This window comes from Euprymna scolopes, chromosome 34 (genome assembly GCF_053919585.1).
Source record: "Euprymna scolopes isolate OS-2025 chromosome 34, ASM5391958v1, whole genome shotgun sequence".
In the NCBI taxonomy this organism is placed as follows: Eukaryota; Metazoa; Mollusca; class Cephalopoda; order Sepiida; family Sepiolidae; genus Euprymna; species Euprymna scolopes.
In genome coordinates, this window is record NC_136515.1 from 48,540,932 (window position 1) to 48,613,020 (window position 72,089).

The window sequence follows — 72,089 nt, forward strand, 5'->3', positions numbered from 1 at the left end:
TTATAGGAATAACAGAGTACTACACTCTTCATTATAGGAAGTACAAATACAAGAATTAGATGCGGTGCTTAAAATTTATATAGACGGATTCGAAATCTCCATTAGTAATAGATTACAGCTTCTCTAAAGCAAAAAAAAAAACATTAAGAAAACGAATTAGATTGTCATGTTTGAAGACGCTGTTTACATTAACACTGTTTTGCTTTTATTCAATGCGCACAAAAGATGCGTTAGGAAAATAATAATTAAAATAAACTCTGCGACAAAAGACACCATCTCATTTCAATGGCCGTTCTAGACAGCAGGCATTAATTCAGTCCTGAGTTGATGAGATTGAATAAGCCATCAAGAGAAAATGAAATTGACTTCATTGAAAGTATGTCGTCGTATATTTCATGAGAAAACATGTCTCGAGTCTGACTGATAAGAAACATTAAGAGCGAAAGTAATATTAAGCAATCGACTATTTTATTTTTAAAAATAATAATGTTTCCTTGTGTTGTTACAGGTGTTTCAAAGGGTATTCGTTCTCGTATATTTTGATTAAATTCGTAAAATTGAATGTTTTGCTTTCAGTTTAATTAGACGTAAAACCAATGTGTTTAGGAAGTTACGTCATTGCAGGAAGTCAACATAATAAAGCAGTCTATTTATTATGCTTTATAGATGTCCTACGTAAAAAAAAAATCTGTAATATTCTTATGTTTGTACATAACACTTGTTTTGATATTACCGTGTTTGAGTATATATGGGTAAGTGGCAGTTTTAGTCATTTACAACTGTTTTAAAGCTTCACCGGTCACTCATTTTTCGACCACATTTCAAACAATTATTACAGTTCATAGATCACCTTCTTAGCTATATTGTGAAAAAAAAAATCAATTTTCGTTCAATAAAACCAAAGTTGTGGTGAATTCACTAGTGTTCAAATTCGTAAAAAACGGACTGATACGAGAGACGTTTTTTATGACTGGTTTCCACAGTAACTTCCTCACTTTAGCGATTACTGTTGCTACCAATTAACCACTCTGGCGAAGAGAGAAGTAACAAGTAAAAGAGATAGAATGAAAGAATGAAAAGGGTATTCTTGGAGGGTATTGAAAGCAGACGAGAGCCGTACATTGTTATTACATGGGTGTACGTTATGTTTATGGAGGCAAAAATATAAGACTGAAATCAAACAAAAATAAGTGAATTCACTGGAAGCCTTGAAAAATCATGGACTGCAATAGAAAAATGTGAGCATGAAAAGTAACATGGTTAAGCTTAAACATGGAAAAGTACAGACTAGTTGTTAAAGTTGGAAAAGGATATGACAAGATATTCTAATAAAAATATAATAATTGCATAACTTAAAATATTACAGCATTAGGGTTTTTTTTAAATTCTATTAACATTATATAAACAATTATTAATGCTGCAATATGTTAAGTTATAAGTATTATATGTTTTACTTGAAAATTTTGTCCTTTTCTCTTCCAGCTTTAGCAACTAGTCCTTTACTTTTCCATGTTTATGCTTAACCATATTACATTACATGATATATATATATATATATATATATGTAATAATTGGATCTTTTATTATCTCATCTGTGTCTGGCTCCGTCGTTTCTCCTTATCATCGCTGTTTAGTCTATTTGTCTTCTTTCTCGCTAATCAGATCAGACGTTTTCTTGCAGGAAAAATGCAAAGAAACGTTCTTGAAAGATTGCTAAGGTTTTATTTTTGGAGAGAATTCACGCGAAAGAGAAACCTAACGTTCTCTTTGCTAGTTAATTATATTATTAACCTCTGACCTGGAATTACTGACACATGACAAAGAAATCGATGTAACATTTCGCACTTAGCGATTATCCAATTTTCTTTACAGCCTTATTGCAGGTGTATCTAGAACTTTCACCAAGAGAGATCTCCGTTATTGACACTTTGTGTCAGACACGTTTTACAGACACGCCCTTTTTAAAAGCTTCGTTTTTCCTTAGCCCGAAAAAAATCACGTCAGTCGTCATCTTAACTCGTGCGTTTTTTTTTAAATTTATTCAACCCCCGTTTGATTTAATCATTAATCTCACTCATCATTCATTCAATAATGGGAAGAATTCTGCCTTTCAGATAAGGGGTATCATTACATGAACTTTGTGTGACCATTATCAAACTTAATACAAGCTAACTTATTACCTATTGGCATAGTGTGCCTAATATGTAACAAAAATAATTGCCGTCATTTTCAAGAGGTAAAACATGCCCAAATATATGTATGCTTACTGTCAGTAAAGAAAAGCGAGGAATAACACAATAACAAAAAATAATAAATAACTCAGAAAATATAAGGAAGTTATCTATTTTTCTTAATGCATCACTGATCCTAAGATAAGATAGAAAATAATCAACATCCTTGTGTGAACTGCTACTGCCACATCTGTAGGAGGACGATTACCTACAAAGTATCACCAAGACGTGGTCTATTTAAGGCAATAAACTGACGCAAACGAGTTGTTTACAATAGTGAAAATTATCAAGAATACGGTTATAAAGTTTCAAAATGTGGTTTTCGTATGCAATCACTCACATATGGGTGAGGCGAAAGGAAAGTACCGCCTAATCAAACAAAGGGGACAAATACAAATGGTGATATTTTAACAGCCGAATTTTAAGTTAACAAAATTATATTATGTAATATGAAGGTGATGCACTCAATAACTATACAACTTCGGATTTGATATTACATGTAGACACACAGAATCGCCATGATATTATCGTCCTTAAAAACCTTGGATTGTGTTTGCAAATATATGTACGTTAGAACATGTTAAACTCTACTATAGTTTTCCATTATAAGTAGAAACATAATTAATTATGCAGATTGGACATTTCATAGTTTTCTTGATGAGTTTAAAAAAAACTAATATAAAAAAAATTTAACTGATGAAGGAAATATGACCATATAACGAATGATTTAAGTGAAAAAAATATATACATTATTTAATTACTGAAATGAGTATTATTTATTAATTTTTATTTATTGTGGACCATTATCCTCATCTTTTCTTAGTTTTTTCACGGATTTTTATTTACATAGGCATCACCACTTATCAAGGTCAAGAGGCCACTCAAGGATAAGGGTTAAAGAGTGTACAGTAGAAATTGGACAATATAGTAATCATTAATAATGAAAATTTGGTAAATTTGATAACTTATATAGAACGGCGCATCAAGAACTTATTTACGTTCGACTTGAACACAACCATATTGTAGTCAGCCGGAAAGCAGGAAAACGGAAAACAATTCCACAGGCCTGCAGTTCTAATAAAGAAGCTTTGTTCATGGAATCTACGTTTAGGTTTAGGCACAGATAAAGAGTGGGGGGAATTATTGATAGTGTGTACAGCTAGACGAGTGTTTCTTGTGAAAGGTTGGCGAGGGGGGACCATAGATTGAAGCTCAGTTGAACACCTTCCATGAAAATAACGATACATCAGAGACAAACTCGCAACATCTCTTCTGTGAGATAGAGGTTGCAAGGAAGAGAAAAGGATATCTCCTACGAGGCTACGAAGTCTAATTTGAACTCTAACAAGGCCAACTAATCCTCTGCCCTTCGCCAGGTGGTAACCGTGACGGATAGGAACTCTGAATCACCTGACTGCATTCACTGCCTTCCATAGTTGTTGTCGTCTCAATACGTTTCTGGCCAAGTTAGCGTATGGCCGACTTTGGGTAGGTTTGAAACCGCTATCTGCAGACAATTCTCACCTGGAACCTTAGAGAGTCTCCGTCTCTATCAACTGCGCTACGGGCTCCGAAGAGCGATTAAGGTTCCAGTGAGAATTCTATTTATTTTTAAAAATTACGGCTTTTGTTATATATTGATCGTGAAATTGCATTCATTTGCAAAAGATCTAACTAATTTGCATATTCTTTTACACATTCATTTTAATTAATTACCTATACGTTTTTTTCGGTTATTTCATGAGATGATTATATTTAGTTAACTATTACGTGTAATTTTATTCATGCAGATATTCTACATGATTTATACTCGCGTACTATTTGAGTCAAAAGGTTATACTAAACACAAACCTCTTTCTATACATATTTATGTATCCGTATATATATATATATATATTTATATATATATATATATATATATATATATATATATATATATAACTACTTCATTTATTCACATAAAATATTCGGTGTTTCATATATATACATTTGTGTGTGTAAAAACATTGGTCTACCCAACTTCTTTGCCAGTTTTTAATTTACAGACATAAAACGTGATATAAAATGTATTCGAACCCATGCGAAACTTCCATATTTTTGTTTTAGTCCAGGAGAACTGGTGGAAAAGCTTGAAAATTAAAAGAAAATAGAATTTTTCAGGTGAAAGTCTAACAGCATTTATAATACGCATGCGTAATAGAATAAATATTGGCTCATATTTTAATTATTAGCCTTGCAGCGAGCATGTATTCATATCTCAGACATTAACGTCAAAGAAAAAAGTTAATCGTAAGCTAAAAAGTTTTAGTTTCGGATCTCTCTGGTAGCGCACGATTTGTATTATTTTAACTTTAAAAACATCACTATGTATTAAGTCCAATATAATATAACAATAAATAGGAAATATGCATTGATCAAAATATCATATTTAAGCGTATTTTACAAGAAGGCTATAGGGGCGACCTTCTTGTGTGTTGATATATGTGTATTTCATGGAATATATTGCAAATTGAGATTCTATACTTTGCTTCTAATCAAAAGGACAAGTAAATGATTTTCCTTTTGACAAAAAAGTTGTTATCTATACGGGAAAACACCACTGATACGCTGGTTTCCGTAAGATTACCGAAGTAAAGCACTGTTGATCTTTATCAGTCCTTAACTACCGTGCGATTTGGGAATAGCAGGTGTTGGATGTCCTCTCCACTTAACTCGGTATTATTTCTAATCGTCTTGAATATCTCTGTACTGGGTCTGGAACTATGCTGTGCTTACACAAGAGAGGAGTGGTTAAGGATTGTGCCACCCTTGCTTCATACTTCAACATCTGCCAGCCATCATCTTTCTAGGACGATTTGGTGGTGTTCGTTGTTTCGACGGAGAAACACCCAAATATTCCTATTTGTGTATCTTACCTCATGAGGATCCCAGCTTCCTCAAAAAGTAACGCTCTTTATTTGAAAGAAAAATAAATTGGCCCCGTCTAATAAGAAGTTTCGTCGACTAAGGGGAACAGAAAGTATGAAATGGAGCATCAAAACCGATTATTGTTTTCATTGTTATTCATCGAGGAAGTAAAACAAAGATAAGTGGTCAATAATGGTGTTTTAAACTTGAATATTAAATGGAAATATTTATACAAAGGACCAATTTGTATTGTTCTTCTTGTAATTATTCAGACAAATCTAATAAACTGAACTGAACTAGAAAAAACATAACTACAGTATTTGCAGTGAATATTACAAAATAGAGTGAATAACAGCTCATTCCATTTCATGAACAGTTTTGAATAAATATTAGGCGGGAAAAAAAGAAACAAAAATACAAAAGGAAGAAAAGTTGTTTTTTTTCTAATATAATCTTTGAATGCGATCGTTTCATTTGTAAGTTAATGCAGTTTAGATAAAAAAAAAACATTATTCAAAATATACTTACGATTTTTCATAGCTGACATAAATGCACGAATGTCTTATAAGTAGATATTTATTTTAGCGAATAATTTTTACTTCTGCTTCGTTTTTAATAAAATGTACATTCATAATTTTATGGGAGTTTTTAGTAGGGATATAGTATTAAATTACTTTTTCCCCAAGTTTTTACGCGGTAACATTGATAAGAAAAAATGTATATGATAGTGTGCTTTCGTATGTTATAAATATATTAAATATTAATATGTACATGTTTTCATCTGAATTCATTTCTTTTTTGCTGACGTATATATGTATATACATATATTTATATACGATGAAAATAATGGAAATAATATTCCGACAAAATAGAGAAATAAAAAGGAACAAAGAAATCAACGTTTCGTCTTTATTTCGAGACTTCCTCTGGATGAATGAGATTAAGAAACAAAAAACACCAGTACAAAATATTTGAAAATGTTTCACGTGCAAAGTGTGACCCTGTTTTTTTTTCTAAAATAGAACAGCGTCACACTTTCCACGTGAAAAATTTGCAAGTATTTTGTACTGGTGTTTTTTTTTGTTTCTTAATCTCATTCATCCAGAGGAAGTCTCGAAATAAAGTCGAAACGTTGATGAACACAATACGGTTTGTTCCTTGTTTATTTATCTATCTCTCTCCCTCTCTCTCTCTCTCTCTATATATATATATATATATATATATATATATATAAATATATATATATATATATATATATATATATATAATAAATTCCACAGCCAAACAACGTCGCAGCCTATCAGGACCCATGACAGTCAACGAACCGGAAGTCCAAGTCTCGACATCCGGTTCTTTGACTGCCATGGGTCTTGGGGCTGCGACGTTGTTTGGCTGTGGAATTTATTATATACAATCTCTCACATTCTGAAAATCATATATATATATATATATATATATATATATATATATATATATAGCAATTTATAAAATATATATGGCGACTAAGCTACACTGAATATTCTGCGTTTCATCCAACTATAGGATTCGTCAGGCGTATGCGCGAATTCTGTCGTTGCTTATTGTTTTTATATATGTTGAGGATTTCTAGTTGGCCAATCAGCTTTCTAGTCTCCACCGCGGAAGGGGCGCGGTGGAGACTAGAAAGCTGATTGGCCAACTAGAAATCCTCAACATATATAAAAACAATAAGCAACGACAGAATTCGCGCATACGCCTGACGAATCCTATAGTTGGATGAAACGCAGAATATTCAGTGTAGCTTAGTCGCCATATATATTTTATAAAATGCTAACTAGCTCTACCTACGTATTGAGCACTTTTGAAGTATTTGTAACAGTAAAACCCAAATAATCTGCGTTTCATCCCCGTGTGAGGTATGGATTAAATGCATCTAATTCTTGTAACCCGAGTTTTTTATAGCTTCGGCGTTCCAATATTTTTTTGTTTTTATTTTACCTGAATGGATCAGAGAAGAAAAGACGATTGCACTGTTATGATGTCTGAACTCATGACCTGGTTATGACCTGAACATTTCATCTCTCCGTTGCAAATATTTACTCTGTGAAAATCTAAGAACGCAACTGCCGTCAGAAATTTGCTCGACAGAAGAGATGTGATTGACTTAAATGAAATAAGGGACTTTACTGTTGAAGCCCCCTATCTCATGCTTCCGTTCAGTCTTGAAAAACAAAGGATACCCCTTAGGGACATTAGCGCATGTAATTTTGAGGCAAGAGTTGCGAAATCTTCAACCACACCCCTCCTGAATCGGCACTGTTTGGGTCTAGTAGCAAGGAGAAGACCAGGACGACTGGAAACAATGCTGAGATAACCGGAGAGCACATACAGCACCTGAAAGTCCTAAATGGTCACCCATTTAGTACTGACCAGGCTCAACGTTGCTTAACTTCGGTGATCCAGCAGGAACCGGTCTGTCAACGTGATTCCGCCGTATAATGCTGTTGAAAGAATCCTCGTATAAACACGCAGTGTTTATCTTAGCTAGCAAACCAATCATATTATTTGTTACTCCTTTAACGAGTTGACGTTTCAATTTTGCAATGACTGTACTTCTCCCAAACATTCAGAAGATCAAAGTGTATAATATGTTCTTCAGATGCTGCACTTCAATGTCTAGTTTCTCCTCAGTGAAGGAGAAATCCTTCACGATTGAGACAATTTTTAGTTTTGTTCCTTTTCTGCGCGTTAAAAAAAACCCTGGTGTCTAACTCTGTTCCGTAGGGAGACATTGTAAATAGGAACATTCGGCTAATCTTTACTTCAATTTTTGGTCACGGCATACAGATGTTATATTCCCATTATTGTGAATCTGCAGATTATGGGCTACTTTTAAAACACGTGATTATTTGGTGTACATTTATATTGTTTTTGTACTAGTTTAGTTTTTTTAATGTATGTTTACGTTCGAAATAAAAATTATTATCTGTATACAGTTGTTTGTTAATTCACTTCTATAGTTGATTAGATATTGGGATACTTAAAAGTTTGCATGTTCAGATTCCTCGTTAACGCACAATCTATACGGGTCATCTACACATCTGCATGCACTGGCATGTCGTAAGATTTTCCACTTCATTTTTTGGTCATGGTAATTTATAAGGGTTCCTATAAATGGACGGCTTTTAATGAGTTAATCTGTTGTTATTGAATAAAAACAGAACAAAGGACTCATTACTGAGAGCTCAACGGAAGTATACTGTAACCAATAATCGAGTTAAAACGTACACATTCACGACGAACGTCTAATAATATCGACATATTCAGAATCGCAAAAATAACGAGGAAATTTATGTATATTTTTTCTATACCATCTATTTATGTATCCGTCTATTTAAATATATAATTAGTGCATAATGTCTGACTCTCCCTTGTAATTTAAGTTTCATTGCACTTGTGAAACGTTGATCCCCCCCTAGAATAACGTTAAATTACAAATATCTGTTCGGATTCACATTTTCATTTTGTTTTTTGTTTTTTGTTTTATTTTTATGGGAAATTATGTCTATTATCCGAACAACGCTGGTCTGAAGAAACTGTGGAAGTGAAGATATGCAGCAATAGTACGATCAGAATGTATAAATATAGAAAAAAGAGTATTAAGCAACTGAGGCACGTAATAATAATAAGAATAGAAAGAATGAATAAAAAGCAGAAGAAAAAGAACATTTAAATAATTAATAGATCATTTCATATTTTACCCGGAAGATTGTGAAAACGTGTTTAGTACTTGAGTTTATGACAACGTTCGTTTTAGTAGTAGTAATAGCACCGCCGCCACTACTACTACTACTACTACTACTAATAATAATAATAATAATAATAATAATAATCTTGATTTCGTTCGATAAGAACTACGTTGGAGAAGATGAAATTCATGCAAAAGGACTTTTCTACAATCCGGGCTTCAAACCAAGATTTTCCAAGATAATTGTTGTTGCCAAGATTTATAACGAAGCGGCACGCTCACTTGGTTACACAGCAAGTATTAGCGCGTGTGAGAAGATCCGCAGCAGCTGTAGGATAACTGACTAGGGAAAATATTAGCAGCAGCCCTTAAAGCACGTATGTAATTGGGAGGTATCCGCGCTCTGATGTAATGGGAAGAAGAGAGAGAGGGGGGAGATAAAGGAAAAGAAAAACGAACAGCATTAAAAGTACTTCCGTGGGAGATATCGAGAAAATGCTCACTATGTCCGGCGTCAACTGACGGGGAGAGAAACTTTTACAAAGCACATGTAATATGGCAAAGCGTTGTAAAACACATGTGTGTTCAAAAAAACTTAAGAAAGCTAATGAAATACGTTATTGTTGAAAGAATAAAAAATAAATGTTTTTCATTTGCACTTTTAAAAAATACCGAGTCGTATTTTTTTATGTCCGTTCTTGCTTTCTTTGTTTTTGCGACGGTACCAGACAATGTGTTGTTCCGAGTTGTTTAAATGCAACGACAGAATTCGAGTATAACGGTCAAGTTTAACAATAAGGGAAGACTGAAGAACGTATAACACATCAGGGAGTCTCGATCTAGCAAATGCCTTTCAAGACGACGTGATATCATAGCTAGCGCACCTACCACTACCGGGAACTTTTGTGTTTTAACCGCATTCATGCATCTTACTTCCGAGGTCAACGGAGTTAAATTGCCATTCTTGTGATTTTTTTTTCAATCACGTTCCTGTCTTAGGACACTGAAAACTGTGATTCGCAATTATTATAGATTTTGTAATGACAAACAAATACGGACAGTTATCGTCCTACTGCTTGACTATCATGACACTTTTCTACCACTATGATCCACGTTACAATCCTTACTGAATCTTACACGCTCAAGGAATTCGTTAAATTATTTCCCGGTATACTTCACCCCAAAATTCTATCACACCTCCCAGTAAACCGGACGCCACAAGCGGTTACGTCTACTTTGATGCTTCCAATTATTATTATTGGCTCACAAGGAGCTTTCACACAGGTCATAAAAGATCTCCCATTGAAAACATGTGGTGTTCCCTGGAAGTGGAGTTACAAGAAGTCTCCCAGATTTCCGGCACTTCCCACCTCCTTCGATAATATTTGAAGATACATGTTGTTTATCGCAACATCCTCTCACCATTGCTTTCTCGCTGGCAGCCCCGATTGGTCTCCACTGGAATTTGAGTGGCAATAAGCGTTTCCAAGCTTCCAATTCTCTTCGCGCTTATTCAGCGGAGGTCTGATTAGCGCTCTCTCCTCGGTATTTCCATCCTCCTTGACCCTTCCCGGCTATTTGATATCGCACTTTTTTTGAGGGAGGCGGTGATGGGGCAATGTGAGGTGATGGGTGAGAGGATGGAGAACTTGTAGATAACTAGGAGTTGTCACACAGGCCATCATCAAATATTTCTGTTTGAGTACAACCTGTGGTGTTACCTAAAGTCCGAGTGACAATAAGTCTCCAAAGATTTTCAGTACTTTCTATCTTTTTCCATAATTTTTACGAATTAATTTGTGTTATCACAACAGCCGTTTGCAATTCTTTTTCATTTGTAGCGGTCATTGACCTTTACTCGAATTTGGAGAACAATACCCTCTCAAAAGTCCCATTATGTTCGTACTCATCCAGTGGAGGTCTGGTTAGTGCTTTCTTTCTTCGGTCTTTCCATTTGTCTGCATTCAAAATTTTTATGAATATTTTTATCTCTTTTCATTATTGTTATTTGCCGCATTTTCTCAATTAGGTCTTTGATTCTAATCTCTCCCATACCTTTTCACAGTTTTCCGAGAATGTTTCTAGTGTTCTTATTCTTATTGGTGTTGTCTTGATTTTTTTTTTAAATCTTCCATATCTCTTTCAGCTCTCTTGGAAGATTTTATTTGTTGCGCTGCTTCTTCGTCTTTTATATTTCCTGTGATCTGCTAGAACCGTGAAATATACAATCCGACAGGACCTTTTCTTTCTTCTTAACTATTATGATACCCTGTCTTCATGCTTAGATGGATTTATCTGTTTGTACGTACATGTCTTTTGTTATTTTCGTTTTCAAGTACTTCTGTCGATTTGTGCTTCTACCATGTGTTTGAATGTTCAAGCTGAAGTCGTCTGCATAATTTCCAGTATACAGCCTTACCCATATAATCGTCGATTGCTTGTGATCCCTCGCTATCCTGGTCATCAAAGGAATTTAGTAAGCACTAAACCATCGTCAAGGTTCCATTCCTCTTAGCACTCATCCAGGGGAAGTCTGGTTCGTGCTTTCACCCTCGGTCTTTAAATCCTCCTTGACCCTTAGCATATTTAGTGGCAGTCGATTTTGATTTTACAGATTTAATTTTGTAGGGGGAGGTAATCGATTTACAATTTTTAAGTTTCAGTTTTATTGGTTGCATCGCTTTGTTTTTCTTTAGCAATGTTTACATATCAAGGTAGCGTTTGTCTCGTATATGGATTCATTTCCGCATTTGACAGTTTTTATTAAGTGTTGATGCATTGTGTTGAACCAAAATGGCGGTGAAGAATCAGTGCAGTTCCGATCCCGAGTGTTAAGTAATTCCTAGTAACAAAGATGGCGGCGCAGATTCATTGTAGTTCCAATTTTGAGTGTTAAGTAATTCCTGGTAACAAAGATGGCGGCGAAAAATCAAATGCAGATTCGTGACAAAGACGACGGCGAACAGATTGAATCCAAAATTCGATAATTTTTATAGTAACTTTGGAAGTTTCTCATTGGTTTATTATAACTTGTGGTTATAAAAACGATCGTCGAAATCAGTGGTGTCATATCCCCATTACTCGTGATAGGAAAGGTCTCCTAGCGGTTTCGGCTGCAGGGAGACAGGGTAGATTCAAGGATTCGTTCTTGACACTCAGACCGACAGGTGAGGGGGCCGAGATTCGGCCTAGCAGCTGTCGGGCTGAGGTACACCGCTTGGGTACCACCTAGGAGGTCCACCCTCCCAGACCTTGCCACCGGGCTTTCCGGTGATGCAAGTTAATTGCTTGTCGCCTGAGGCGCCCCGACCGGGGGAATGCCGACGGGGGTGGGCAGGTAATTTTTGTTGCAGCGAGAGTGTATTTTCTTTAGGGGGAGATCGCCAGTCCCGCATCTTCTGGCCTTGTTCCACATTTTGCTACGCTACACAGCAAATAAATATCTACCCCCATTACGCGTCTGATGGGGAAGGTCTCCTAGTGGCTTCAGCTGCAGAGGGGCAGGGGAGAAGTGCTCGTCAAAGATTCGTTCAGACTGAGGCACACCACCTGGGTAATACCTAAGAGGTTCACCATCCCAGGTCTTGCCACCAGACTTTACGGTGGAGTAAGATTATCGCTTACTGCCTGAGGAGCCCCGATCGGGGAATGCCGACGGGGTTACGCAGACAATTTTTGCAATTGCAGGAGTGCCCCTCCTTTAGGGGAGCCTGCTTGGATCCCCACCTTCCGGTCTTTTGCCACATATTGCTGTGGGGGACAGCAATTGAATATCTACCCCCATTACTAGTGATGAGGAAGGTCTCCTAGCGGCTTCGACTGCAGGGAGACAGGGTAGAGTACTTGTCATGGATTCGGTACTTGACACAGAGCCCGACAGGTGAGGGGCCGGGAACCGGCCCAGCACCTGTCGGACTGAGGTACAACGCCTGGGTAATACCTAGGAAGTCCACCCTCACAGGCCTTGCCACCAAGGTGGAGTAAGTTTATAACTTACTGCCTGAGGCGCCCCAACCAGGGAATATCAACGGGGTTACTCAGGCAATTTTTGCAATTGAAGGAATGCCCCTCCTTTAGGGGGGCCTGCTTAGTTCCCCACTTTCCCGGCCTTGTGCCAAATATTGATGATGTAGGCAGCAATTTAAATAACTACTCCCATTATGAGTCTTTTAACAGTTACATAGTCTCAGTCTCCCTCGAGATTATGCGTTCTAGTTGTTTTTCAATTATTGAAAGACTGTACCCAATGCCTATATAATTATTGATATTATATTATATTGTTTTGCTTTAAATAAATATTTCGTTTTAGTTCTCTTGTAAGTTCTGCGCATTTGTTTCGTTTTTCTGTCTTTCTTATGTCTAACCTCTGATTGCTGGGAGATTTAGCAGTTTCTTTCTTTCTTATTAATTATTGACGTCTGATCTTCTTGTTGGCTGAGTTTATCTGTTTGTATTTCAATGTTCCAAATGAGTTTGTTGCTTTCGTTTTTCTGTACTATCGTAGGTTTGTGTTTGAATCATTTGGTCGCATGGTCGAGCTGTAATCGTTTGCAGAACTCCTTGTGCACCACATTTCGCATGCAGTCATGCAAGTCCTTATTACCATTTTGGGTTATTTTTGTATTTCCGTATTATATGGTTTATTGTTTCGTCCCTTTCTTCACCCAATGTACATTTACTATGTTCTTATATAGTTGTTCTGATCTCATTACTCTCTGCAGCTATATGTAGAGATTCTGTTTCTTTGTTCACGTGTCTTTTCTTTAGTCACATGTCGGTGTTTTATGAGATTTTTTTTTTAATTCTGATAGATCGTTTATATAGGAATTTATCTTCCAACTTTCCCCTCGTCTTATTCTTTTCGGTTTCATCGTTTCTTGCTTTGTTTTTCTTGACGGTGTATCTCGGTTTACTGATAAATCTTTATCTGTATTGATTTATGTAACTTGCTAAGTCTTTGATCATGCATTCTACACAGTCTTCTCTGTTTATCCTTCCGTTCTTCCTTCGTTAATTTTCAGATAGAGTCAGTGTATATATTTCGTGTGTAATGTATTGGGCATAGTCATTAGTTTCTTCGTCTTCTGATCATGCTGAATAAGTCTTTCTCTCATCCAGGTTATGAATGGTTAACAGTATCTTAATAGTAACGCTTCCCATGCGTTTATTCCTTTAATGTGATGCTACTGTATAGTTTCATTACAAAGAGTTTTCTTTTTACTTTCACGTACTCTTGTCGATCTTCTCTTTCATTTCTGTAGATTTGACATTATTATCTGTGTTATTATTATTATTATTATTATTATTATTATTATTATTATTATTATTAGTCTACAAGGACCTTTCATACAGGCCATCAAAGATCTCATTGAAAACAGCCTGTGGTGTTTCCTGGAAGCTGGGTGACAACAAGTCTCCTACGATTTCCAGTACTCTCCACCCCCTTCGATAATATTTGCAAAAAAAAAATTGCATTATCGCAACAGCTGCTTACCATTGATGTCTCGTTGCCAACGGCCACTGGTCCCCACTGGAATGTGAGTGGTAATAAGCCTCTCCAAGGTCCCAGTTCTCTTTGCACTTATACAGTGGAGGTCTGTTCAGTTCTCACTCCTCGGCCTTTCCTTCCTCCATGACTCTACATCGCTATTCGGTCTCTCTCTTTTTGTGGGTGACGGACAGTGATGTGATAATGGGGTGGATAGGTTAGGTCTAGAGCACTTATAGGTATGCAGCTACAATGTTCTTGGTTCCATGTAGCGCTTCATATTTTGTTTCTGCAGCTATATGTCGGCCTCAGCTTGTGGTTCATATGTGTTAGTCTCCATATTATATTTCAGCTGTTTTAATCATTTATGTTTGTTGTATTTTTTCCAGGCATTGCTATGATACATTTTTCTCCTATTCTTTTTTATCAAAGTTTTTGGGAGTGTTCCTAATGCTCTTACTATTATAGGTATCATTTTGATTTTCTTCATCTGCCATAACCCTTTCAGCTCTCTAGCTAACTCTGTTTATTTGCTCCGTTTCTCGTTTTCTTTGATATTCACCATGGTGTCAGCTGGAACTGCAAAGTCTACGATTTGACAGAACTTTTCTTTCTTGTTAATTATTACGACATCTTGTCTTCTTGCTTGGATGGGTTTATCAGTTTTTTTTTCCTGCCCAATAGGAGTTTGTGATTCTCGTTTTCAGGTACTGTTGTCGGCTTATGGTTGTACCACTTGTCTGTGCATTCTTAGTGCAACTGTTTACATAATTCCCAGTGTACTGCCCTTTCCATTTGGTTGTGACTGTTCTTGTATTCATTTCGGGACAGTTTGCTGCATTCACTTACTATATAGTTTACTGTTTCATCTCTTTGTCCACAGAGTCGGCATTTACTGTTTTCTTATGTTTTATCGATGTTTGCTTTAGGGTGGTTGGTTCTTATCGAGTAATATTGTGCTGACATTATTAGGGATACAGTTTCTTAGCTTATGTGTCCTTTTCGCATCCATGTCGAAGTGTTTTCGTTATTTCCATCTTTTGTCATTTTTATGAATCTTCCCTGTAGTTGTTTTGCTTCCCATTTTTCTTTTCTCGTAAAATCATTTACCTCTGTTTTCTGTTTACTCGATTTTTCAGTGTCTCTCGCTGTCATGATTATCCTTTCCGTGTTCTGCGTTATTTATTTTTTCTAATTCTTTTGTGTGTGCGTGTGTGGGGGTGATGCACATAGTCTCCTATACAAACTATTCCTCTCCCGCCTTTTCTTTTCACGTATGGTCGTTCAATATCGTCCTTTGGATATAGTGCATTGTGCATGGTCATAAGTTCCCTGGTCTTCTGATCGAGCTGTCTCGGTTCTTTTTTGGTTTACCCTATGAACGGTCGTGAGTATCTTATTGATACTGCCCAGGTATTTATACCTTTTATTAGATTTCTGCTATATAATTTACTTTCTAGAAGTTTTCTTGTCCCCGGAGGTATTCCTTTCTAATTCTCCTCCCCCCCCATTTCTTGAACTTTGATGGTATCTGCTTCCAGAACTGCCAATTATTTATAGGCGTCTTATTCCTCTAGGGTCTTCACCTTCGTTCGGTTGCCTTCTGTTGTCTCCAGTTTTACCTTTCTTATAACTAGTAATGCGCACTTTTCCATACCAAACTCCATTGTGATATCCTGGCTGAAGAGCTGGTAATGTTTATTAGTGTTTCTAGTTCCTTTTCGGTCCTTGCAAAAATTTTCAGGTCGTCCATGTACATTAGGTGGTTAATTTTTCCTGTGTATTAGAGAATTTGTATCCAGCTTGACACTTTCTTAGTATATTGTTAAGGGGTAGCATGGCTATTATAAACACCAATGCTGATAGTGAATCTCCTTGTCTCTTTGTATGCTAATTTCTGTTATATGTTCACCATCAGCTTTTAATTCCAGTCTCGACGTTCTCATTGTGTTTTCTATTACGTTGACGATCGTGCTTGGTATTTTATACATTTTTAAGTATTCTATTACCCATGTTTGTCGGGTCATTTCATACGCCTTCTTGCAGTTAATCCATGTCATGGCTAAATTCTATCTCCTCTTCTAACCTCCTTTAGGATGGTCCTCGGGGAGGAGTCCACGGTTATTCAGGTAGTGGTCGATTTGTTCCCTCAGTTGAGCTGTTAATATGTTCTACATAGTGGGTAAGCACGTTCTAGGCCTATAGTTAGTGGGGGGGTTCTTCTATCTGTGTCCTTCTGTATCAGTGTGCTCCTATCTTTTGTCATAGAATCTGGAACGTTTGTTTCCTGTATACATCTCATATTTTGGGCTAGGCTTTCGTGTAGTGTTGTAAAATTCTTTTAACCAGTACGTATGTATCACATCCTGTGCTGGTGCTCTCCAGTTTGTCATTTTTCCTATGGTTTTATTTAGGGTATCCTTGCTGATTTCATTCACTGTCCCTTCTCCGATTTGTTGTAATTCTTTTTTCATTGTGGTTGTTTTTGGTGTTGCTCTTGTCGTTTTTATTGTTATGGTAATAATTAAAACTAGCGGAACCTGTGGACATTCCACAGGGTACTCATTCATATATAATCTATTGATGTTGGCATTCTGTAGATGTTCAGTGTAAATTTAGACGCTCTGATACTATTGTAGCTTTTTTATTAACACTGCAAAAGTATTTATCTAAGCTAGCACAAACGTCCTGCAAAGCCCGGTCGTAAAGTACGCATAAATATTATATTTTGATATTTTAATTCTTGCAGATTTCGTATATATTATTTCGTATATATTATTATAGAGTTTATGTTCTACCGATTTTTATATATTATGAATTTGCGGTATATATATATATATATATATATATATATATATATATATATATATATATATATATATATATACATATATATATATATATATATATATATATATATATATATATATATATACATATATGATTTCGGTACATCAGCTTGAATCGAAACCAGAATAAAGACTTATGAAAAAATATATGCATAAATATATAATTTGAGTTTTTCAGTCATAACCGCAACCAAAGAAAGAATTCTTGATACAATTATTGATAAAAAAAAAAATAGATGATTTAAGTGCCATCAGCTATACTCGAAGTCGACACCAAAACTTATGAAGAAGTCTTGGTAAAATTATTTATGACAGAAAATAGAACATAACAATTAAACGACCGGGATATAAGCGTGACACACAAAAGAACACACACGCTATCGTATTAATATATAGATAATTAAATACAGAAAATAGAAGAAAAAAGAAGAAAATAAAAAAGGTTAATGATGATATATAGAACGTCATTAATATAGACAATTTATATTGAAACCGGAGTCGGTTATATATCAAAAATATAGTTAATTTATTCAGTGTGGTTTTTTTTTTATGTCTGAAAAATAAAACTACGAAAAAAAAAATAAAAATGTAAAAAATAGAGAAAACAAATAGATAATAGTTGTGTTCCTACAACACACAGTTGTTTTAAATAATGTTTTTGTGTAAATATAATGTTAGTTTTTTTTAGAATTAATGGCTGATATTTGATAAGAAAAACAGGTCATGTTTCCGTGTTATATAATGTCAGATTTACGGGTTGCCTAGTCGAAGCAATCTTATTGGTCTTAAAAAATTAAATAAAATATAAATATATACTAGCAAAAGTACCCGTCGTTTACTGGGTTCAAATACAGCCTACAGAAAATGCACTCTGATTTATGAAAGTATGATAGGTTCTGAAAAGAAAGGATTGTAAATTTTGGTTGAATTCGGGGGTATCAAAACCAAAGCAAACTATTATGAAAGTAAAAATAAAATAGCTAACCCTCATTATTTATTATAGCATACCTGTTAATACTGATACACTTATAACAATATTATGTGGATCTTTATTAAAAAAAAACTTGTTAAACATTTTGACATATTTCCATTCTATGGAGTTCAGGTGCGAACGAACACCCCATAATTATATTATACCATATTTCTTCAAACTGAAACATAATTATCAATGTATACTTACGCAGATAGATATGAAAAGTCTTTATTAAAGTCTGTGCCTATTTCCATTCTATGGAGGCCAGGCGCGAACGCAGACTCCGCATTTTTATTATACCATCTCTATTTAAGTTAAAACATACTTGTGAAAGTATTCTCATGTACATCTATATAGAAAAAACACTTGTAAACGTTTTTTTTTATTTTTAAATTTTTTATTTCCATACTTCGTGGACCTCTCAATTTTAATGAACCACCGTTCTACCAGATCAAACATACCCATTCCTGTGTCTCGATACATCTTCTATCATTATATTTAATCAGTTTTTTAAAAAAGTCAATCATATAGGAACCTCTTCATGACTAGACACACACACACACACACACACACAGGCATTCAGCTTTATATATATATATATATATATATATATATATATATATATATATATATATATATATATGGGTGTGTGTGGGGGTGTATTTTATGTATATCCATAAAAAACATATAATGGGTTATAATATTTTGTATATATTAATTTTCTGTATTTAGATCAACAGTACATAATACAAGAATAGAGCTTGGTAATAAGTTATGAAAATATATATGACAAGATGCAATGATTATTCGCACGACCTTATATATTTTGATCACACAACGCACGCACACACACACATATATATATGTATGCTGGTTCTTAAAAGATTCCTTATTATCTACAAATAGTACACGCGCGCACACTTACATATATATGTGTGTGTGTGTGTGTGTGTGTGTGTGTGAATATGTGTGAATATATATATATATATATATATATATATATATATATATATATATATATATATATATATATATATACGTGTGTGTGTAATATTTATAGATAATAAGGAATCCTTTAACAACCAGCACAGCATTATACACCTTGGATTTGTAGGAATACAGGTTCTCTTATATGTAGTCTATCTTTATCAATTGGCTGTATCAGTCTCTTTAAGTTCGACAGTACAACTCATCCAGAGGAAAGACATTACTGAAATAACCCCATATTTTACATTCGGCAAAGGATTTCTCTTCATAAATGACGGTGTATTATAGAAATCTCAGATGGCTGTCGTCTTATTCGCCTCTTAAGGGAATGCGCGACTTTCTGATTTGTCCTCATGCATTATCTTTGTTATCTAGCACGTATGCAACGTGATTAATCAACGAGGAAGCCTCTGCGGGGAATCGTCAGGTGAATCGATTGTCTTCGGAATATGCACTACATGACATTATTTAAGAAATTAATCAAATTGGTCTAAGAACTTCTAGAACTACTTACGAATTATTAATACATAATTATAGTGACAACCACTTAATGCGGCTCGCATTCTGACTTAATGAATGGACAACCGGAGATAATAGTCCTATTTAAATGATTATACATAAACTTTTTAGTGCGCTTCACAGTTTCTGTGCTTCCTTGTCTGTCGGTTTTTACTTCCCCATACACCACTCTCTCTGTCTCCTCTCTCTGTCCCTGTCTCACTTCTGTTCTGTCTTTCCCTCTCTCTCTCTCTGTCTCTGTCTCGCTTCTGTTCTGTCTTTCTCTCTCTCTCTCTCTCACTATCTCTCTCTATATATAAACGCATATATATATATATATATATATATATATATATATATATATATATAGTAATGAAATCAAAAGCATGTAGTGTTTACCTGATGTACGCAATTGTAAACTTCAAACTAATATAAATAAAAGTATTGTTATATATAGATACTTAAATGACAACTGAATAAAAATGCTCAATACGTAATAGAGAGTAGAGCTTATTATACGAGAAAGAAAATTAAAATTGTAAGTTGAACTTTACAATCCAAAGTTATTGTTCGACTGAATACTCCAAAAAACAATTTACAGAGTCCTTATTTCGCAGAGTTTCAAGTAAGGTTATTCTGGTTATTCTTTTCATCAGAGAACATGAAACAAGCAGTCAATTATATGTGTAGCAATGCTAGAATTTGCTAGAAAGTGTATTAAGTTAAACCGCAATTTATTGTGGTTATAAATTACAAAGGAAAGAATTAAAAAAATGTTGGATATGTAAAAAAATATATATATAAAAACAAACCGCGCATAATATTTCAGCTTGCATGAAAATTCTCTCAAGTTGATCCGAAATGCGAAAATACTTCTTTAGAAAGAATGGAGTCCAAAATTAAGTCCAGCGTGGCGATGATAAAATTTGACTAGGAAGCCTTCAATACAGCTGAAATTATTAAAAATGTTTTGTTTCCGGACAGCGAAGTAGCACAAAGGAAGTCGATTTCCAGTCAAATGAGATGGAGCAATTCCTTTTATTGTGTGTATATTATGATTAGAGTGAGTCTGTGTGTGTGTGTGTGTGTGTATTATTGATTAGACAATTCCAATATTTTTCTCGACCCCGATACAATTACCGATTACGTAGGGAATTCGTGATTCCGACACTATTACACATTCGGATTCCGATTCGTATGAATCTTATACATTCAACTATAAAGGTGTTATTCTCCCTTTTGATTCCGATATCGATTCCGATACTCTCAAAATTACAATTCTTCCGATTCCCAATCCCGATTCTTATTTGTTCTAATATATATATAACCAAGCCGCTGCTCAGCTACTTTGGATTTAACGGATTGAGCATATAGCTATCATGCATTTTTTATTACTCTTTTACAGTGGTTATTGGCGGTCGAGAAAGCAGCTTTAGTCTCAGTGCATCTATTACATTGGTAGCTATGGAAAAAGTGATTTCTGTGCGTGATGGCAGCACATTCAAGCGTGAACCATGGATGGCTGTTAGGTTTTTGTTGGAACCTTTTGGATGGTATGAATCGGTCTATGCCTACAATTAACCATTTGGTCAGGTCTGATACTACATAGGGCACATCCTTTTTAAACATGGAATGGAGAGGTAGATCAGATATGAATGAACGGAAGCTATCCCAGTCAGCCATAGGGTATCGGTATACAGTACGGTGGAGAGGTACGTTTTAAGACTTATTACATTTCATTTTTATCTTAACTGTTACAATGGAGTGGTCGGAGGATCCCAGAGGAGATAGAACAGAACATGAGCATAGATCAGTGGAAGTTGTGAGAAAAAGGTCTAGAAGACTTGCGAACTAACGAATAGTATCGGCCATAGGGGTGGGCTCTGGAACAACCTTAGTGACGTCATAGGCAATGGCAAAATAATAACAGAACCTCCCCTCATCATCTGTCATATTTGAGTGGGTCAGCCATTCCACGTTATGGACATTGAAGTCACCACAAATGTGAATGTTAGCCGAGGGATGCGCAGACTGAATGTTGTCAACTTTCTCAGATATACTCTTAAAGATAGTAACTCCGCTGTTGTGGGGGCGATAGAGGGCAAATATAAATGCCGTGGTGTAAGCTAGTGCAACCCGGAAGCACATATAAGGTAAATTAGGGTCTTCTCTGGAGATATCCCTGTTACACGGGAAGCCATCTTTAATGTAGGCACATATTCCATGCCCATGGCGATCTTGTGGGTCAGATTTAGATGTTAGGTTAGAGTATCCTTTAATTATGAACTCATATACGGAGGTTGTCGGTCCTATTCCAGTTTCGTCTAGGAAGAATATGTCCGGTTTCGTCTCCTGTAATTGGGTTTCAACCCCTAGAACGTTGGAACGTAGACCTCTAATGTTGGAGTAGGAGACTTGGTAGTAGGGCTCTACGTTGGAGGATGAGGTTCTTGGTTTATTCGTGTTTTTTTATATATATATTTCATGTTGAGGATTTTGGGATTTGTGAAACAGGTCAGCATACTTGGTTAGAGCAGTAAAGAGAGGTAAAGTAAGAGAAAAGACGAGCATATTTTTTGTAGCACATGATAAGGTAAATCCGTAACAACTACCCACTAGTATGGCATCGAGAGGCCGCAGCAGAGACTACTGCATGGTCTAGAATCCATTCATCAAATGTCAATACAGCAGTCCCAGTACTTTGCACCTGCTGATAGGACAGCCTCCTTAGTGATTAATCCAAGGTCTGGGTCCCTGACTATCAGGCGGATAACGTCAGCCCAGGTTAAAACGTTTAACTTCGGCACCCTTACTAGTAACATGGCCGCAAGGATAGACATAGAGACAGAAAATTTCCGACATCTCAGAGTACTGTTCAGGAAGTACTACCGACCTGGGAAGCAGCTTTCTCTTCACCCTTTGTCAGAAACATCGCTCATTGAAAACGAGGACTGAGGGATAGAAAAAGGAGAAGCGAGAGTTACTGGAGCTGCCGATAACTAATCTACTGCATTATCTACTCTTCATTAAAAAGGAAAGAGGGACTTATTAATATCTACCTAATATAAGTCCGTTTCTCCATTTTCGATTTAGGATGATATTTGAAGATAGTCTCTCCTCCCATCTTAATGCGTGGAAGTTTGGTTTTTATACCTCGAGTTAGAATGTTCACTTTATAATTAAATTCCAATAATGGAACTTGGAAGTCGGCTATTTTGTATTTAGATTTGAGGAACTCATTATAAGACTGATTTAGAGGAGTACCAGGCATATTTGACAAAATAAATAAATAAACAAAATAAAAGATTTAACAAAAGCAAGAGAACCAGTAAAAACAGAAGTGAAGTTCCTATCCGTCGCGGTTACCACCTGACGAAGGCCAGAGAAATAGTTGGTCGAAACGTCGGAAAAAACAACAACCAATAAAGATGAAAACAACAACCAATAAAGATGAGAATTTTCGTCCGAAATAAAAATAAATTAATATATATATAATGCTAATCGCAAAAATGAATTCCAATTAAGGAATAATATATATGATAGGTAAAGTTAAGATGTTTCGAGTTTTAATTTTAACTGCAATAAGAAGAAGAAATATATTTTTGATACACAAATTTTAGTAGTATGAAGACCAGAAAAAATAGATTTCAAAAGTCATAGATAAAAAATTGTTTAACTTAGCTCTGAAGAGACTGACCCTTTCTTCTTGGGATGAACTTCCTGATGAGCCGTTCCACGTACCTTTACAAATTTACTGAATTTCTATTACTAACGATTACTATATTGGCCAATTGACTACTGTACACACTTTAACCGTTATCCTAGAGTGTTCTCTGGGTCTTGATAAGTGGTGATGCCTATGTAAGTAAAAAGATTACACAAAATTTATTAAATACTTTAATGTTACATTCCACCTAAGTCAATTTCAGACATATTCGTGCAGATAAACGGGAATAATATTTTACTTTTCACTTATATTCAATTTACTTAGTATTTTAATCTAGTTAGTAATGGAGAATCTTACCGGCTGCTAGATGTTGTTTGGTCGTTTTGTTTTACGGCATATCAACCCTTTTCAAGTTATTTAATTCCGAATCCAGTGATTTGGAAGAAAAGTTTTTTAGTAGAATATGTTTTTTCAAGTCAGTTTCTATTTAACTCATAGTTGGGACCCTAACAGGTACTACCACTCCGGGTCAGAGTTGACCTGGGAGTAATGTCGATTAAAGGGTTGCCCCACACTCCCCAAAGCCCACAAGCTGGGGCCTCACCATCGGATATAGTTTAAGGTCATATCCAAGACCGGATGCTAGATGTTCAGTCACTATTTCATGCATTACAACCGAGAATTTTTTAAAAGATTTAAGTATATTTAAATGCAATTGTTTGTATCTCTCTTCTATTTAGTCGACCGCGTATATTTGCAAGGTAGTGTTTTTTTTAATTATTTTTTCCTGTTTCAGACATACTGGAATTATGAAAGTTTTCCTAAAATTCCACGTTCTTTCATGTAGTACTTAAAACCTTAATATTCCTTTATCTTTGTCCTCTCTCTGTTTTATTCAGCATTACTGGGGGGGATACATTCTACAACGTGGAACGATGAAAAGACGACATTATTCCATTTCTGTTTGATGAAAGCTGGTTTTCTTTTTTTGTTTTTGTTGTTTTTGCTGTAGGCCATCTACTGGTTGGCCAGTTGTGTACAAATCCCTGTAGCGATGCGAGCTTTCCATCATGTATATATGTGACGCAATGTTCAACGGGTGAGATTGGAGTTGTGCTGTTGTACAAGTTATGATTGCTATCGATCCAACTTATGGCAACAGGACTATTTCAAGCCCTCTCAAAATGCATCGTTGCATTGCCACGTATTACATATATGTTTTTTTGTTTGTTGTTTCAAGTGTGGGCCACATCATACCACCTCACATCTTCGAACCCTGCTTTAGGCAACACCAAAATATGAAAGGATGTATTGAAAAGTATTAACCCTTGATGCAATCAGCTGACCGCTGGCAGACCATGGGTGTAGTAGCAGGTCTCGGCGCCGGTCCACAAATTCAAAGAGACCCAGGCTTTGCTTTAGAAAGAGTGGTAGGACTTTGTATCCTTCTCTCACAGGCTCTCCTCCTCCTCCGACCTGAATATGACGGACTACTTTGTTTTTTATACGTCAAGAACGTTACGAAAATGACCTCTCACAATACTAATGCAGGCCTGGTCGTCGCCATCCGCCAAGTATTCATCGAGCTCCCGCAGGCGCTTGTGGAAAAAGTATGATCCTACTCCCCGACTCGTTCCGAATAAGAGATTGAGGCTGAAGGGGGCTACATTGAATAGATGTTAGCTCTACTACATAAGCAAGTTACCTTTTTTTATTATTATTACATTTTCACCCCAAACAAGGCACATTGCCACTTTGGTGTAGGGGGCTACTATCCGGGGAAAAACTACTGGGGTACTATGTAGGGATTTGGGCAGCAAGATGTTGGTTCACGTTGCACTTGAACTTCTCCATGTCAGTACAGTTGGGGAAGCAGTGATCTGGAATGGAATTCCAAAGTCTAGCGGTTCTGGGGAAGAAACTACCGGAGTAAAAAGATAGTTTACATCTACGGATCTCTACAGTGTTGGGGTGGGATTTTGCAGCTTGTCGGGTCTGTCGAGCGTGTTCACGTCGTGGGGGCACAAGTGCTTGCAGTTCATCAGAACATTCACCACTAAAATACTTGTAGAACAGGCAGAGGGATGCAGCATTTCGTCGATGGGACAGCGGCTGAAGCTTAGATGCCAGTTTAGGGCCTATCAGATTTGCGACTCTCTTTTGAACCCTGTTAAGGAGCGAGAGACTAGTAGCCGATGCACCAGCCCAAATGTGACAGCAATACTCCATACATGGGCGAATGATAGCCTTATAGAGGTACAGGATACTTTCGGGTGTTAGTAGTTTTCTAGCACGGTAGAGAGAGCCCACCTTCCTTGCAGCGGCCCTGGCAATGCCCTCGATGTAATTGTTCCAACTCATGTTTCCTGTGAACGTTAGACCAAGCAGTTTGAAAGATGTGCTCTCAGACAGGGAGTCACTGGCCATTGCTATAGATGGTAGAGAAGGTTTCTTGTAATTATTGAATGAAACCAGTTTAGTCTTGGCGGCATTGAACGTGGCCATCCATTTTGTCCCCATTCCACTACTGATTGGAGGTCATCCTCTGGTGTTTCTGCCATTACTTTTGATATATGTTCATTTGTTTTCCTGTCGTGCCTGCTATAGTGTGTGGTGTCATCAGCATATATAACCATCTCAGAGGCAATTTTGTTGGGAAGGTCATTTATGAATATCAGGAAGAGTAGAGGGCCAAGGATAGATCCCTGGGGCACTTCCGCATTTATATCATATCGTTTTGATGTACGACCGTCGAGGACAACCTGGATTTTTCTCTTATGTAAGAAGGATTTAATTATGTTAAGTATTCTACCAGTGATACCGTATGATCTGATTTTCCCGAGGAGACCCTTATGCCATACCCTGTCAAAAGCCTTAGATATATCTAGAGCTACCGCTCTGCCCTCTCCTGCTTTGTCCAGTGAATGATATATGCGTTCAGAGACTACAGGGAGGATGTCTGCTGTGGAACGGGCTTGTCTAAATCCATATTGTTGTTCGGTCAGAAGTTTAGCATCTGTAAGGTGCTGGACTAGAGCATGGTTAATTAAGACCTCGAATATTTTGGCAAAACCTAGGAGGAGGCCAATAGGGCGATAATTTAATGGGTCAGTTCTTTCGCCAGAATTCTTGAATACTGAATGAATTCTTACAATAAACAATACAAGTTTTAAAATAAAGCTCTAATGCTGTTTTCTTTAGAACGACAAATGTATCGTTCCATGTATCCTATACTTGGATTGCTTCTAGCCCCTTCTTGTCACATGTCGCCCTGTCAGGTGTAATCACGCTATTTTCTAGGGATATAGCTGGAGGAATGGTGTAGTCATAATGGATAACGCATGACTTCATTGAATCTCTCATAAAACGTTTCCATATATCTGAAATCTGAAGACAGAGTTTCGCGAATATAAAAAAAACGATAAAAGTATTATTGTAAACAGAAGTCTGAAAATGCGACGATCGACAGACATCTCCTCTTACAAAGACGCGAGGACGCGTATTTAACGAAAGGAATGAAGAGAGAAAAAATGGCGAGATGAAAAGAATTAGAAAATACATTCGCGTGCAAAACCACCTTTTGTGGTTATGGATTCATAATTTATAGGAACCTTTGAGATGTAAAATCCTTTCCACTCTGTCCAAGAAACACTTTTGATGGACACATGGTTTTAGTTGCGAGTAATTCAAACTGACAGATGGATGCTGAAAAGGTTAGATACTAAAACCGTTTCGTTACAGACTGGATCTATTATCCATATTGCGCTATCTCAAAATGATAACGAACTCCGCGTCCATCCTCTATTTTCCGCGCAGAACATGAAAAGAGAAAGATTTGATTAAACAATAAGAATCGATAGATATGTGCACATATAAAGAAAGACAATGCGGTAAATATATAAATATACTCGTAGTATTCTATAATGTTCTGATGAGTGATACCGCCGTTTTTGTTGCGGCCGTCGTCGTTGTGAACCAATAAACCAATAAAACTAATTTCAGCACCGGTTGCGCAGATTTAAACATTTTTTTTAAAGCATATCAGACATGTTAGATCTATACAATAGTAAGAGAGAAATAGACAAACAGATCGATAGTCCACCTAGCTGCATCCGATATCTGCGTGCATTGCTCCCGCCCTTTATCGATGAGCGTCGCTAAACTCGACTTCTCTACTTGTAATCTCGACGACTAAGAGAGAGCTGAAGAAACGCGGAGAACTAAACCCCGAATTTAAGATATTCGCTCTAAACGTGTTTGCTAAAATACGGTTTTTATGTAACATTTCTTTCTCATTAATTGTAGTATATTTTTGCCCATCTCTATTAGCAATATTATCATTTTCCGGTTCATGCTTTTCTTCCATTCGTCACTTCATTTTATTCTATAGTAACGACCTTCTATTTAATATCGTCTACAACTTGTTTTCGGTCAGCCATAAAATATTCTCTAAGAGAATTTTCGTACACACATTCTCAACTTTCTGAAATACATATTATTATCCCTAATAATGTTTATTAGTTTATATATATATACATATATATATATATATATATACATATATATATATATATATATATATATATATATATATATATATATATATATATATATATAGCTTAAAGAGTTAGGAGCAGAGAGTAAATTCAATTCTATAAGAAAAGACTTATCGGGATAATACAAAGCTCAACAAATTTCATTGAAGCATATGTAGGACACAATAATAGTAAATAGTAAAATTAAGGGGCAAACAAATAAAATAAAAATAAAAAATAAAATAAAAAAATAACTTAATAAGCATATGAAAAGTAAAATAAAATTTCAAAAATAAATAACTAAACAGAAATTTAGTTAAATGGGGGCGGAGTTGAAGAACTAGGATATATGTATACCAAAGTAGGGCACCAAGATATAATGTAGTTATGGGTTTAACCAGCAGAGCTCTTCTTCTTCTTTTTTTTCTTCTTTTCCTTCCTCTTCTTCTTATTATTCTTATGTTATTTTTTTATTTTTTTTATTTTTTATTTTCATTTATTTATTTATTTTTCTCCCCTAATATCCCACCACGCCATTCGTCCACATCCTAATTATTTTTGTCTCTTTATCCACCTTTATCAACTTCGTTCTCTTATATTTATACCCCTGCCTTATTCTTTAACCCCCCTCCCTATATACCTAATAAGAGGGCAACCCTATGATTATTACTACATATTATCTAATATATATTATCATCTGATATTTATTATTATAGTCTTACAAATGCCCACCCATATCCACCTCATCACTTACTCCTTTAACTCAACTCCCGACCTTCCCTTACCTCACTAAATTAAAACCTAGTTCACGAGGCCACGTGTAATCCACTCCACAATTTTCATTAATTCTCGTAACTTCATACTATAACCAAAGTTTTCTTATAAGTAATTCTGCGATAAGCCTTACTTTTGTTCAATCCTACGTTGGATACGCCCTTTCGCTTTAATTCATCATCATAATATTTCGCCTGAAATTATATATCGGTTCAATGTGCTGTTGCCATCTCGGTTGCATCAGAGGATAAAAAAAACCGTACAGATACTATACACCTTACATGCGGGTATAATAGGAACACCACCTATCCACCCCTGTACGCCCTCTAGAGTCTTAAAACATAAACTACCTACATTATTTATGACTATTATAGAAACCCTATACACCTCTTTTCATTACACTTTACGCTCCTCCTTTATCTTAGAATTCGATATAACCGCCCCAAAATCATCATTACTTTTATTGAATTATTTCGTTCCTGATGAATGCCACGCTAGACGTCGCATCCCCATTATGTCACCTAGTATCTCCTCTACTATTCTGATGGGAAGCATTAGGCTTCGAAATAGCTTGGTATAATGAGTCCCTTCTATCCCACAACTTAATATTTGTATACCTTTATTAAATAAATGAACTATTCTATATTCACCAATATATAGATTTGTGACTCCATTTTCCAATCTTATTGTTTTCTATATAAGCTGCAATGAAATTGGTTGAGCTTTATATTATCCCGATATATCTGTTCTTATAGAATTGAACTCTTTAAGATATATATATATATATATATATATATATATATATATATACATATATATATATATACTTAAAGAGTGAGAGAGAGAGAGAGAGATTCGAACACTAGAAGTACAAGTTCGATTGGCATTTATATACACAAAGATGAAGAATATGGTAAACCATCCCGGTTATTTCGACGTTTGAATTCCGTCACAATAACTCATGTCGACCAGACAATTACACAGATCATTGGTGTATAGGTGGTGAAGGGGTTTGTGCATGGTACAACCGCTAATCTTTGGTGATGCAATGAGTGCCACAGGGCAGAGCAGTAGACTTTATATATATATATATATATATATATATATATATATATATATATAAACTAATAAACATTATTTTGCTATAATAATATGTATTTCAGCACGTCGAGAACGTACGTACGACAATTCTCTTAGAGGATATTTTATGGCTGATCGAAAACCAAATGTAGACAATGTTAAATATTTCTATTTCTTCCAGACCAACGGAAAATTTTATTAAACTATTTTACGTGTATATATATATATATATATATATATATATATATATATATACATATATATATATATATATATGTATATATATATATATATATATATATATATATATATATATACACACATCATAATGTTCGGTGAGGCCAACAAGGATTTCACAGAAGGAGTCTGCGTCGAACTAATGGGAGCGACTTCAATCTCTGCAGACTTCTGGCTCGCACTAATACCCTGGCAAATCTAGTTCTTGTGCTGCTCTTTGCAAACGACTGCGCTCTCGTGGTGCACAGGTAAATATGCTTTGCATGTAGTCATCATCCGTTTTGCTGATACAACACATACATTTGACTTAACAATCTGCTTGAAGCAAACCGCATTATTGTGTTAGAAGGCTCGGCACAGGATCTACAAAAACCCAAGCATCAGCCGCTTAATATACCTTCAGAGCTTTATCTGTAATGGAAATTCTATCATCAATGAACTGAACAATGGACTAGCAAAAAGTAACAGCTTCTTTTGTCGTCTTCAGAAACTTGTTCTATGGTGATTTGTACCAGGGAAAACGTGACGCTCAGCATAAGCACTACATAAATCAGTTTAGGCGACAGTTGATATCCCAGAAGAAGAATGTTAAAACAGAAACAAACACAAGAACAGCTTGTGGAATCTATCAAAGCGAGGCACTAAGGTTTTCAAAATCAACAGAAGGAAAGCTGCATGGGAGAAACGCAGAAAGAGGAAAGCGTCAGCTGAGTAGAGACTAACTGCCGAAGTATGTCCCTGCCCGAAGCGTGTAAGTGCGTATCAGTCCACACAGTCACCAGAGAGCATGCCGCTGTAGACAACCTTCCCATTGATCTTCGGGTTCATCATCATCATCATCATCATCATCATCATCATCATCATCATCATCATCATCATCAAATATTAAGAAAATATACGCAATGTATGAAGATTTATATGTAACTGAAATAATCATATTAATCACTGGCTCATACCGATGCTTTAAACATTTCAGAAACTCTGTTTATCGAGGAGACTGAAGAATCAAACTCCAAAAAGATAAAACAGAACAAGGACTACCTTTTCCGCAATATGATGACAATAATGTTTAATCCATACAATGAAATCATATTCATTAAATTGTTAATCGGATATAAAAATGCTCGAATATAAGAAATATTTTCGCTGGTAACAAATTAGAGCCTGTGTTGATTTAAAGTAAAATTCGCATACAAGAAAGTATCTTATATCCGGGTTACACTGTGCAAGATTGTAAGACCGCAGTCATCATTTAAATGTTCCATACTTTCCATTCTTAATTTATTTTATATATGAAATTGATATTTTTACAACTTTTCTCATTCCAGCAATTTTCCATGCAGCTATATTCATTAATGACATTAATTAATCTAGCTTCATACCTGATTCCATTCACTTAAAACACGAATCTCAAGGTTATGTGACCACCCCTACCATTTTCCAACGTATGTACAGTTTGTACTTAACCTAGATTCAATTAAACAAAAGCATATTCTATAAAATGTTTCATGATTTAACGAAGATGAATAAAATGGTAGGATATAAATTAACATGAGAGCATTACATATACTACTAACGCTAAACCAAAATAACATAGAAAACAACAAGTCGTCAAAGACAAAAAGGGGGAAATTGAGGATTCTAGAGCCAATCTATAGAAATCAAATCAATTCTTGTCTTCGGGGTATCTTTGCATTGGTAAGCGGCAACTGTTTCCATAATGAAAAAAAGAGAACCTATGAGTAAAGTAGTATTACTTGTGATATTAGGTATTCTGAATTAAACGTGTCTTAAGTAGCTTGTAGCAAATGTTAGCGTGAATTTAAAATCTTACATAAAAAAACCTAAAAGATAAACGTTGCTTCTTGAATAAATATAGAGGTTAAATATAGCGAGTTGTATGGCAATAACGCATTATATTAAACAATATACGGCTACTATTATATGAAAGGAGCTTCTGTGGGTGTAAGTGTCTGCTCCCTATGGACTCGGAAACAGATAGGTCGATGTTTGTGAAATTTTACACGGAAGTATTTGATGTCTCTGCGAGTGTGCTTTTATATGTTTTATATCGGAATGCCTCGAATAAGGACCGAACATCAATAGTCAAAATCCGATTAAGGGTGTAAGTACGATTTTAAACAAAGTTAACATATTTATACAACCTAACATCACAATTGCATTTAAGAATTTGATCACCACACAAGCAGAAAAGCCCAACCGATAAAATCAAATGTATATTCTTTTATAATACAGGAACCGGTTGGACATGAATACAAAATACATTTTTATATATATTATTTTTTTAAATGTAATTATCCACTGACACGTGTTTCGTCGTCTACGACTCATCAGAGTGGCTGTATCTAGCGAGATTCGAAATCGGGACCCAACGGTAATGAACCTAAACCCTTACCCCTGGATCCTCTCGCCGACTGTCTGGATATATCGCGATTTACTTAGATGTTGTTTTGCTTTGGTTTTAGCGATATGTTTTGAATGAATTCAATTATTTACGAAAGTGCATTTTTACCTAAATGCGAGTTGGGAATAATATATATATATATATATATATATATATATATATATATATATATATGTCGCTTATTCCTTACTCCCCCCCTTACACACACAATCGCACACAATTTTTGAAAAGCAGTTTTACATTTGCTCGCTGCTCGGTTGACACCGATAATTGCCGGTCTCGCCCGATCCATGCTTAACGGGAATTCACACAAATAATTCATTTTTTAGCATTTATTATTACAACGCTGCGATGTCGTGAATTCACTTGCATTACTCTTAAATTAAAATTAAAACAAATAAATTCATTTAGATTTCGAGAAAAAAAATCCTTTAGAATTTGAGTGTGATGCGGAACTACTGAAACTAAACCAAAACAAACTTCATTGCGGAATTGATATTTAACCGAAATCAATTTTTAGTTAATTCATCACGTTTTTCTCTTTTTACAATTTTTTTTTGGGGGGGGGGGCGCTTTCACCTCAGTGCTTCGAGTTCGAGCCCCTCCCCCTCAAACTTCTTTGGGATTTTTCAAACACCCGAGCACAGCCGGACCGTTTGTATTGCATCACGTTCATTTTTTACCACACTCTACCACACTCTGGACGTACCTCAGCACACCCCCGTCTTTCTCCGGAACACGGCGTCAACAGCCGGAGTAAGCCGAGCGACAGCGTCGCCAAGGAAATTAAGCGAAGAAATAAAGCATAAGTAAAATATTATTTGTCCCTCGTCCCTCCCCCCGATAAAATTATTTTAACAAACTCGAAATTATACTTTTTTGGCACTCATGCAGAGAGTTATCCGTGCTGAAATAATGGCGTTATTATTTAAAAAGCTATTCTTAACATAGAGAGAGGACGTGTTTTGTACCTATTTTGTACTTTAACCTTACAATTGAATAAAAAAAAAACATATCATAAAATTTTAATTAAAAGTGGAAATACGATTTTTAAAAAAGTGCGGATCACTCTCTGCATTAGCATTTTTTTTTCGGAGTTGTTTCCATATAAGAAAATATGATTGCTTTTTCTTTATTAAAAACGTGATACTCATTAGCGTTGTGCATTAAACTAACAACTTATTAAAAAAAAAGTTAATTTTCACTTTTGTTTTACCTCCACAATTTTTAACATAAGTAGGAAGCGCTTGTTTATTCTGAAAGCCGTTCTTTTGGGAGGATGAGGGTATTTATTCCAAAAGTCGTTTTTTACATGGGGAGTGTCGCCGATGAAGAGTAACTTTCAAAACAAAGAATTAAAGCATAAGTAAACATTTCTTTCCCCCGATCAAACTTATTTTAACAAACTCGAAAGTACACTTCTATTTTTCGGAGTTGTTTTTATATAAAAAAATTAATATTGCTTTTTCTTTATTAAAACGGTGGTGCTAACAAGTTATTTTAAACAAAAAAGTTACTTTTGACTTTTGGTCCACCTCCACAATCTTTAACATGGGTAGGTAGCGGTTGTTTATTCTGAAAGCCGTTCTTAACATGGGGTGGACGGGGGTATTTATTCCAAAAATCGTTTTTTACATGTAGAGGTTTGGGGTGTTTATTCTGAAATCCATTCTTTACATGGGAATATTGATGGTGTTTATTCCTAACGCCGTTCTTACCATGGGGAGTTTGTCGTTTTTTATTCTAAAAGTCTTATTATTGGGAGGTTGGGGGTGTTTATTCAAAGTCAAATATATTCGGTGGGTTCTTACACTGTTTCATATAGTTTTTTTAGATTATTAATTATTTTCCCAAACTTAACATATTCAACAATGTAATGAAGTCCACGGCCCTTTGTCTGTTTCAATACATCGATAAACACTGTGTGCTGTTCCGAGCTGATTAAACATTTTACATTAAATAAAACACTAACAAATTATCCACTTATGTAGAAACGTAACGTACATTACCTTTGCTTTCATTTATTTGTTTTTAGACAACTTTTCGAATCTGTGTATAGACCCCCACACCGATATATTATTTGAAACGTAACACTTTTGATTACAAAAACCACAAAAAACACTCATTTAACCGTTTCGACATTTTAGCAACGTTCTGCTTAATCCAATGACGACTGCTCGAACCCAAGCCATGATTGATGGAATCTCCTAAGGATCCAGGTCAGATTCTGCAAGAGTACCGTTTTTTCGTATTTTTTAAAACACTTTTGGAATAGGGTGCTGTACTAAGAATATAAGAAACGTGCATTTTTTTCTTTTTCTAGATTTTTCCCCTACACCAAATTGAGCCAGAGCAACGCGTGTCAGGGTATAGCTAGTATATATATATATATATATATATATATATATATATATATATATATATATATATATATATATAGTAATTTATAAAATATATATGGCGATTAAGCTACACTGAATATTCTGCGTTTCATCCACTGTAGGATTCGTCAGGCTTATGCGCGAATTTTGTGGTTGCTTCTTGTTTTTATATATGTTAAGGATTTCTAGTTAGCCAATCAGCTTTTTAGTATCCACCGCGCTCCCTCCTATCAGCCAATGGGCATGCATTTTATCGAACAAAGGATCTGTTTTAGAACTAGGTTAGTGGTTTAAGGTGGATCTGTCCCTCCTTTTATATATATATATATATATATATATATATATATGAATATACCTGTGTGTATTTACACATATGTGTGATCGTTTATGTATATTCATGTTTATTTAATTTATTTATTTGTTTGTTTTCTATTGTTATTGTTAGTTTTAAAGCTATTTTGTATCGCTATCCTAGAGTAAGTTTTATTTTGTGAACACAGTTGTTTGCTATTTCTCGTCTACAGTTTAATAGATTTTGAGGTTCTTTAAAGTACAGGATAGCAAATTTTTCATGGAGACATAATTTACATGTGTCGTCTAAATGTCTGCACGTGGTAGCTTGTCTCATTATTTTCCATTCGACTACCGGCGAATGTCCTCTTTCTTTGAGTTCCCAGTATTTATTCGCTAGTGTTGTTTTTATACGGTGTTTTTATTTTTGAAGGTACTTTTGTGGTCATAGTATCGGGTTTTAAAATATAAAGAAGTCATGCCTATGTAATATTTCTTGTTATTCGGGTTTTCTTTCGCAAATATTGTTGCTTGATAAACTACACTTTTTGTTAGACATTTATTTTGGACTGGGCAAATTGTGCGGGGTCTACAATTGCATTTATCTTGTTCGTTATTAGTATTATTATTTATGGTATGGTTGTTCTTGTTCGGGGTTGGTTTGTTATTATTATTATTATTATTATTATTATTATTATTTCTGCTAGTGTTGGTTTTATTTCTGTCATGGTGTCTACTTTTTTATTGTTTATTTTGTTGTTGTTTACATTGTTTTCATTTATTATTTTGTTATTATGTGCTTTAATTATCATCTTTAAATTTTCGCAACAACTGTAAGATAACTTCAAGGCATTTTTATTGAAGATTTTGTGTAATGGGTTGGTTGCGGGAAAGTGTTTCTGAATAAGATCTAGAAATTTCTTGTTTTGTTTTTAACATTTGATTGTATATGGCCGTATACCAAATTATAGTTCTTTTTTTCTATTATTAATTTTATCATCGCTAATAACGAGCACTATTTCTTTTCTTGTATTTTAATAAAATAAGTAATTTTACTATTACATTGAAAGGCACTCTGCTCTTTAGACTACTGTTCTAATCCCCTTTAAATATATATATGTATATATATATAGGTATATATATATGTATATATATAGGTATATATATATTACTCACCAAGGCCTAAAAGCCACTCAAGATTAAGAATTAACGGGTTGATAAGTTAATTATTTAGATAACGGCTTTTCAAAAACTTGTTAAAAACGACGATGTTATAGTCAGCCGGAAAGCAGTTCCGCGGTATTTTGTTCCGCATGGTAGCAATACTAGAATAAAATATGTTCATGAAATTCTTGCTTAGATTAAGGCGCATACAAAAATAAGAGAAATTACTGAGAGCTTCTTTTTAGCTAGTCGAGTATTTGCCAGGAAAGACTTACAGGATGGAACCATAGAGTGAAGATCAGTCGAGCATCTGACATGAAAATACAGATAAAGCAGATAAAGGTTTGCAACGTCTGCTTTGTGGGAGTAGAAAAAGACTACCACCAGATTTCGAATTTGCTTTTGTACACTGTTGTAGTAGAAAGATGCTCTGGGCAGCTCCTCTTCAGTTGTTGTAACAGTACTCCATATTCGGACGTATTTGGCTTTTAAAAAGTATAGGATTACACGGAAAATGAGATATTTGGAAGAGCGGAAGAATGATCAAACGATTTTGTCCGGCGATTATGATAACGGATTAAATGCATGTATTCCATTTCAGACCTGGTGTGAAAGTCAGTCCTAGAAGCTTGTTAGAACATGGCTTTTCATTGAGAGCCATTTGTCTTCATTGGGGCTCGATGGGGAGCAAATGCTTTATGATTGGTTTTAAATAATATTCCTATTAAGTTAATGTCTCTCTAGAACAGAGTTAGACACAAGGTCGGTTTTTAATGTGAGGAAAATCTAGCTTAACGAAAGGGAAACTCTGGATAGAAACTATATTTTCCCCTCATTGCCACACGAGATCAGGTCAGAAAGAAAGTATCAGACAGATCTAAGTCATTGCTGACCTTTGAAGTGTTGCTCTAGATGGAAGTGTCGTCTGAATAATTGTGTACGAAGGATGTAACAATGTGATGTGGGAGATCACTGATGAAGATCAGGAAAAGAGTTGGGCTTAGGATGGAACCCTGAGTGAGGCTTGTGATGATACCCTGAGCTTCTGACTTCTGCCCATCGACCACTACTCTTATAAACGTATCATGAAAAAAGTAATGATTTAGAAGACATTTCTAGCTATTATATTGTATATGGAAATTTTGTAAAGGAAATATTTATGGCATGCAGTATAAAAGCGTATGATATGCCAAAAGAAATTGCTCTAAAAACGAGGTCCCGTCTAGAGATTCATTAATCCTGTGTTATATAACATTTTTCACATCAGTTGTAGATCTATCAGGACAGAAACCATATTGCATGTCTCTGAGTAGGTTATTTGTGCTGAGGAGGTTGACCATTGCAGGTTTATCGCAGATTTAAAGAACTTACTGATCGCGAACAGCAAACTGATCTCTCTGTGCTAAGAGGCAGATTATAAATCTCCAGAAGTTTTAAATACAGGCCAAACAGAGAACTTTAAAAGTGTTGGGAAGCGTTTCACCTTAGCTTTTTAAGGATGGAAGCTAGTTGTGGTTGGAGCTTTTTAATGATGGGATCTAGTAGTGGATGGAGCTTTATAGGATGGGAGCTAGTTGTGGTTGGAACTTTTTAAGGATGGGATCTAGTAGTGGATGGAGCTTTTTAAAGATGGGAGCTACTTGTAGTTGGAGCTTTTTAAGCATTATGATCGTAAAGTCGTTGGAGTCAGTTGCTTTACTGAAATCAATGTTTTTATAAATTAGGCAACATCAGGCATATATATATGTATATATATATATATATATATATATATATATATATATATATATATATATACTTGCATATATATGTTTATATATACATGTATTTAATGGATATATATATATATTTATATGATATATATATATATACAAATATATAATAATATCTATATATCTATAAATATATAAATACCTATATATCTATCTATCTATATATATATAAATATGTCTCTCTCTCTCTCTCTCTCTCTAGATATATATATGCATATATACATATATAAATATATATAATATATATAAATATATATATATATTGATCTATATCTGTATATATATATATCTATATATATCTATATATATCTATATATCTATATATCTATATATATATATATATATATATATATATATAAATGAGTATAAACTCTCTATCAGTGATATTGAGCCTTCTACTCTGCAAACTTCGTCCCTAGAATAACCAGTTTTTTTATTCTGTTTATTTAACTATATTAAAGGTAGAAAGTTAACTCTTAAATTAACAGAGGTCTTTTTCTCGAATCCGTTTTAGAGTGTTCCTGTAGACATGGACTTTGATTCAGAGGAAGCCTCTATATCTCGTTTTTAATAAATAAAACAAAATAAACTGAAGAAAATTGTTGGACGGGAGTCGGGGCGACACAAAGGCTCCCGCACCGTAAATATTTGGGGGTAGGGGCGAAAAACGCTACGTATTTCTTGGTTTGACTCATTTCTGATACAATCTTATAATGCAGAGTATTACCGAAGCATCATATTATAAAAGTCATTGGTATGCTTCGACTGATGATTAACCCCTGCCTTATTAGTCTAATAGCAGGCATCACTTCATTTATGACAAATGGTGGTTAACTAAACCCACGTATGCAAGTATGCGAAGATTGAACCGTTGAACTACTGTCATCCTCATCTGTTATCGAACAAGGGCGCCTTTACTTCTGCCATGCGATAATGAACTGTTAGTTCACATAATTAGCAATTCGCTTCCACCAAGCTGAACGATTTGCTATTGAAGATTATTTCAAAATATTCAGAATAAAAAAACAACAAAACGTATTTATTTTACAACACACACATACATTCTTATATACACACATGTTCACACTATACGCCTCCTCGTTCATTCTATCACTCGGCTTTATTATTACACACACACGCACGCACATGCTCACACACACACGCGCACACACTTTATCCTCCTCTCTTTTATTTCAATGTAATCATTTTTCCTATATTTCGAATTTCTCGTTTCTCTTCATCATATTCATTTCCCTCTATCTCCCTCCATCTCCTTCCCTTTCCCTCTCTTTCTCTGTCTCTACCTTTCTCTTACTCTATTCTTCGCAAATGTATCCATTCGATTCTGCCTCATTTTGAAAAAAAAAGATTTTCTTCTTTTCTTTAAAACAATTTATTTTACATGTTTCGAAGAAATGACAAATTTGATGGGAATACTGATAAATACAGATAAACCCTGCAGGCTAAAAATCCGAAGAAAATTAATCGAAAAATCCAATTCATCATCATTATCCGATTCAGCATCATCGGAATCATTTCTTGATCACCGAAATAATTATTGGCGTTTTTTTTGACACAATTGTCAACGAATCTTTCTTCTCTCTATTAAAATTAAATGTGAGGTGGACGTGGCGCAATCGTTACTAACACGGACTGCAAGATCGCCGTTATGTGTTCGAGTACACTTTAAACATGTTTCAAATTATAACATAAGTCAGTCATAAGACTGCGTATCCCCGCTTGACAACGTAAGAATGAGCCAAAGTTTAATATGGACATTACTGTATCACCTTATGAAGAAGTAGCAGTTCAGCCCGCCTTTGCCCGGGACCCATGTAGTGTTCATAACTTTATGTGCATATATACATATATATATATATGTATATATATACATGTATATATGTATGTATATATATACATATATATATACATATATATGTATGTATATATATATATATATATATATATATATATTAAAAAAATTGATTTATGTCCATGTAACGTACATCTAAATTTCAAATGTTTAGACGAAAACTTGACGGAGGAGTTTCGTAGAGTCTGCAAACGTCAACTCTTTAAACTTTGACCGAAAACTGGTTACAAAACTTGCTGCATGTCTGAATAGCCTTTATGCAAAATTTTCAAATGTTTAGACCCAAAATTGGCTGAATAGTTTGCTAGATACCGCAAAATTTTAATCTGTTGAACTTTGACCACTTAGAAGCCAAAGTTTCGGCCAAAAGAACAAAACGATTAAAACGCTTGCATACGTCTGAACACACTTTATGTAAAATTTCAAATGTTTAAACCAAATATGCTTAGTAACTTGGTAGAGGGCGAAAAGCTCAATTTTTTTTTAAATTTTACCCCAATTTTAACCCATGAATATTTTTTGTTTTGGGTTGAAACTTCATAAAAATGTTTGATCAATTTCCATGTAACCTACACCTAAAATTTCCTGGGTTTAGACCCAAAGTTGGCGGAGGTGTTTGGTAGAGTATGCAAAGGTCAAATTGTTGACCTTTGACCTGTTGACAGCCAAATTTCTGGTTGAACACCGATTAAGTAGATTTTCCCAAAATCGCAATACCCCTTATTTAAAATCTCAATTCTGTAAACATAAAATTGACAGAGTAGTTTGTAAGGGGAATGTACATACACAGACACACACATACAAACAGCGACAATTTCAGTTTTATAGATATATAGATTAATCAAATCTTGTTATGAATTATTTTATTATGAACTTAGCTGAAATTTTGCATGATGGTTATTTTTTGATTCTACATCACCCGATCTATACATCAAAATTTTTTTAAAAATCTGTAGCGTAAATTCTGCTTTTTTTTTTACATAGGAATCACCACTTATCAAGGCCAAGAGGCAACTCGAGGATAAGGGTTAAAGAGAGTGCAGTAGAAATTGGACAATATAGTAACCGTTAGTAATAGAGATTCGGTAAATGTGTTAACTTATATGGAACGGCTCATCAAGAACTTGTTTACGTGAGACTTGAAGACAATCATATTATAGTCAGCTGGAAAGCAGAAAAACGGAAGACAATTCCATAGGCGTGCAGTTCTAAGAAAGAAGCTTTGTTCATGGAATCTACGCTTAGGTTTAGACACAGATAAAGAGTGGGGGAAATTAGTGATAGCGTGTTCTGCTAGACGGGTGTTTCTTGTGAAAGTTTGGCGAGAGAGAACATAGAATGGAGCTCAGCCGAACACTTGCCATGAAAATAACAATAACGCAGAGACAAACTCGCAATATTTCTTCCGTGTGAAAGATGTTGCAGAGAAGAGAAAATGATATCCCCCACAAGACTACGAAGTCTATTGTGAACTATATCAATGCAGGACAAGTCCTTTCTAGCAGCTCCCGCCCAGATGTTGCACCAGTACACCATCCCTGGACGTATCCGGCTCTTATATAGATAGAAAATCTTAACATCTTTACATAATTAAAACTAAAGTCATATGATATGTGTGAATTCATCAGCTATAACATGAGCCGAGTAGCGAGTTTCTACGATGATGTGCACCGATATAATCGCCAAAGTTGTGACTTTATCATCGATATAGCAAACTTAAATCAATTCTAATTTAGATCCTACCTGAAATGTGGATATAAGTTTATTGACGATTGGACAACCAATAGACTTCACATACCTATGTATAATACATGTGTCTTAATCAGTATGGTACGGGATTTTTATCGAATTGATTGTCTTTTTGTCATAATTTTCTCCTAGTCTGTCGAGCTTTGGAAATATACAGTAATATACTGTCAGTAAATGTACGTAGTACTTGGAACCTATTGTGTATGAACTTGGTGCATCAAAGTTTTCACCCTGCCGTTTTATCCAATTCCGCAACAGTTTTTAATCATGAGATGTTGGCATTTTCTATGTGCGTAACATGTACAAAGACAGCATAGAAAAACGAATACCAATACTTGAATTGAGTTTCTTCAGGCGAAAGAATGTCTAATAAAAGATTAAACGGGGATTATTCGTGCAAGTTTATATATCTGCGCAAAACGTAACAAATAATGACTCCTTGCTCTACGTATCGTATGTGTTGGATCTGTTTTTATTTATTCATATTTTAAAGAGAAGGAAAACTCCTATTCCGAACACAGTTTCATTGATTTCGTCAGCCCTGAAACGCAGTCTATTTCAGGAAAACAACCCTAAAAGAAAATTCGGAATGGAGCCCCGTAAGGAGTTACCTTGGCCAAACTTTGGAGTTTCTAGCAACTCATGCACTTGAAATAATCTACATTCGTTTTTATTATGTCTTACCATTGAATCTAGATTGTTTTTCAAGTGATAGAGTGTGGACAATGCTGCGAATGTTCTCTTTACTTTAAACAAATTCATGCGCAAGTTATGATGTTGCAGACAACTGCATGATCACGATCATCTTCGCGAACAATTGGCGAATATAATATCTATAAACGTGAGAAGGTGTGTGAGGACACCTCTTAACCTATATGCTGCATGCATTTTAATCGACCGACTTGAAATTTGGAATATGCTCCATTCATACATGTTCATCGGTTTCTATTTGAAAACGGGGTTTCTAAGATGTCAAAATAGAAAAAAATCGATACTTGGGAGTCATCTGATTTTTATTTTGCTTTAATTTTCAGGAGATTTAAAAACAGTTTCTGCAGATTGTGCCAAGTTGTCCCAATCGTTATTATACTTAACTTCCGTCTTTAGGTTTAGGTTTCGATCTCAGCTTGAGTGCAAGAAGTGAACTCTTGAAAAAAAAACATATGCACATGTGTACGTTTTCTCCTTTTTTTATCTTATTATTTAAAGGAATTTAACGTTAGATTTAGTACCGGGCAAGGCCGTGTACATATTCTAGTTGACATATAACCCATACAGTCGGTATTACACATTAATATATATATATATATATATATATATATATATATATATATATATATATATATATATGTGTGTGTGTGTGTGTGTGTGTGTCTGTATGTGTTATATTTTTATACGAAAGCTGTTCCAAAATAACGCTCCTATTTTTCAATCAAAACGTTGAAGTGCTAGGAAGACGATAGTATTACCATTGAAACGACCGACATTTTGTGCTGTACAATTAATTTTTCTACGTAGTCATTATCATTCTCAATACTCTTCTGCCAGTGATAAACGATGGCTGTGCGTGGGTGTTCGAAGCTCGCTTTGCCGTATGACGATCGTTCAAAAGTAAAGCCCCCTTTGAATTTTACTCAAAATTTGACCCGCTAGAAAAATGGCACCATAAAACGGAGGACGATTGCATTTCAGAATTTGCTTTTTCACATAGTAACCACGATTCTCAATGTACATTTGCCATGAATTTAATAACGCATGTGTGATTCTGGCGCACTTCTATTACATGAGTTACTTTATTAAAGACCCAAATCGTCAATATCTGAAACAAAGACATGCAATTTTAAGTCATTAATGCATAATTTTTTTCATTATACCAATGAAAACGATCTATTAGGGCGAAATAAGATATATATATATATATATATATATATATATATATATATATATATAGGGAGAGAGAGACAGAGAGAGACAGAGAGAGAGAGAGAGATAGAAAGAGTAATACCACTTACTACGCTTTAATGGACTATTAGTCTTTTTCTACCTATATATATATATATATATATATATATATATATATATATATATATATATATGAGAGAGAGAGACATAGAGAGAGAAAGAGGCAGAGACAGACAGAAATACAGACATATATATATATATATATATGCATATATATATGCATATAAGTAAAGAATTTAAGAAGATAAACGTAAATGTCATTTAAACTTGAGTACATAATTGAGTAATTAAGAGTTACAGAAAGACAAATAGCTCCTATTGACCAGTAAAACTCTGAGATACAGTGTTCCATTGATACAGTTTTTTGAGATTACGGTGTGGAATACTATTTTTCCAGTCCCTGGTTACGGTATTTGCTCCGCCTTACAGTGTTATTTATGATGTTATTTGATTATATACATATGTATTGCATATCGTACTATGTATTTTTTTACTAATATTTAATGCCGTATGCCGGGATTCTACTGTATAATCTTTATTGACTTTATAATAGAATGAAATTCTATGTAATTTTCCGCTTTTTTCTACTAAACTTATTTTAGTGTTTGCTCCTCTTGATTGGCTAAAGTCGTTTATGTCTAGATAGGTTTGCCTTACCATTTAAAATTTATTTTTCAACTTAATTTTTATTACGCGTATATTTTATGTATATATATATATATATATATATATATATATATATATGTTTATGCAATATAATATATATAAATATGTGGTCTTTATTGTTAATTTTTATATCGTGTATATTTTATGTATGTATGTATATATATATGTATATATATATATATGTTTGTATAATATATGTTTATGCGTTATAATATATATATATATATATGTGTGTAGGTGTGTGTGTGTTTGCGTGTGTGTGTGTGGGTGTGTGTGTGTGTGTTATAGAAGTGCAGGTAAAGTGTATTGTCGTAGGATGAGGATCCACGCAATTACAACTGAATTTATATAATAGCGTTCAATAATAAATAGATCTATTTGTATCAATATTCATTTACATAGATATTGCGTATGTCTGACAATATATACATGTGTGTGGGGGGTGCGTTTGTGTGTACATATATACGTGCGAATGTATTCATATCGACATGCACAACGCCTGTTTGAATATAAGTATATGTGCGTGTGCGCGGCCTAAGTCTGCGTTAAGAATTAGAAAGCATATAATATGTTCGAATGTGTATCAAGCGACAAATAATGGAGTCGGGAAAATAATCGAGAGGAAAATGTAGTTTAATCACAACAAAGTAGAAGAATAATCGGTTGACTGTATCAGTACGTTAAAGGTAAATATTATACCTTTTTATTATTAAAACGAAGACTGAGGTAATGACAAAAAGGAGGGGATCGAAAGGAAAAAAAACGAAGTAAAAAAAGACGGAAACGAAGGAAAAAAGAAAGAGACAAAGGAAAAAAGAAGAAATAGCGATAAATAAAATTTAGTAAATATAAAAAATGCAATACACAAACGAAAAAAAAGAAACACGTAGAAAGGAATTATCACGGGATTGATATTAGAAAGGAAATATATCATTAATCGTATTGAGTTTAAGCTATGCATAATATATAGGGGATTGGTATTGTTTGGCATGGCTGACTCATCTATAAGAGTAAGTATACGATGCAACAGCTGTAGTAAGTACGTAACAATCACTAAGTGGATAACATCACAGATTAACAATCTAGGGTTGCCATGTTCGAATCGAGCGTCTTCCACGGAAACACTTTCACTTAAGGTTATTGTCAACCTAAATGTGGGCTTTTCATTAAATACCCGATGTATTTCTAGAAAGAGTGCAAACTAGAAAGATATCGGAAAAAGGAATGCCAACAATGCCAATCTGGTTCTATCGAAATGAATGAATAAATGATGTTCTTAACAGCAGCTGTTAAAAACAAACAAACCAAAAAGTCGTCAGTATAAATTTTGTCGCGAACTGTATATATAAGCTCCTCCAGTCTTTGACAGACTATGGATACCCACGTAAGGCTTGCTGTGTGTGAAATTTTTGTGGCAGTAGGCTTCAAATCTCCAACCACACCTCTTCTGAGTCGACATTGTTAAATATCAGTGGCAAGTGAAGCGTGTGTACAAAACGACTGTTAACAAAGCGGAGAGCACAGAGAGCGCCCAGAATTCCCAAATGGTCACCCATCTGAGACATTCCAGGCTCAATGTTGCTTAACTCCAGTGATCTTACAGGAAACGGTGTGTCAACACGATTCTGCCGTATTGTCGCGATCTTCATAGTATATAGCACGTAGGAAGAGAAGACTTTCGTAGAAGAAATACCGAGAGACTCATGAAAATTTGAAGAGGTGGGGACGACTTAAAAATGTCGTATTAATTAATTCGCAGTTGGGTCCAGCAGAAAGCGATTAGCTATTATTGATACCGAGAGCGATTAAGTTTTCTTTTCTTTAAATCAAGTACTTTGATCATTTTTTTTTTAAATCAATGATTTCTAGGAAGTCTGGAAGTATGGAGGAAACTTTGAATAACATATAACAAAAAATTATATTTTTCTATGTTATTATCATAATCTCGTCACAGATATTTTATATGCTTCTTGTATAACTTATTTGTATCGAGCTGTTTTATAAGCAAATAGCATATAGGGAAAGAAAATAATAGTATATAGGGATAGTCTAGTTGATAGTGTTCAGAAAAATGCTATACATAAAACAGATAGAAATCTACTTGTGTGTGGGGGCAAAATGGAGTGCCACAAGCCTACGGTTTTGTAAAATAAGTTACTGTGATAAGAATGTACATTACAAGGTATACACACCAGCGAATTAATGAAGATTGCTAGACTAGCAAAAGCAAACGAGCTGGAACGAAAAGAGAGGAATATATAACACAATCGATATTGTGTAAAATACGCCATTAAAGTTGTTCATATTTAAAGCATATATGGTATTATGACAATTACTACAACTAGTGAAATTTAACGGATTATTTTACTTATTGATTAAAAATTAGAGTATTTAATCGACCAATATTTTATAACGATTTTCATCGATTTTATATATTTAAAATTATTATCTCCTAACGCCGTATACTGTATATTTTAGTTTTCACTTTTAATTCTTATTTTCGCTCCTTCGCACTTTTGCTTCAAAACCTGATGTTGATTCGTGGACGAATCGAAAGCGCTCGTGACGGCAACAATTATGGAACTTTTATTAATACTTTGGACTTTGATACAAAAAAGATTATGCAGAAAAACGAAAATTAAAAAAAGAAACATAAAGCAAAGTGCCTCCGTTGCATTTAATATTTGCTTGCATATACACACACAGACACACGCACGCACGCGCACACACGCATATATATATATTTATATTTATACACACACACATATATATATATATATATTTATATATATATATATATATATATATATATATATATATATATATATATATACACTGCGTGTCAACTTATTAACAAAATAACATTTTTTTACCAGTTTCAGAAACTTACCGGTAGTTTCGTAGCAAAAGCTTCGGCAATGCTGAGCTGCGCGTACTGTGAAATTGTCGGACTATTCCGCGCAATGTAAACAACTTGACATCGTAACTGCTGAATCCACGGTATTTGAGGTGTGTCAAATTATTAACAAGGCAGTTTGTTTCGTCAATAAAATGGGTCTTAAAACTGGTTTGATTAGTTCTGAAAAGCTACCATTACAGAACAGCTAGCAAACGGAAAAACTACCATCGAAATACCGAAAATTATAGGAAGGTACCATCAAAATGTGAAGAATTTTGTCAAGGACCTAACAAAGTTACGTAAGAGAGCTGACAAAGATACATCTAGAGTTGTTTCATGTCGTTCTCTACTCCAAATTAAACGTTAACACCCTGCCCAGAAAAGTCCAGAAACCTTGACGAAGACGGATTGAAGAATGCTTCACAAAGTACTCGATGTCGCCATCTGAAAACAGTTGCACAGTCTGTTAAACCTGTGACGAAGCCCCCATTAAAGAAATATCACATAGAAAACCGATTGGAATGGACAGAGGACAACATGAAAACGGATTTTCCAAAGTGCGTATAACTCTTGATGGCCCAGATGGCTGGAGCAAGGGATGGGACCTAGATGGACGATATCGTCATCAGCGTTTAAGGCGCCAACTAGGTGGTGGTGGGATATTGATTTGGGCTGGGCTTATTGGAGGTACATAAGCTGGCCCATGGAGAGTCTTAGAAGGCGTAAAAGTGACGTCAAATGCTTACATAGCTTTTCCGAACGAGCACTATGAATCATGGCTGAAGAAGCAAAAGTTTAAGTTCAGATAACCATTATTTTTATGCAGGATAATGCTCCCTCGCATGCAGCAAACAAAAGCCAAGAGTGTTTGCTACAACTGGGGTTCTTCGGGCTAGGGAAGGTGGAGTGGTTTGCGAATTCACTAGATTTTAACCAAATTGAGAACGTTTGGAGTATCCTGAATCGACGTCTCTATGCAAATGGACGTAAATTTATTAGCCGAGATGAGTTGGGGGATGCTCTCCGAGAGGTACTGCAAGGTGTGGGACGCGTTCCAAGAGGTATTGAGAGGAACAACTGTTGACGAAAACACATTAATAAAAAAGAATCGCATATCCCCTACTAATTATATCAACGAAGAAATTGCTATGTACTCATTGTGCTCTAAGGATTTTTCCTAGTTCATTTAATGTTTGAAAATTATTTCAATAAACAAGTCATTGGTATATTGTGTGTTTTCTCAACCTCGTTAATAAGTTGACACACTGAAATCAACAGATATTTCTATCTTCTGCTATAGTTTCGCTAATACTGCTTTAAATATTTTTATTTTCTGACTGGAGTAGCTGAATCGTATTGTAAGCACTTTCTCAAAGTTTCATGGATTTTTATTCACTCGTTCCTTAAAAAATGTAAACTCGTTAATAATTTTTTTACGCAGTGTATATATCGAGAGTGAAAGAGAGAGAGAGAGAGAGAGAGAAAGAGAAAGATAAATTAGAATATATATAAAAAGTAAATAAGGCGAAGAAATGAAGAAAAGAAAACTATAGATAGATAGAAAGAATGCAATACTAAGAGGAATGGAATGAAACAATATGTGAAAGAAATGGTAGAAGAAAAAAAGATATACAATGGCAGAACGACAAAAATAAAAAGACAATGAAAGAATATCATTTTAGGGAAAATAATGGAATCTATATCCTATGATTTGCGCATTTACAACATAACTCACCATGTTGTAAATTGATGTTTCATCATGCCAACGTAAAGGTCCCTACCATATGTTAAACAATTCACTATTTAAAAAAAAATGTTTTTAAATGTATAATTCTTTTTTCTGTTTCTTTCTTCAACCGTATGTATTGTTATTAATGTTCTGTTTATTAGAGTGTTATTCAGCGCCACAGGCGTTTTCCCGTCTTATGCAACTATTAAAAGCACATAATAGGTCACTCAGTACATTAACTCTGTCACGTGATAAAGATGGCCGATTTAACGATTTTTTTAACAAAAATTCTTTTGTATCGAAGGTACCGATTACAAAAACTTAGCACGTAGGAAATAATTTGTTTTAAATGGTGTGCATAAGGTTTATCAATAATCATTTACCACTTTGTTGTTAGAAAGGAAAAAAGATCACGTGTATTCTTAAATCAACTCAACGTGTTTGGTGAAGAGTGTTCACCATAGCCAATATTACAACCAGCGACACTTGATAGACGTCCTTATTGCTTATCTACCTCACACACAAACGCAAACGCCATGCTCTAAGCATTTTCTTAGCCGTATCTTATAAGTATCTCATAGTGTTTCCGTGAATCGATCGTAGATTAGACTTCAATCTCTTGTCTATATAGTCAGGGCTGAAACATTTTTTTAGTGACAACTTATCAAGGCCCGAATGCTACTGGAGGATAAGGGTTAATGAATGTATGGTAGTTGTTTAGTAATCGTTAATCGTATAAATTGTGTGGAATTTAATCAATTATTAGGAGGCCTTAAAAGGAACTTGGTTGGTTGGTTGGTTGGTTGTTTTTGTTTTACAGCATATCAATCATTTTCAGGTTGCCGAATCTAGTTATTTTGAGGAACGATTTTTAATGGAGTATATTTTTTTGAAGTAAGATTCTATTTAACCCATAGTTGAGACCCTAACAGGTACTACCACACTGGGTCAGAGTGGACTTGGGAGCAATGGCAATTAAAGGGTGGCTCAACACTCCCCAAAGCCCGCAAGGTGGGGCCTCGCCATTGGATATACTTTTAGGTCATATCCAAGACCAACAGGAATTTGTTTACATAAGATTTGAAGGCTACTATGTTGTATTCAACCGGGAAGAATACCAGTGGAACAGTGTTGCAAAGCCGGCCAGTTCTGTGAAAAATGTTGTTCATGAAAAGGACATCACCTACTAGGTTTTGAAGCCGGTTTGGTACGCTATCAAGGCAGGATATGATGGCGAAGCAGCTTCTATCCAGACGTGGACGGAAAACTCTATTTTACGGCGTGCCTGGCTCTTAAAAAACGGACGATTGCATCGGAAGTGCGATACTTACTGGAGCGATAGGGTAATCTAACAATTTTACCAGCGATCTTGCCAAGAGATTTAATGTGAATATTTCATTTTAGATCAAAATTAAAGGCCAGTCCCAGAAACTTGTCAAGACATGAGGCTTCATGGATGAAGCCTCATGTCTTGACAAGGGCCATTCATTTCAGTTGGGATGTGATGGAGATCACACAGCGATTATGATTAAAGGAAGGAAGCTTTGTTTTCGATGCATAAAATAAATAAACTACCTTTTTTTCCATTGTGCTACGTTCTCGAGATCAAGAGTGAGGGAATCAGAAAAATCTTTGTCATTGCTAATCTAACAGCCGAACAGTCTGTCGGTGGGTTACTATATATTTTGTTAATAATTTCGTTGAACATTACGAAATCTCCACTAACAATTAATAAAAATGCAAAAATATTCATGAAAGCAAATAGAGCTCCCTGTCAATAACTGTATAGATAATATAGTTTATATAAAATTGAGAGTACGTTTACTTAGATGCGGTGACCGATAGCCGTATGATTAATGGACCCGATTGTAATCTAGATTATTATATTTCGATCTCGGTCTAAATCACTTCTTACTCTTGCTGCAAGATGGTCTATGATGAAACGAAATATTCACTTTAAATGTAACATCGCCGCTGATCCTGAGAGCAGCAGCAGCCGCATCAAAATAGGCAAAATGATTTCGCAGCAGAAATAAAAGGACGTGTCGTTGAGAAACAGTGGTGGTCAAGGCGCGATCAGGGAAACACATGTTTGAGGCGTTGTCCGGGTTCCTAAAAGCACGTCCCTTATACGTGGGTCATTTCACAGCAGGGACAAAATGTCACACGTGACCGGAGATGGAGATATGACCTGTAAATATTTAGAAAAAAAATGTACGTTGCTTGAAATACAATATATTACGGATTTGTTTATATTTGAAAAACGAGTCCCTCTTTTCCACTGTTTCTTTTGGCCAATGACTATGGTACATGTATTTAAATTATATTTCTCTTTTCCCGTCTGTGTTTCTGTCAATTTTTCACGGAAACTATGTTGTCGATCTTGCTGAAATTCATGATAAGATATAAATTCCCAAGTTCTGTTTTTCTCGTAAGCGTGACAGACACAATTTTTCCTTACAACTCTGACTTGACGCACCTATCTTTGTAGATTCTTCTCAAATATTATTTAAAATTTAATTGTGACAGACCGACAGAGTTCATATTCAAATGTAAACATCCTAGTTTAAACTACAACGTGACAGATTGACAGACAGGCAAATGGTTCTACTGCAGTTCATTTATCCACAAATTTAAATAAATATCAACCAATTTAATATCGGTGTGACAGACGGACGAAGCGGGCGATTCACAGACCAAGCCTCTTACGAAATTGCGAACATCTACAAAATAGTTTTTTCTTAAAAAAAAAAGATTCAATAAGATTGGATTCTCTTCGTTTTAATTTATTTTCTTGGCGCCCTGGGTTGTTGGCGTAAACAATTTTGCCTCCCATAATAAACTAAGAAAAACAAGAAACGACTGCAAAGAAACAAAACACAGAGGTCTCACCGTTGGCCTCAACTTCGCTGATTATACACCCGGCGCTATTTGAACTCTGAACGTAAATTGACTTCAAAGTCGAGTGCCTGAGATCTTTTTTTTTTATATTGCTTCAGTCAATAACCTCCTCTTAGATCGTCGATCTATAGCACATGAAAAGCAGAATCAAACTTGATCGATTTCAACAGTATCATTATTTCAATTTGAAAGAAGACGATTACAAATTTCTGTAAAAGGGATTCAAAACTTGAACTCTTCTTGAGAAGAGAAAAAATACATACTCGGTTCAACCCATCTGCAAGAATAAATGGCGGGTACAATTATAGACGCATCCGTGGAGATATTCTTGAGATTCAAATTCTGTATGTATAAGCAGACGGATAGATACATAGGTAAAATTGTAATAAAAATACATGCACATATATATATGTGTGTGTGTGTTTGTGTGTGTGTGTGTGTGTAGGGAATGAGTGACAAAAGAATATATTCCAAAGTTCATGATGTTTACCATCTTATGAGTAATTCCTTTAATTCAGTTGGCATTTCCAATTACTGACAGTATCTGTTTCGTAGCAAAAAATCAATCACTTAATTATTATATGAATTAGTGAATCTATTTTGCCCTAAACTCATCGGAAAAATAGCAACAATCAATCCATTATAAGGAAATGAAGTGCGTTTCGACATGATTAAAATCGGAAACTTAGAAGAGAAGCTGTGAATACCTTATATGTTTCCATTACACCATTTTTAATTTTGAATATAGACGTTTGTCATTCATTCACTGTATTGCTCTGATTACCTTGAGCTTCGTAAATGATGATAGGTATATAAACGTACTAGTCAAAAAATAGAACATCATGTTTATTAGTGCTAAATTCTTATTCAAATGATCTGTGAGCTGTAATTGGTGCTAAAATATGCCTATCATGCTAACCTAACTGAAATACTTGTTTTACGACAGAATGTTTTTTTCATATCAATTGCAATGTCATGTTTATAATATTTCGTGTTTCAAAATAATAAAACAAGGCAGGTAAATAAACAAAACATTTTTTATTAATATAAATACAAATAAAATGCATCTATATTTAGTAGCAGCAACATTTGCCTTGATAACAGCATCAGTTCCCCGGGGCATGGAATCAACAAGCTACTCGCAATCCTGTGTAGACACTGAATCCAATATGTTCTGGAGTGCAATCTTCATGGCTTCAAGGGTAGTAGGTTTCTCTTTTCGGAGTTTCCCCTTTATCTGGCCCCACAAGGCTTCAATAACGTTAAAATCTGGCGAGTTCGCCGGTCATTAAAACACAGGGATCGATCCTTCTCGGAGCCAGGAAGACGTGGTGTTGGCAGAGTGCGCCGGTGCCAAGTCATGTTGAAAGATGATGTTTGTAGCCTCCCTGTCAAACTGGTTATCCAATACTGGCAGTAAATTAGCTTCCATGATATATTGGTACACTTTTGCGTCTACAGTTCTTTTGATGAAGCATAAATTACCAACACCTTTAGCACTCATACAACCCCAAACCATGCAAGACTGCGGGAACTTCACAGACTTCTTAACGCATACTTGGTCATACCGTTCCGTGGTTCTTCGCCAAACACGTGGCTCTTGGTCGCCGAAGTTGATAGAAAATCGAGACTCACCTGAAAAGCAACTGCTCCTCAGACCTGGACTGCAGACGAATGATGGCGTGTGATCCACACACATTAAGATATCATGAAATAAAAAAGATGCAGTGTTTACCTGATATAAGGAATGGTAAATTTCAATCATATATAAATCCCAGTATTTATACACACACACACACACACACACACACACACACACATATATATATATATATATATATGTATATATATATATATATATATATATATATATATATATATTAATCCCAAACAAATAAAAGATCTCTATAAACAATAGAGATGGGAGCTTATTATAAGAGAAAAAAATTAAAACAGTCAGTTGAAATTTACAATCAAGTTTATTGTTCGACTGAATACTCCCAGAAATTTTTTACTCTTAAAAATCCGTTAGCAGAATCCAAAAGCGAAAAAAAAAAATCAAAACATATTGAGGGATCGGAATCTGATTTTTTTAATTCCAATTTCTGATTTTCAAAACTCTTATGTTCCTCATTTATTTATTTATTTTTGTTTACAACTGCAGAGTCTGGTTGGTGGCCAGAGTAAAAATGTTAATGAAAACACCCTAATGATTTTACGATAAACATTAATATAATACATACAAATTTACATTAAATTTTCAAATTAATTAAATCAAACGAAAAAAATATAGCTGCATTGGAAATTATATCAGAAGTCTTACCTTTCCCCCACCAAACAAAAAAAAATAATAAAATGCTTATTGTTTAAGGCGATTTTGAAATTGAAATTGAAATCAGTAATTGTATCGAAATTGGGAATAGAGAAAAGAATAGATAATTGCATCGGAATCAGAAAATATATTAGAATCGTCCTAACATTAATTTATATATATATATATATATATATATATATATATATATATATATATATATATATATATATCTGTGTGTGTGCGCGCACGTGTGTGTGGGTGTGACATTTTATAACGATCAAAGCAGATAATTTATAGGCCATTGTCTTGGAATAAGTACTTTATTCCTAATTCATAATTAAGTGTGGTTTTTGCTCATTTTTACATTAAATACAAATCACTGTTTACTCCTAACATCCACCTGTGTTTCGAACGCATGTGATAATGATTAATTCACGGTACCTTATCAGAACAAAGGCACATAAAAATATCAGCGAAATTGATTCAGTAGTTCCAGAACAAAAAACAAGAGCGGATTGAGAGACAGAGATATTAATAGAAATATAATATACTTACTCCGACCAAGTGCAAATATAAAAATGAAACCGCTGATATTAAAATAGGAGGCAACTCCAACAAGATAAAACTGTTCGCTGAGCAACGACTTATCTCTGAAATAAATTTGTCGTTAATCTATCATGCTTAAGTTTGTAATAATATTTTAGATGCGTCTATTTGTATCTATAAGATTTGGTACGTCACACTCAACTATATACTCTGTTTTCCGTATCTCCAGTTCGAGTTGTAAAGAAAATGTCCGTCGGTATGCAACGTTTAATTTTAAAATGAAATTCGAATGTTCTTTCAAGTTTCAGTCGTGAAATAAACGTGCATTTATTTTAAAAATGTATTATGGTCTGTCACGCTTCAGTTTATATTAACATTTTTGTTTCTTTTACGTATAAAATATAAATGTTCTATTTCTATAGAAAGCAAGTTCTTTGGACTTTAGTTTAGGAGGAGAGTGTATTATCTGATCTGATGCTACACTATTCTTCTACTTTATTTTCTCCTCGAAGGAAGAAGGTGAAATTCATATTGAAGCACTTTTTTTACTTTTGTTCCAATACAGTGTTCCTATTTTAGTCAACTGTGTATTTCTCCTAAATTTCCCCTTCGCCTAAAGTTGTACTCATGAAAAAACATGTAAATAAAAACGTTATCTTTTGTATAAAACAATCAACTTTTAAAAGGGGATTATGGTAAAGTGAATACCTGATCAAGGTGTATCTAATTTTATTTATGCCGAAAAGTATTGCTATTTGAGGAAACTGTATTAACATCATTTTCCTTATTCAAAATAATATTTCCATTTTTTAAATCTTTTAATTACTATATATCGTGTATGTTTTTATGTTCCAAATGAACTTCTTATGCATATCATTTAAACACTACCGTGTTTGAATATATGGCTGAGGGGCAGTTTGAGTCATTTAGCACTGTTTTAAAGATTCCCTTATCCCTCATTTTTCGATCAAATTTCAAACAATTATTACAGTCTGTAGATTATCTCCTCAGCTATCTTGTGACAAAAATATTTCAATTTTCCTTCAATAAAAGAAAAGTTATGCTGCACGTACTGGTGTTCAAAAACGTGAAAAATTTTATGATTGGTTTCCATAGCAACCACGTCGCTTGCGCGACTACTGTTGCTACCAATTCACCGCTCTCACGAAAAGAGAAGTAACAAGTGAAACAGAGAGAATGAAAGAATGAAAGGGAGATAATTGGGTGATTTGATTGAAAGCAGACGAGTGCTGCCCATTGTTATTATATGTGTGTATATATTATGTTTACGGGGAAATATAAGACTGAAATTAAACAAAGAACAAGTGAATTTACTGGAAGCCTGGAAAATTCATTTATCACAATACAAAAATGAGAGCATGAAAAATAATATATTTAAGCTTAAACATGGAACAGTAACGAACTAGTTGTTAAAACTGGAAAAGAAAAGGACAAGATATTCTTGTAAAAAAATAATAAATTTATAACTTTAAATATTACAGCATTAAGAAATGTTTTTAATTCAATTTAATATTATATAACCAATTATTAATGCTGCAGAATTTTAAGTTATAAATTTATATTTTTTACTAGAATATCTTGCCCTTTTCTCTTCCATTTTTTACAGCTAGTGCTTTACTTTTCCATGTAATCATATTCCTTTCCGTGCTTGTATTTTTCTATTGTAATATATATATATATATATATATATATATATATATATATATATATATATATATATATATAGTAGAAATGATCATTAATAAAAACATGAAGAGAGTGCTCAATACTATTGTAGAGCAAATATGCGTTTTATTTTTGATTACCTTTTTTTCTGTTTAGTTACATTATTGTTTCAGCTACGCGACCGTTTTTTGGCCGTCATGTAGCCTCCATATACGCACATTTCTGTAAACGTCTGAGGAGGCTACATGACGGCCAAAAAACGGTCGCATAGCTGAAACAATAATGTAACTAAACAGAAAAAAGGTAATAAAAATAAAACGTATATATATACATATATATACATATATATATATATATATATATATATATATATATATATATATATATATATATTATATTATATTATATTTTGTGCAGTATAGAATGTATAATGTAATGGTTATGGATGGAAGCCATGTTTCGATGTTATGATTTAAAATACAAACAAAATAGAAAGCCCAGCTTACCGATTTCGCTCTCAGTCTTCTAGAGCTGGATGGAGGATTTCTTTAATTTACACACCCGAGAAAACCCTACAAGAAAGCCTCTACGTTTTAAATTGATATGAATAACGGGGAGAGAAATAAACCAGAAAACAAGCACAACAGCAAAAAAAAAACATGGAAAACACGACATGTCTTACGTATAATCTATGTACAATGATAAAATCCCCTAGAGACGTATCACGTTCAAACGTAAGAGACGTCCGTCTGTTTACATAGAGTAGTATCTTCCAACGAACTTAAATGGTCCCAATCTCCTCAGATTAAAGTTCGGATGAACACGACTCTAAACAGTAAACGAGTCATTGATGAAGTTTTTATGCAAGTCAAGAAATAATGTGTTACTCAGATCGACTGTTGGTAGGAAGGTGCGATTTCTTATTTAGTCAGATGTGTGTTGTTGAACTCAATTATCCAATCTTGTCGTCGGGCGTCCAACGTAGTTGGCACTGCAACTATATTTAAATTAAAAATATTGCATTATATTTTCTGTGTGGGGGGTTGTAGAACGTTATTTCGAGAGAATGCAATTAATAGTTTTATAGAGAACACAGCACATGCGTTATACGAAAAATAGCATTCCTCTACTGTTGAGCTGATTTGCTTGGCGATTTCTCCCTTCCTGACTCTAACCACGGTTAATGAATATAAATTGGACATTTAGCCACTGTATTAGATTTATTTTGGACAATTCATTCAATTTCTTTCAATGGAAAACCTAATCACATCGGGAGAGTATCCAGTTTTGCTTTTAAACAAATCATAAGAACAGGATATGTTAGGGCCCAAATTAAATTACTCTTTCATTTTGCAGGAAAAGCGGATCCCAGCCTGTATACAATTCTGTAGACGTAGGTTTACGATGCACTGATGTAAGGAAACACGATGAAGTTTTTGCACCCTGTACATCACGCAAAGCTAAAGTAGAGTTACGTTCCCCCTCATAATTATATTTAAATTCGAGGTGCATTTTATTCAGTAAAGAGAAAAACACCATTTGTCGCCATTTCATCAGGAATTAAATAAAATATGTCTTCTACAGATCGAAAATCAAATGAAGCTTTTGTGAGCCCGTGTAATAATCGTTTCTTATAAAAACTCACAAAAACGTTCGCCATTCCTCGTTCCACTAGTGAGCACATGGGTATCCCATATATTTGCTTATACATTACATGGTTAAAATATAAATTCAGCAGATGTAAAAACCAACTTTCATCCGCTTAACAAATATGATCTCAGGCATGGAAGGAGGTGATACATAGCTGCGATAGAAAATAATTAGCATACGTATCAATTATCTATAAAACAGGGGTTCACGTAAATATCATACGGGCATATAAATTTATGAGTATAACTGTAGTTTTTTTCAATGAAATTCGCAAAATAAAACGAATATTTTAGACATTATTTAATAAATACTGTACTAGTGACTGTAAAATACTTAAGAACCCCGGGATACGGCATTAAAAATTAGTAACAAAAACAGTACAGTATATAATGCACATGTATAGAATTAAATAACATTATGAATAACCCTGGGAGGCAGGGCAAATAAAATAACCAGGGTTCGAAAAACACTGTATTCTGTATCTTAACCTGAAATAAAACGTGTCAAAGGGACACCGTATCCTAGGTTTCTACTGTATTAGAGATCCATTTTGCGACCCTGTATTGGGATAGCGATCCCATAGAAAGACTAGGCCTTAAGGGGATATCAGCTACATGAGTTTTAGGTAGGCCTTATAAACTTGGACCGATAGAGACTGAGGATCTAATCCCACGAGCTATATTCGAAGGAATTACTCGACTGGTAATGCTGGGAGCAGCAAAGTATGTACTCTTGAGAAAATTACAAGTAAACTACTAGCTACGTCCAAATGTATTTGGATAAAAGCACCAGAGCTTTGGAAAAGAAGTTAGTAGGAAATGGGGCGAAGAACAGATACAAAAGTATGTGACCCATTAACCAACTGTTTTTTTTTTTAATTTGGTTTATGAGAATGTTCCATAATGAGGTTTTTACCGGGACAAATTTAATAAATTTTACTGCGCCATGTAATATGACTAACATTTTATCGACATAATGTTTATGATTTAGTACAAGCCCTTCTGAACATTTATTTTGTCGAACCAGTACAACAGTTTTATTTTTTCGTAGTTTTAATGAGAGTAAAATATTCTTTACGTCATTAAACACTTAAGAAGGCACTGACGTACTTGTATACTGTGAGCAAGATGATTTAATCTTGCTTTCATGTGCCACACTTTATCCGAAGTAACAGATGAGAATAACACAGCTTCAAAGTAAAAAATAATAAAATTTAGAAAATACTTCCTCACAATTTTTATACAAACATTATTGGCTATTTGTTGATTTTCAGAAATATTATTATCTACACATATGCAGACTTGTTACAGCAGTTCATCTATTAACGAATCTACATCATTAGGCCAAAAATTGATTTTTGGCTGATGATGTAACTCCCTGAAGAGTTACTGCTGAACCATATATGCTCATATGAAGCAAATAATGTTTGTATAAATACACATATTATACATTCTCTGTTTATTCAGTCAGAATAATTAGCAGTGTCCGTAGATTTAAATATAAGTAACTCAACTATACAACGATTGAACAGACATACAAATATATATAGGGAGGCAAGAACATAGTAATAAAAATTACAACTAAAAACAATATATATATATATATAGAGAGAGAGAGATAGACATATAAATAGATATATAGATATATAGATAGGTATATAGATATATATACATATATATACAGATATAGATAAATATATAGATATATTTATATTTATTTATATATATATTGATATATATGCATATATATATAGAGAGAGACATTTATAGATATATATATAGATAGATAGATAGATATATAGGTATTCATATATTTATAGATATATAGATATTACTATATATAATTTTATATATATATCATATAAATATAAATATATGTATATTCATTAAATGCATGTATATATAAGCATATATATATATATATATATATATATCATAATTTTGCATTTTAAATTTGTGATATAAAACAGTTAAATTTCAAATACAGAAATGTTATTGTATGCAAGACAAATATATATATATATATATATATATATATATATATATATATATATTACATTTAATAATATTTTGTAAGATCGATAATCACTGGATTTGCACACCAGTGGAGTTACTGTATTTCATTATTCTGAATAATTATATATATATATATATATATATATATATATATATATATATATATATATATATATATATATATATATATACTCGCATTTCAGCCCGTCGTTGCCCGGGTGTTTGGATGTGTATATTGAGCAAAAAAAAAAGTGGTAGTTGGAAGGCACACGAACCCGTACCGCAAAGGAGGAAAATAACGGGGTAAAAACTAATGTTTATGCTGTTACGACCACCACCAAACCGCAAGCGACATTTTTTTAAAGTAAGGCTAGGCAATCTTAAGGAAAGGATAACTTTAAAAATATTGGCAAAAAAGTGGTCCCTGTAGAAAAGTGCCTAGTTGATGGGGAAGATATTAATGCCTTTAGCCAATTTTTCGATATTTGTCGTATGAAAGGTCAAACTTTAAAACGATACTGATCTTGGTAAAATCCGTCGCTCTATTGAAAGTTTAAGGCTGACATGCAAACAGACATACACGCATACATTTATATATTGGTAACTAAAAATTTTCGAACCAAACTGATGAAAAAGCTTGCCCTATCTCTGAATACCCTTTATGTAACATTTCAAATATTTAGACCAGAAATTGTCTGAGTAATTTGGAAGAGACCGCAGAGGTCAATTTTTTTATCCCCATTATGACCCCTTTAAGTCTGTTGTTTTGGGCTCAAATCAAGTTATTAAGTTAGACCTATGTCCAAGAAATATATCTAAATATAAGCGTAGACCCTAAATCGTGGGAGGAGTTTGGTAAAGTTCTCAAAGGTCAAATCGTTGAACTTGTACCCCTTAATCGCCAAATGTCTGGCCAAAATCCGATCACTTATATTTTCCCAACTCTCAGTATCTTGTATATAAACTTTTGAGTCTGTAGACTAAAAATTGACAGAGTGATTGCGTAGGGAAATGTACACAGACACACAGATACACAGACACACAGATGCACAGATACACAGAGACGTTCACTTATATATATATATATATATATATATATATATATATATATATATATATATATTAAGTTTTCATTTATATTACTATGCCCTTGCCTCCCTAGGAGAGCAGAGATAGACACAAGTGAGGGTGAAGAAATTAATGTTTTTAGACAATGTTCAATATTTGTCGTCAGAAAGGTCGAGCTTCAAAACGATACTGATCTTGTGAAAATCCGTCGCCTCTATCGAAATTTTAGGTAGATATGCAAACATACATGCATACATTTATATATTGATAGCTCAAATTTTCAACACAGACCGACGAAAAAGCTTGCCCTATCGCTGAATACCCTTCATGTAAAATTTCAAATGTTTAGAGCAGAAATCGTCTGAGTAATTTGGTAGAGACCGCAGAGGTCAATTTTTTAATTGTGACCTCTATTAGTACCCCTTACCATTTATTGTTTTGGGCTCAAATTAAATAAAGTTAGATTCATGTCCAAGGTAACCTATATCGAAAATTTCACTTGTTTATCCCCGAAATTGTCGGAGGAGTTTGATAGAGTTCTCAAAGGTCAAATCGTCGACTGTGACCCCCCTTAACAGCCAAACTTTTGGCCGAAAAAGAATTACAAAGATTTTCGCAAATCTCCATACACTGTATATCAAATTTCGAGTTTGTAGACTGAAAATTGACAAAGTTAATGTGTAGGCAAATGTACACACACATACACACAAACATAGAAAGACAGACACTTTCACTTTTATAGATATACTAGCACTTCAGGCCGGCGTTACCCGGGTGTTGTGAGGTGTATCTTGAGAAAAAAAGCGGTCATTTTTTTTTTACTTTGACCCCTACGATGACCCGATTTATTGTTTTGGGCTCAAAAGTTAGATCCATGTCCAAAAATGCTCAAAAGTTAGATCCATGTCCAAGAGAACCTATATCGAAAATTTGAATTGTTTATACTCAAAATTAGCGGAGGTGTTTGTAATGATCTCAAAGGTCAAATCGTTGAACTTTAACCCCTTAGCTAAATTTCTGGCCGAGAATTGATTATAAAGATTTTCCCAAATCTCAGTACCTCATATATCAAATTTCGAGTCTGTAGACTGAAATTGACAGAGTTATTGTGCAGGGAAATGTACACAGACAGAAACACACATAGACAGACAGACAATTTTAACTTTTATAGATATACTAGCATTTCACCCACCGTTGATCGGGTGTTTGGAGGTGTACGTTGAGAAAAAATAAGCGGTCATTTTTTTTTTTAATTTGATACCTATTATGACCCTTTAACCTGAACTGTTTTGGGCTCACATAAAGTTATTGATTTAGATCAATGTCCAAGGAACGTTTATCTAAAATTTCAATTGTTTATACCTAAAACTGGCGGAGCAGTTTGTTAGAGTTCCCAAAGATCAAATCGTTGAACTGTAACAATCTAACAGCCGAATTTCTGGCCGAGAACCGATTACACAGATTTTCCCAAATCTCAGTACCCCATATATTAAATTTCGAGTCTGTAGACTGAAAATTGACAGACACACACAGATACACACACAGACACAAACAGAGATACGTTCAGTTTTATAGATATATCGATAGAAAGATATATATATATATATATATTTATATATATATATATATATATATATATATATATATATATATATATATATATATATACTAGTATTTCAGCTCGACGTTGTCCAGGTGTTTGGTGGTGTGTGTTGAGTGAAAATAAAAGTGGTAGAAGGAAGGTAGGCTCGAACGCGTACAGCAAAGAGGAAACGAACGAGAAAAAAACCTTACGTCTTGTCTGTTACGAGGACCGCCAAACCGGAAGTGACGGCGGTTTTAATTAAGGCTAGACAATCGTAAGGAGAGGATGACTTTCGACAATTATGACGAAAAAAGCGACCCCTCCCTGTCCACATGTTACCTGTTCAAGGTGAAGAAATTAATGTTTTTATCCAATTTTTCGATATTTGTCGTATGAAAGCTCGAGCTTAAAAACGATACTGATCTTGGGAAAATCTGTCGAATCTGTTGAAGTTTTTAGCCAGACATACAAACATACACACATACATTTATATATTGGTAACTCAAATTTTCGACCCAATCCGATTAAAAAGCTTGCTCTATCTCTGAATACCCTTTATGTAAAATTCCACATGTGCAGATCAGAAATAGTCTGAGTAATTTGGTAGAGACCGCAGAGGTAATTTTTTTTTAACTTTGACCCCTATTATTACCTCTTTCTATTTATTTTTATGGGCTCAAATTATTAAGTTAGAGCTATGTCCAAGGAACCTCTATCTAAAATTTCAGTTGTTTATACCCAAAATTGGCGGAGGAGTTTTGGTAGAGTTTTCAAAGGTAAAATCGTTGACCTGTGACCCCTTAACAGCCTCATTTCTGGCCGAAAACGGATTTCAAACATGTTCGAAAATCTCCATGCCCTTTATATCAAATTTCGAGTCTGTCGACTGAAAAAGTTATTGCGTAGGGAAATGTACACACACACATACACACACAGACACGTTCACTTTTATATATATATATATATATATATATATATATATATATATATATATATATATATATATATACTAGCATTTCAGCTCGGTGTTTCGCGGGGTTTTGGAGGTGTGTGTTGGGCAAAGAAAATTAGTAGTAGGAAGGCAGGCTCGAACCCGTACAGCAAACGAGGAAGAGAAAGGGGAAAACACTTTACGTCTTTGCTGTTACGACGACAGCAAAACTGGAAGTGGCATTGGTTTTATTTAATGCTAGCCGTCGCCTCCGTTGAAAGTATTAGGCAGCCATGCAAACATACACACGTAAATTTATATATTTTTAGATCAAATTTTCGATCCAGACCGATAAAAAAAACCTTGCCCGATCTCTGAATACCCTTTATGTAAAATTTCAAATGTTTCCACCAGAAATTTTCTGAGTAATATGGTAGAGATTGAATCGGTCATTTTTGTTAACTTTGGCCCCTATTATGACCCCATTAATCGTTATTGTTTTGGGCTCAAATCAAGTTATTAAGTTAGATCCACATCCAACGAACCTATATCCAACATTTCACATGTTTAGACCCAAAATTGGCGGTGAAGTCTGGTAGAGTTCTCAAAGGTAAAATCAGTGAACTTTGTCCCCTTAACAACCAAATTTCTGACTGAAAACCGATTACATAGATTATCCCAAATCTCAGTACCCTGTATATCCACTTTCGAGTCTGTAGACTGAAAATTTACAGAGTTATTGTGTCGGGAAATCTTCATAGACAGACAAACACAGACAGACAGATACTTTCTCTTTTATAGATGTATAGATGTAGTCATCCACATGCAGTACAGTTTCGTTGTATAGCATAACTCATCAGTGCAGCTAGACTAGTACCTTTATCTAGCCGGGGATTCAACCTAAAACCACTGCGTTGATAGTCGACACGCCTACACATATATAAATATAGTATGCAGCCCACTAAAGATACAAATCTTCTCACGTGTACTAAGAGAAGGAAATAGAGAACGAGAGAACATGCAAACGAAAGCTATTATACAAAAATACCCCAGCAAACGTAGTTGTAAAAATAGTCATTTCCGTTTAAATCATGTATATTAGTTTTCATTCAATTGATCGTTCATTAGTTGTTAGAAGGGTTTTAATTCACATTTTTTTGGAGTTCGGAAATGTGCACGTAATTTGGAACGGACCCTTTCTTTAATTTAGGAGAGCAGCATGCCTCCGTTTCGTCAGCCATTTCTCAACTTCAAAAAGTCATAAATAGAAATAGACTATTTTAAATCTCTCATCATATTGGTAATATATAACTCATTGATTCCCGATTATTTTTTTTTTACCAGAGTCCAATGTGTAGCTTAACGCGGCTTTTTTTTTGTTGTTGTTTAAATTGTGTTGTACGGTTATAATTTCAATAGTGATGTGTAATCTATACGTGTTCTATGTGTATAGTATTAAATCCTACTTGCAACAATTGAAGCATGCATGGTCCCCCGTGAGTGCACAATGAACGAGGCATAAAAATGACTAAGTTCAGCATTCTCCCTCCACCTCTATTTAGCCCAAAAATACCCCAGCAAACGTCAAATCCTGGTAAAAATAAACGGTGCCCCTAAATATCCCTAAGGCCTAACAGATTTAAATTTGAAATCAGCACCATGCAAAACTGCTAAATAGACATACAGAGAAAATTTTGGACAAATATGTTAAAATAGTCCCACAAATGGAGTGTTTTTATTAGCCCTAAAATGCCCCCCTGGGGCACACCCAAGAGTTATCGATAAGTATAGACAAACAAAATTATATAGAAATCAGTTAGTTACAACTTTTCAGAAAAATTTCTAAAAATCCAAGAAATCAATTTTTTTTAATAAGCATAAAAGTGCCAATTTGAGCCATTTTAACCCAGAAGGCATCCTCAGCGGGTAAGCGGATTTTTTTCCGAAAACTCCATTCTCTTACTTTTTTTTTACTCATATCATGTTTAATATTTGCGCAAAATTTCAAAAAATTCCAAACTGTAGTTATTGAGAAAAGTGCGGACAGACGAACGGACGAACGGACGAAGATGAATTTACAAGTCCACCTTCCTTAATAAAGTTAACGTCACTGTTATTAACAGTAGGCGTATTAACGACCGAAGTTAATTTGTACCAGTAGTAGTAGTGGTAGTTGTATTATTATTAGTAGTAGCTGTAGACTTACTATTCCACGTCACGTTCTTTCATAAGCAACTGCTTTCTTTTCAGTATATTTCTTCACGTGAAAATATGTTTAATTGTAAGAAAAAAAAAACAATCCTGAAACATTTCGCGAATATACGGTTACAAGCAACCATATATGTTTCTCGACATACAATGATATGAGCAGGTTTAGTAAGAAGAAAGATTGGTAAGTAAATATATATTTATATGTTCTATACTTTTGATGTTTTTTTAACTTAATTTTCCCACCTTTTGTTGCAATTCGCTTCCAAATAGAAAACAAAACCGCGATCTGTTACAAGATGAATACGTTTTGTAGGCTTTTATTTTGATTGTACGATAGTTTCGTTTCGTTTTGATGCTCGAATGTCTTTTTTTTTTGCAGCTCGTCGTTGCGCGCATGCGCGAATCAATCGATCCAAAGATGCGACCAATCATGTTACTGCGTTCAAAATGTGTGAGAAAATTAAAAAAAAACGCATAAAATTTTACAGATTGAGAAGGATGATCACGAAACTGGGCAGATGATGAGTAAATATAGACAACAAAGAAGAATGAAAATAAATGTAATCGTTTAGAATGGTAAGAAAAATAGTAGGAACAAGAAAATAAATAAAAATACAACGAACAGAATGAAAATAACGAGAAAACGAAAAGAATTATTTTAAGTGAAATTAAGAAATAGAACAGTAATATATATATATATATATATATATATATGTATATATGTGTGTGTGTGTATAACAGACAGGTTTACCTGTACCATAGTTCTACAGTGCCGGCAGACTAGCATCGACCCCCCTAGGGTATATATATATATATATATATATATATATATATATATATATATATATATATATATATATATATATATATATATACACGCATGAGCAAAATACTGGGTCAAGAATGAAAGAAGGAAGAAATAGATTTTTCAATATTTTTCCATGATTTTTTTGTAATTTTAACTGACAATTTCCATTTTGCAGATCATTATAATCATATCAGTGAAAAACATACATCCTAAAAATGATAAAACCGCATCTTGTCGAAGATCTAAAAACAAACGAATTACGGGATTAAGACCGTCCAGAATGATTTTCTAGCAGATGTTGGATATTTTAAGAAAAGAAAATGTGAAAACATCTCTTTGTGCAGTGAAGCGAATTGGTCAAACGTTCGAAGTCGAACGCTTGGTAAAAGGGGAATCTGGAGCTGGTCGCCCTGGAGCATCAACTTTGAAGGATGGCCACATGCTTAAATTAACTGTTTTGAAGGATCGAAAGAAAACTTAGGTTGACCATAGCAAAGAATTCAAAACAGTGGCGCTAAATTCTTTCTTGATATGCAATATCTAGACAAATGAAAGAAATGGGGTTTTCCTAAAAAAGGTGTGCAAAGAAGCCATGTTTATCTAAGAACATCAAAATGATAGAGAGATTTTACTTCAGCAGGAGTTAGGGAAGTTATTAGCTGTGAGAAGTCAATCAATGCAAAGAAATACATTCGAATATTAGATACAGGACTATTACAAAGTATCCAGAAGCTGGGAATATCCCAGCACATTATTGTTCAACATGATAATGTTCCTGCACACACTGCTAAAGTCATTAAATGTTGTTGTTTTTTTCTGATAATTTAATTGATGTGATATCTTGGCCATGTGAAAGCCGCGATGTAAACTCAATCGAGAATATTTGGTCCATAATATCTCGTGCATTAGCGGAAATCACTTCTTTAAACAATGACAAACTGTGGGAAGCTGTGCAAAGTGAATAAAATAACATCTCCTCCTCACAATGTTCCACTTTGGTTGAGAGTAGTCTAAAAGTACTGATCTTTAAAAGAAAGGAAAAGGGAATTCGAATCCATCCGAAGCCTTTATTAAGTAAATATCTTATTCTGTGTTATTAGTCTCGTTTAAGTTACTTTGTCCAATTACTCTTTGTTCAATATAGCTTTTAGTGCAATAAAATATATAAAATTTGTTTGGCCCATTTTTTCTCATGAGTATATATATATATATATATATATATATATATATATATATATATATATATATATATATATATATAGCCAAAAATGTAGAGGAGATTAGAATATAAAAAAGGGCAGATAACCTCTCCCGATAAAGCACTTAGCAAATCAAGTATTGAATTTAACATTATATTAGCAAATCAAGTATTGAATTTAACATTATATGGGATGTTATATAGATATATCAACACTATGCACCTCTATAATACAACAGCACGTTTTACAGCCATGAATTGACAGTATGTTATATAGGCATATCAATCCTTTACAAATAAACATGGTTGCTTATAATTGTCTATGCAAGATGTTATGTATAAACGAATAAATGTTGGGTATGTGGGCGGGAATGGATGGGTGATTACTTAATAGAAAGAACAGTTCACAGTAAAGGGAACCAGTAAAGGGAACAAATGAAAGAAAGGTCTTTAGCCGGTTGCTAATTTCAATTCACGTACCTTTTGCTGTATACTTCTTCCCCTGCGATGGTACTCGTCTTGGAGACGCTAGAAATAACGACTTACTAATTGCGATGCATCAACACAATTTTGAACATGGCAACGTCTTGTAAAACTTTGAATGTAACCTTTTTTTACAGCTCCATATCCCCGTCGTGATCGAAGTCAGAATGCAAAGTTCGCTTTGCTAGCTTTTACATATTCAGCCGTCAAACAACGAAGCTATCGCAAAACGAATTATTCAATAATTAAAATGAACTCTTACTCAATCGGTCGTTTACAAAATATCATAAAATATTTTATTGTTCCTCAAACTCTAATTTTACGTTTTCAAATGAAGCCAACTTTTCTTATTGTTTCAACTTTATTATTATTATCGTTTAATTGGTTCAATTGTTTCTGTTATAAAATCCATTCTTTTCAAATGATTATGTTCAAAACTATTTTATTCCTAAACACATCAATCTTAAATGTACAACATTTCATATTTATTCAGCTGATTGTAGATTACAAATGTGCTACAGAAAGCTGTTTATTCTAAATAACAGACAATATATAAATATTAATAAACTAGTTATTAATAATAATATAAATATTATATATATATATATATAATTATGTGTGTGCGTGTGTGTGTGTGCGTGTGCAGAAATAAGATAATGGCATGTACATCTAGAAACTAAAATAAGTCTAATGCTCCTAAAACCCTTGCTTGGTAAAATTCAGTAGCAAATGTAATGATCCTGGAGATTAAATGTTTAATCAGAGTGCAGGCGAACAAAAAAAAATATCAATTACTTGGTTGATGAATGGAGGACATACTTTCCTTGTGAATTAATTAAAACGTTCCAAATTCCGGTCAATGTCAATTCGGTCAGATTATCAAGTGGATATCATTTTTCTTTTTATTTCGATAGGAAAATACTAGATGTACGTGGGCGTTCTTGAGGTTAAAGGCCGACTTCTCGGGGCAAGCGATACAAAGAATACAACTGCGAATTACTTCTACTTAGTAATGGCTGACAGAACGAGAGAATGATACCTCCTTTGATTAAATAACAATTGCGTTAGAAACTCCTAGAAAATTCCAAAGTTTGAGAGAAATATTAAATAGTTTGACAAAATACACCTGATGAAAGTCATGGGTTACATCGGCCGGAACACTGTGAGAATAACACTCAAGATACAAAACTATACTTCGAAATATCAAAATAATACGAATACTTCGCACAGATATAACATATGCAGTTTTTAACTTCGCAGACATATTAGTGCTTTGTATTGAAAATTAACTGATTTAATCGTATTTCCTTGTATATTTAATTTGCTATTTAAATAGTAAATTTAGAGATTAAAATTGTTTAAATCTTTTTTATGTTCCCAAGTTGATTATTCCTATATATATACAGTTAAAGCCGAAATTATTGGCACCTTTTCAAATTTTACGTTTTTTGGAGAAAAAACATTTTTTCACTAATTATTTTTATTAAAGTGTTGATGAACATTTATATCGACCATCTACAGATCTCATGAAATACTTTTAGTATGTTATAAAATATTCAATATAAGTATTATTAATGATAACAAAAAATCAGACGAATTCAAATTTATTGGCACCCTTTATCAATAGCCACTTGCAAAGCCTGTGTTTTTAATAAAAGCTTCTAGACGTCTTCTATGCGACATTACTAAATTCCTACACACATCAACAAGAATATTAAACCATATTTCCTTGGCGATATTTTCTAATTCCCCCAGGTTTCTTGGTTTCCTTCTTTTCACTTTCGCCTTCACCACAACCCACAAGTTTTCCATTGGATTCAAGTCCGGACTTTGACTTGGCCACTTCAGAAGGTGTATTTCATTATCCGAAAGCCATTTCTCCACCAATTTCGCCGTATATTTTGGATCATTGTCCTGTTAGAAGACCCAGTTGGTTCCAAGACTAAGGTCTTCTTCAGAAGGTTTCAGATTTGCAGTCAATATTTTAATGTATTGGTCTTATCTCATGATGCCATCCACAGTGACAAGTTTTCCAGTGCCATTAGCCGAAAAGCAACCCCAAACATACGGTTTCATCCACCATACTTCACCGTATGGACTGTATTCTTTGGGTTGAAGGCTTCTGCTTTTTTCCGCCACACAAACGACACATCTCTGCTGTCAAAAAGTTCAATTTAAGTCTCATCTGACCATAAAACTGAACCTAAAAAAGTTGGACCATTGTCAATAAACTCCCCTGCAAACTCTAAGCGGACTTTAACATGTTTCTTGGAGAGGAGAGGAGTTTCCTTGGTCGGTACCCCTTAATCCCGTATGACTTCAGTGTCCTCCTCAATGTCGAAACATAAATTTCAATACCTTAATCGCTCAATTGTTGCATTACTTTCTTACCAGTAGTTTTCGGGTCCTTTTCCGCTCCTCGAATGACTTGTCGTACAGTTCTGGGAGAAAGTTTCTATTTACGGCCTCGAGCCGTCAAGTTTGAATCGGATGAAAACACCATACTTTTTGATAATGTTTCTTACTGTCGACATAGGAACTTTCAAAAGCTTCGAAATGGATTTGTATCCACTACCTTTCATGTGTGCATCCACTATTTTCTGTCTAACATCGAAACTGTGTTCCCTAATTTTAGCCATCTTTGCGGTCTGGTGTTATTGATAAAGTGAAGGATTGACCAATGCACGTTATTTATAGAAGACTTTGAAACGTCCTAGAAGATGTTGCAATACCCAAATCATAATAAACAAGTATTATTTTGCATAAAATCCCGTGAATTCTATGATAAAAATCACGGGTTCAAATAAATTTGAATTCGTATGTTTTTTTTGTGTTATCATTAATAATATTTATTTTGAATATTTTATAATAAACTAAAAGTGTTTCAGGAGATCTGTAAATTTTCGATATACATGTTAATCAACACTTTAATAAAAATAATTAGTAGAAAATGTTTTTTCTCCAAAAAACGCAAAAATTGGAAGAGTGCCAATAATTTCGGCTTTAACTATATATATATATATATATATATATATATATATATATATATATATATGCATTTATATTAGTGTTTAAACGCATCGAAATAGATATCGGAAAAATTCTGATGCTAAAACGATTCCTTTGTCTTTTTTGTTTGATTCTGCTTAAAGCAAAATCATCTATTGCTGGTAACAACGATAAAATACAAAATATTTATTGATTTTTAAATCACCGGCAAAACTAAAATCGATAGTGTATTTTTACGTGTAGGAAAATATCTGTACAATAGATATGTGTTTTTATGGTTAATGGGAAAAGAAAAAAAATCGTTAGTAAAATATTTGGAGATTTATAAAGAATCAAAATCGGAATCAGTAGTTGTATCAGAATCGGGGATTTAGTACCGAATCGGTAATCTCGTATCGGAATCAGGAAAAATATTGGAATTGCCTCATAACTCACACACACACACACACACACACACACACACACACACATATATATATATATATATATATATATATACATATGTGTGTGTGTGTTAGTTATGAGGCAATTCCAATATTTTTCCTTATTCCGATACGAGATTACCGATTCGGTACTAAATTCCCGATTCTGATACAACTACTGATTCCGATTCTGATTCTTTAGGTGAGCCCTCTACGAGTAGCGGACGGATGTTTATTTAAATAATCGTTCGGACAGGTTAATTTCGGCCACCGATTCCGTAGTCAAGGGGTAGAACTGCCGACTGTCATCACGATGGTTCTAGGTTCGATCCTCGGCTTGGGAGAGGTGTTAATCTAGCGGCACTGATGAGTTGTGATACAACGAAACAGGTCTGTAT